This window comes from Lactuca sativa, chromosome 3 (genome assembly GCF_002870075.4).
Source record: "Lactuca sativa cultivar Salinas chromosome 3, Lsat_Salinas_v11, whole genome shotgun sequence".
In the NCBI taxonomy this organism is placed as follows: domain Eukaryota; kingdom Viridiplantae; phylum Streptophyta; class Magnoliopsida; order Asterales; family Asteraceae; genus Lactuca; species Lactuca sativa.
This window is the reverse complement of record NC_056625.2, coordinates 140880301-140952389: the sequence shown is the minus strand read 5'-3', so window position 1 is coordinate 140952389 and position 72089 is coordinate 140880301. Positions and strand designations below refer to the sequence as shown.

At 39.3% G+C, this 72089-nt stretch overlaps 2 protein-coding genes and 2 non-coding genes across 4 annotated transcripts; 3 read left to right on the top strand and 1 right to left on the bottom strand.

Moving 5' to 3' along the window:
• Positions 1-7962: 7962 nt before the first annotated feature.
• Positions 7963-8842, bottom strand: LOC128132833 (ABC transporter B family member 20-like). The gene is made up of 3 exons (XM_052769823.1): positions 8761-8842; positions 8386-8606; positions 7963-8307 (listed from the first exon to the last, which is right to left on the bottom strand). Exons 1-3 carry the CDS (start codon positions 8840-8842, stop codon positions 7963-7965), a joined length of 648 nt encoding a protein of 215 aa, XP_052625783.1.
• A 20503-nt stretch (positions 8843-29345) lies between these two features.
• Positions 29346-30230, top strand: LOC111911607 (uncharacterized). The gene has a single exon (XM_023907358.1). The coding sequence runs from the start codon at positions 29346-29348 to the stop codon at positions 30228-30230; it is 885 nt and encodes a 294-aa protein (XP_023763126.1).
• A 24315-nt stretch (positions 30231-54545) lies between these two features.
• On the top strand, positions 54546-54619 carry TRNAV-AAC (transfer RNA valine (anticodon AAC)). Its single transcript has one exon. It is a non-coding gene; the product is annotated as a tRNA-Val (tRNA).
• An 807-nt stretch (positions 54620-55426) lies between these two features.
• TRNAV-AAC (transfer RNA valine (anticodon AAC)) lies at positions 55427-55500 on the top strand. Its single transcript has one exon. It is a non-coding gene; the product is annotated as a tRNA-Val (tRNA).
• The last annotated feature ends 16589 nt before the right edge of the window (positions 55501-72089 follow it).

Sequence of the window (72089 nt, the reverse complement as noted above, 5' to 3'; positions counted from 1 at the left end):
CCAAGTTTATTATTTAATTATTATGTTTTAAATGGGATGTTACAACTCTCCCCCACTTAAATTTGATTTCTTCCTCGAAATCATTTCTTCTCATTCCTTACACGCCAACAACTTGAACTACAATCCCGAGCATAACCCTAGCCTTTCCAAGGCAACCATAACCAACCCTCGCAGGGTTCTAAAACTTAAAATAAATGAATCCCTTACAATATGATCACATTTACTCGATCCAAAACCTGAAGTCCCGTTATTGTCTGGCTCTCTGACAGACCTCTCATACCAAATCATTATTGTTGAGCCCAGTCCGCTTGTCTCTCATCTAACTATTTAACTTCTGATATCTGGGGGTTCCAACATCGAGATACTTCTCATACACCTGATGACCCAATTTGTCAATACCGCCCTAATCACAAAAACTGTCTAAACACTGATCTGCCTGAAGCAGTATGCTGCCCCATGGTTGCTTTCCAAATCTACCGAGACCTCCTTGGTTTCAATTCGTTCACCAATCATCTGACCTACCGGGCTCCGACCCGGTCGCAGAGCTAAAGGACTCCCACATAGTTGCCTCTCATGGCTTCCAAACAAAATACTTCCTTAGAACTAGTTGCCACTAGTTATCATGCCACTGCGACTCTAACAACCTCCTGATCCAACCGATCAGATCCATGCGTCAAATCCCGTCGTTACCAAATCCACGGTTAAAAAGGAATTGCTACATGACTAATGTTAGCCTTACATCACAAGGAATCTTAAGCAATCTATTGCTTCCTTGACCTCATAACTGTAGTGACGTTCCTACAGTCTTATCACTAGCTTAACCAGGTCTAATCCGGTTCCCAAAACCTGAAAGACAGAACATTCTAATCTCGAGCCTTCCTAAAACTGACGGATACCCATTCAGATATACTCCCCGTCACCTAACTGGAGTATTACCTAATCCAAACAGATTAATCCCATGAGACACTCCGAACTGATGAGATCACCAAGATCCACTGTACTCTATCTGATTTATAATAACAACTTCCGATCAACCCAAAATATACCGGAGTCTTTAACCTACTCCAGCAACACGTTCGATACTTGGGAATAGACCTACTGATTGATATAGCATAGCAGCATACTCAATACCCACACATACATCTACAAACACATACAGAGTCTTCAGCATGATTGGACCGCCTCACTAGGCCTTCAGTCATCTAAACTATTGAACATCTCCTTGGACCACCCCCTGGTGGTCTTTCCCATGCAGACTTTTCTCACCCACTTAGGGTTCCAAACTCCTGATCCATTTCGTGGACTCTAACCCCGGCCAAACCCTAGGCCTCATGTCGATCGTCCATCCTCTCGGAAATCCGTGGTCTATTCCCTGACCTGCGTGTCTACCGCATATGTTAATAACCCGCACAACTGTGCTGAATGTACTGCCGAGTCCTGGCAGCTATCAAAACCCTCAACCTATCAATCCAAAACCTTCAGAGTCGAGCACACCCTCGGCCGAATACTCGAACTGAACACGATTAATGACTAGAAATCCAACCTGGTTTCCCGACTTTTGCTATCAAGCACCAGGAAAACATGATACACATGCTCGGGAGTTTTACCGAACTCCCAATTCACACAACCCACAAACCAAACAGCCACTTAGGTTGTCTTCCTTCATGATAATGATGCGAAACTTATCCTATTTCTGAAACCAATCCTGCCTCTATATCATGGGACAATTCTCCCCCACTTAGATTCGACTAAGTCTTCACAATACATGAAAATTAGAGAATTTCCAATCTTTCTCACTACCAATAATCGATCCAAATACAACCAACTCTTACCAATTAGTGCTCCATTACCCGCCAATCCCCAGTGATCACACACTTCTAATAACGAGCTGAACACTTTTTGAATCCCAGGGACACTAACAGTCCCCAATGCTCGAATGACCCCACACCCAAATCTTAAAGTCCAAAAATAGATGCTCCAACTAATGTCTCAACAACGAGCTACTTCCCTTGGCGCTTTCCCTGTCAGTCAATAACAATTACTAAAACCACAGAATCATGACAATGTTGAATAACCATCATGTGGGACCCTGTCCGCAGACCTCCCACATAATACCCGTCTTCCCAAAGTGTTTTCAACAATTTTCCCTCTTTGGCTCCAGGAATCATATCATTTAGGGCCTCGCACCCTGACTCACTCATCAACTCGATCATTCACAACTGAACAACAATAGTTGAAACAACCCTTGCCTTAGATCGGGCTATAACTACTCCCAAAACATAGTATAAAATCCCAAAGGTGCAATAGATTGCACAATGAATCCTTATCGCCTGATACAAAAGATCCAAAGCGAATCGGATCTCACAAGATACTTATGCCACATCGACCCACCCGCGCTCACCAGCGCTGAACTAATGTCGCCAATCCCAGCGACCAACTGACCCGAGCTGGAACACAACCTGATCCTAGGGTCCCAAGTCTGCTCGCTCCTTCGAGCTCGAAAACTGAAAGGGCAAAATCCTTGCCCTGGAAGACAACATTCCAATCCTATCAATTAACCATTCTAATTCCAGCTGCATAACTCCAGCTGAACATAATCATTACTCCTTTCCGGAGTCCCAGCGACTCATATTCCGACCTCGAGCAAACCCCTGAAGCCTCAAATCTAGAAACTAATTTGCTAGACTCTCCCGCTTAACCTGCGAAATGTAATAAGTACAGAACATCTCCCTGATCCCAAGTAACTGCAGCCCTCGACTCATAAGAACACGTCCCAGTAACAAGTTCCCACCAGTCCTTCGCTCTGAATCTTAGCAAGTTCATAGCGTGCCTGACCTTCTGTTCAGTAGGACATGAACATGTGAAGCAACATCCTTTCATACCATATGGCCACTTCATGGCTATAACTGGGTCGTAAACCCTACCGAAGGTAGGGGCTTCGCGCTATCGAAGTCTCGATACTGGAAATCCCGACAGGCTCTTCCCCCTGCCGACATTACAGTTGTTGAAGCTGCTTCGGCAGCCGTCTCAACAATGGTTGCATAACGCTCATTGAAATACTCAGCCATGGCGGTCTTAATATACCCACGCATCTCCGGTAACTGTCCCCAGACAAACTCGATCACCTCCTCCCGGATGATCTCACTGACACGGTCCTTTGACAATGCTGGCCTATCCTGGCTGGCAGCTCCCGATCCTAACCTGGATCCGGTCTCTAGACGTCTCATAACCACCATTCTGGTAAGACACCAGGAAGATCTCTGATAACCCATATAATGACAAAGAGCCAATTCCTAACCAAACCCTAGGGGTTGTAACTTCCTTGCTACGCGTATGGGTCTTGTGCTTCCAGTAGTACGGACCCATACTACCTTCCACACCTACCCATATTTGTCTCAAGTATCATCACAACGCCCTAACAATATACATAAACATAGCGAGCGCTCAATCCTCACTCCTAGAGGGATGCTAAATATCTCATAACTGGCCTCCTGGCCTCACACAATCCACCCATCCATAAAACTTCCACCAACCCTGCAGCACTAGTGTATGCTACCCATACATAACGTTGGACCCTATAGACTTTCGAATATCCAATCATACCCTAAGCCCCAATCAATAAGAACAGAACATAAGGCCAAATCAAACATTCTTGGGCAATAAGATCTTAGTTATGTACAGCCGTGATGCATACACTAAACAACTACAGTAACGATGTCAATCTCATATAAGGAAACCCTAGGCTAGCAGGCATCATGTAATCAGGCAATTTTATCATGCAATTCCTGGAGATCCCTATCCTAGTACTAGCATGCTGTTCTAACATATCACATAATCAAATAACTGTATGGTATTTTGGGGTCTACTTACTGGCTCTGGCTGATCGTACACCCTGCATCCTCCTTTACTTATTTTGAAAATCATTTAAAAATTAAATTTAAAATCCTTTCCTTGATTTGAGACTGGATTCACACGAGTGTTCCTCCAGTTCACTCAAACCACGGCTCTGATACCAACTTGTAACACCCCAAAAATTCAGGCCAATTTAAAACTTTTTAAAACATTTAAAACCATTAAGTCATTACAATTTGTTTTCACAATAGTTTAGACATCAGAGTATCCCCATAATCAATCATGAAAATATAAGGACGTGCACGATCACACCTTCGCCTTCCCGCGATCATCAGAAATACCTGAAATAAAATCAACAACTGTAAGCCCGAAGCTTAGTGAGTTTCTCCAAAATACCAATGCCATACAAACATAACCATATCATATAACTAATACAGAACAACATGCATAATGAGTCATCAGCCTGACTGGACCGCCTCACAGGCCTTTAGTCTATCTGGACTGCTCTTCGAGCCTTCAGCACGTCTGGACCGCCACGTAGGGCCTACAACCTATCCGGACCGCTCGTCGGGTATGTTGGCCTACAGCACAAAGCAGGACCGCCTCAACCCAACCCCCAATCAAACAAACATGTGCACATAAATATCATATGCTAGCTCATTTCATATAACAGTCAATCTGATCTAACAGATCACCAATCATAGCAACATCCCAATAATCGGGATACAGACCTAATCGGTCACTAACATAGCATCATCCTATAACCAAGACAACCATGTGTACATAGACATCATATAACACTAGCATGTATATATATATATATATATATATATATATATACAGTCCAACCGATCTAACAGATCACAAAGCATAGCAACAATCCTATAACCAGGATATCGACCTAATAGGTCACTAATATAGCATCATCCTATATACTAGGATACCGACCCAACCAGGTCACTAAAGCATAGCATATCACTATCCTAACTACCAGGATATAAATCAGTAAGCATAACATGCAATAATCTGAATACAATCCATAAAGGGTCGGACTTGATGCCTTAGACCCTGTTGATATAGTGAGGAGAACTCACATGGCACTACTGAAGTCCCGCCGATAAAACTCCAGCTGCTGGTTGACAAATTCCCAAACTGTCAACATCCAACAACACCCAATTAATAATTGGGTTCCAAGCCCAAAGTCCAACTCACACACTAAAGGCTCAATAGTCAAGTAATGGGCCACAACCCAACATATGGCCCGATTTTCCAAATTGGGCCCACACCCTCATATAGGCCTTACCCTAAGCCCATCAACATATTCTAGTCCTTATGATTATTCTTGGATGGCCCATTAATAATCCAATTACCAAAGCCCAATAGAAAGGCCCAAAAGAAATTAGGGTTTCATATAAGGTGACAATTAGGGTTAAGTGTTTCTCACTTAACCCATTAAGGACTTAATCCATTACGTCCCTTACTTTACTAAATAAGTCATATGTTATGATTGGGCTTAATACACGATTCCATTTCAATGGCCCAAATGTGAGTCTCGATAAGTCCAATCCCATAATCCCAAAATTAGGGTTTCCACATGAAATGATGATTAGGGTTAAGTGTTTCTTACTTAACCCATTAAGGACTTAATCCATTAAGTCCATTATTACCTTAAGTTAGTTTGCAAATGATTATTATTTAATATTTCAAGTTATTAAATAATCTCGTGTGTCCCGATAAATTCTCAAAATTAGGGTTTTATGCCATTAGGGTTTTCCAAACCCTAGTTAAGGTTTTCCAACCCAATACTAGCCCATTAGTCCATTGGTTGGGCTTTTACACTACAAGAAAAAGACCCTTTTACGATGCGCAAACTATGACACTCACTGATTTATGATACGCAAAAGAGAGTGACATTAAAAAAGTGTCATCTCTTCAAAAAATTTAAGGATTTATGTCACACATTATTAAGTGCCCTTAAATTAGTGTCTCAAGAAAAGAAATTAAAAACACGGAGGGTGCTTTAATTTAATGGCGCGCCCTCTATACCTGTCGCTTTATAATTTTAATGAAAACGCGCGTTTAGTAGAGGGGGAAACGAAATCCTCAAAATTTTGAAAACCCTTCTTCTACCTTCTTTCTATCTTTCATCTTCTCCCCTCTCCCTCCTTCTCTCTCATCTCTGGTCCGCTTCTCCGCCACTCTTGAACTCCTTATCGATCTCATCAAACATCGTGTACCCTCCTTAATACCTCGCGGGAATCTAAAAATTAGAAAACCCGGTCCTCAAAAAGTCTAAGAAACTAGGGTTTTTTCATCCCTCAAAGAACGACCCACATCCTACATAGATCAATCTCTATCGCTTCATTTCTCACAGGAAATCGAACACTTTACATTCATAGGGCCACAATTGCAAGGATCCTCACACACATTTCTAGAGAATCCCTTCGCATATATAAAACGATCATCTTCACGAAAATGGCTGCCACCATTGCTTGAGTCGGCTCAAGCTATGATCGACAATCAGAGCTCAAAGCTTTCAACAAAAAAAAACAGGCGTCAAAGGCCTCGTCGATGCCGGAATTCGGAAAATCCCTCCCATCCTCTTCCACCCACGGGACACCACTCCCAAAATATCCACCGTTGCTGTCAAGATTCCAGTCATATACCTTCAATCGACCCATAGAGCATCGATGGTGGAGATGATTCGTGAAGCCGTCGCGAACCTAGGTATTTTTTAGGTAGTGAATCATGGGATTTCTGTGAGTGTTATGGATGAGGCGGTTCCAGCAGTTCGTAGATTTCACAAACAAGATGAAGATGTGAAGAAAGGGTTTTACACGAGGGATCTTTCGAGTACACTAGTGTATAATAGCAATTACGATCTGTATAGTTCCCCCGCCTTGAACTGGAGAGACACCTTCTTTTTCATTTATGGCTCCGTCACCTCCGCCGCCTAAGGAATTACCGGAGGTTTGCAGAGACATTCAAATCGAGTACTCAAATCAATTCATGAAATTCGGAGGCGTACTTTTCAGATTATTCTCAGAGGCATTGGGGTTGAACGTGAATCACCGGAGGTTTGCAGGGAAATTCAAATCGACTAGGTTTTTTTTTTCATACATCTGGTTCGAGATCAATTTCTCCATTTCCCTCTCTCTCCCTCTCTATCTATCTCTCCCTCTCTCTCAAAACATCAAACAATTTCTTAATTTCTCCTAGGTTTCCATCTTTCATCTTGCTTTCATCTGTGACTCCTTGATTGCCTCCTTCTCTCCTCAGCGTTTCATCTGCCACCATCTGAGAAATTTTTACTTTTCTTGTTCCCTTCAATTTCAGTTTTAGCTTAAGTGATGTACAATTCCTTAACTGGTGCTATTTCATGCAACTTGATATGCTACAAGAAGAGAATGACAATGTCCTTGAGAAGGTGGGTTCTAATTATGTTATTCTTTGTTTATATATATATATATATATATATATATATATATATATATATCTGGTCTTCATTGTTGAATTTATATTGTGCAGCTCAGGTTTGCTGAAGAAAGTTGTCAGGATACAGAGATGAGGGTTAAGGATCTTGAGAAGCAGGTGCTCACCTATATTCTTCTTATTCAATGTCTGTCATATATTGGGACCTAAAATGTTACATACTTTCTATTCCCACTGAAATAATAAATATGATCTAATCTCATTATTTCACTATTTTGAACTTAAGAGTTATGACACTCATATCCCAATTTGTTATTTAAATCTGAGCCCATTCTTTTATTCACTTCACTAGCTATTAGTTTTTCTGTTCCATTTTTAACTGTTTTTTTGGAGATCCGTGTGAGTTATAATTGGAATCTGGAGATCTTGTTGTGTGTAGGTTGGAGGCTCGCTGAAGTGAGGGTGATTTGGTAAATTTGGGAAATGATGGTTCTTGTAAGGTGGAATCTTTTTCTGATTTGGAATGTTGAGGTCTCGTTGTGGGTTCTTGCAGGCATACTAAAATGATATGAAATAAACTCATTAATTGTTTTTTCATAAAGTAAATTTACTCATAAGAAGTAAACTATAACTTTGTAATTTACTTGCTCTAATATAAGAGTTTAAGAGCATATGGATTTACCTTTTTGGTAGTTTATCTGATTCTTCACATTTTAAAAGCTCTGCATACAACCCATCTGAAGCTATAAGTCCATCATGTGTCCCAATCTCCATTAACTGACCTTTCTGCATCACAGCTATAAAATCAGCATTTTTAATTAACGAAATCCTTCTAGCAATCATAATGGTTGAACGACCCAACATTAACAAATCCAAAGCCTCTTGAACATATCTTTCAGCTTCAAAATCAAGTCCACCTGTCACCTTATCAAGAAGAAGAATACAAGGATTCGAAAGCACTGCCCTTACAACCAAAAGTCTTATCTTTTGTTCTTCTGTTAAAGATAAACCAGCCCTACCTACCTGAAAGCAACACATGTTTTCTCATTAGGTTAAAAGAGTAAAACTTTAATTTCATATTCTCTTTTGGTTTTTAGTTACCTGTGTATCGTATCCTTTTTCAAGTGAGCTGATGAATGTATATGCATGAGCTATTTTAGCTGCATCTTCAATTTGAAGTGATGTGGCATCTCTCCCATAGGCGATATTGTCCCTGATACTTAAGCTTAGTAATGTAGGCTCTTGAGTGACTAAACCAATTTGGCTCATTAGCCATTCCAGTTTCAGGTTCTTGATGTTCTCTCCATCTAGAAGAACTTCCCCTGAAAAAGAAAACAATAAATTAAAAGAATATAAAGAAAACAATAGACGATTAGGGAGTTAAATTGCAAAATGATGATATTTCATTAATCCAAAGAAATAGTGTGAAGATAGAAAGAAGTAACATATTACGTACCTAATGTAGGATTATAAAACCTTTCCATAAGTTGAATAATGCTTGTTGATTCTTCTGGTTAGTATTCTCGAAAAGCATCAAACTGGATTGTAGAAGATTCATGTCCTGATTACATGTTGAAGGTATATTCCATTATTGCCACTCCTCTTGGTTATAATTACTGTTGTTGGTATAGGGGATATTCCTTTTTTCCATTAAGAACTGTATTTCCATGATGGTTATTAATTACAATAAAACTTTTATATACATAAATTGTCTAACTTTTTAAAGGATGTTAAAAGGGTTAAAAAGACCATCATGTCCCTATACATTAATCACTTTTTTTTTTGTAGGTTGTTTGACTGCAACATGTGGTTATATGTTCTAACTCGGGTAAAAACCTTTATGAATTAGTTTAATTGCTTTTATTATCAGAGAACTTTTGATTTCCTTTAAAAAATCAACTGGTCATAAACCACATAGGTTACCGGTTTTTTGTTATTGTTGAGTAACTAACTTGAAGGAGAAATATTGACAGCAATGAAGAGACTTCAAGGGATGGGTGTCTCGTTCATCTTTCTTGATCTTAGAGATAATATTGGTGGATTAGTGCAGGTAAACTTGCATAAATCTAATGAATTTTTGTTTGTAAATCATCTGGTTGTATTGTTCTTTCTTTTAGGAGTGTTCATTGTTCGGTTTGAAACCGTGAAACCGGACATGGGTTTGGTTTCACGGTTTGTATTTCTATTTACGGTTGGCTCGTGGTTTCAAACATTCGAAACCGTAATCAACGGTTTGGCTTGCAGTTTCAAAAGTTTTAAACCGTATAAAAACCGGACCGGAACATGTATTTATATATTTATATATATATATATATATATATATATATATATATATATATATATAATTTTTCTTATATGTTTTTATATATAGTTTTATTATATATAAAAATAATAAAATTCAAAAACCCACATATCTTATGATTCATGACTTGAGAATAAGAGCAATTAAGCACTGTGTTATTTTTAATGTTAAAAATTTGGTATATACATGGAATAGTGAGCACTAATATTACCATATTATGTGTTCAATTTTTTTTTCATTAAAGTAGTGATAAGAGTCTAATCGGTGATAGTTTGAATAGGTTGCTACTACACTACATGACAACTGTCGAGCCATTCTTGTTGGTGAAAATACCTATGGAAAGGTTTGTATAACATTGTTATCAATTAAAAAAAATGAAATGTTATTGTGGGTTCTTTTTATTCATTAATTAATCTGGATAACTTTCTTGATTATTACTGTAGGGTTTGATATAGTCTGTGTTTGAACTTAATGATGGATCGGAGGTGGTGGTGATTGTTGGGAAATATGTCACACCAAATCATTTGGACATAAATGGAAATGGAATTGATCCTGATTATAAACAAGCAAATATCACCATTCCTGAAAATCAACTTTGGTTTTGCTAAAGCCATGGGATTGGTATGTATGGAATTAGCGAATTACCCCTGTGAAGTAAACTAAGTCCATGTCAATTTCTAGTCAGTAAGACAACGTTTCAATTACTGATTCTTGGAATTGACAATGCTGGAAAAACAGTAATCATTTCTCTACTCTTTCATTATTACATACTTTTATGTAATTTGTGCATTTTGTCTGTATTAAAACAAGCCTATTTAGACATGAGCAATACTTTGTTTATGTCTAGACCTTACTAGAGAAATTGAAGACACAATATTCAAGCTTAGAAGGCCTTCCTCCTGATTAAATTGTTCCTACTGTTGGAGTCAATATTGGTCGAATAGAAACTTCAAATACAAAACTTGTGTTTTGGGATCTTGGAGGTCAGGTATTTAAAGTGAAAGTGTGATTGGGTGATTATTATCTAGGTTAACTAAACGGGATATTTATCTAATTAATACACAAATTTTGTCTACTTATGTTTGCTTGCAGATGATTCTCAAATATTCTTAATGATCTTTATATAACTTATTTGCTGCATGAAATCAAGGTGTTATGATCTTCAGTATATTAAGTTTTGTAAAAATGTAACTTTGTGCAGTTTCTATGAGTACTTAAAGTGTGGATACAAGGAAACAAAGCTGCAACTGTGAAGCCTTATAAGTGAGTTGGTAATTTTAATTCTAGATAAAATTACAACTGTAGTTGTATAAATAAAACAAACTAATGAGTTATTAAAACATAGACATGTGGGAGACATCAATGAAAGTTCCTGAATCTGGCTGAAGAGGTCTGTTATTTTTTTTTCTTTTTTAGTTGCTAATAATTTTGATATGTATTATTTGCAGCTTGCTAGGACATGCTATAACTTTTATCAGTCCACACCAACAAAGTTGGCTGGAGAAAACTACTTCCTCCATTCAGGGCAGGTTAGTAGTTTCTCATGATGATGTGTTGTTTCTTGTGTAATTAAAAGCTTTTTGGTTTCAGCTTTTTGATTGTGTGATTAATAAAAGTTTTTTGGTTTCAGCTAATGTTCAAGTCATTATTTGTCATCTACACTCGATGGACAACAACCAATTTTTTGACATGGAGGATTTGTTTTTTACATGATATCTTAAATAAGTTGTCCCTTAAAAGCAATGTAATAATAGGTTTGATAGTTAGGGATTGTATTTTATGCGATGGATTGTATTTTTTGTATATGATTATTTGTATGACATTAAATTTTATGCAATGGATTGTATTTTTTGTATATGATATTTTATTTTCTATTATGAGACATTAAATACAAATTTAATTTGAAAATTAGTAAATCTATAAATAATATTTATTTTAAACATTTAAAATTATGATACGCAAAAATGTGTGTCATCTTCATTTATGACATGGCCTTTCTTGACAGGGGCTTTCTTGATACACATTGCATGTCATTAACACGCGCGTCGTAAGGTTACGACACGCGAATGCGTGTCGTCTTCCTTTATGACAGGGCCTTTCTTGATACCCATTACGTGTCGTAAACGTGCGTCGTAAATGCACGTCGTAAATGCGCGTCGTCTCTCTTTATGACAGGGCCTTCCTTGACGCGCATTTGCGCGTCGTCTGAGCCCTTTACGACGCGCAATGAGCATCGTAAAAGGCTGTGTTTCTAGTAGTGTTAGGTCACATTGGGCCTTATTGGGCCCATTAGGGTTTCATTGATCCCATATTGGCCACACATCCCCCAAACAAGGTCCACACGTAATCAAAGCACACCGCCACCCGACATGGCGGCCGGTGGCGGCAGGAGGTGGCAGTCACCACCCTACGGTGGTGGTTTGAGCTTTTCTTTCATTATTCCACTTGTTACAATTTACAATACCATCCGATTAACACACACACAAACACTAATAAACACACACACACACAACCACCTTGAGGTGGTCGGCGGCGGCAGATGGTGGCAGCCACCATGGCTAACAAACACAAGCTAGACACTAGAACACACCCATCATCAATCTGGAGGCGGCGGGCAGTGATTTGCGACGGCAACGACAACAAAACGGCGGCAAAATGGTGGATTGCGGTGACAGCCACCACCTCACGGTGGTGGCGGCGGTTTCTTTCCATTCCCCGTCAAGAAGCAACACCCACCAGCAAGTCCTTTCTCAGACAAGGACTCGAAAAACCCATCTGTGGTGAGTGGCGACGGGAGTAGAGCAACAGCCGGCAGCAACGACGCTTGGAAAGGAATGGGGAAGGGAGGTGGTGGTGCGAAACCTACCGAGCACAACATCATCCTCGCATCTAGGCTTTCCGGCGACCCACACGATGATCTAAGCTAATTGCGACTTTTCCGGCGACAGTAGGGCTGGTGGCGCTCTCATGGAAAGCTGCGGGTGGCGGATGAGGCCTCACATGGCGGTGGTGGCTCACGCTTTCAGTGGCGGTCGTTTGGCACTTCATTTGGTCGGAGCACAAGAGGGAAAGCCGGCGATGGCGGCTGGAGGATGAAGAGGAGGTGGGGTGGCGGCCGATGCATAATAGTAGGGTTAGGGTTTGAGACAATGGAACAGTTTAGGCTATATACCCGCTTCATTGAAACATTATCCCATATTGACACATCCAGTCCCTCCTTTCCTATTTCTTTCAAAACAACTCCTTAATGTACCATTTAAACCCTTGTTCCCATAATCCTTTTCAAATTAAGTCCGGTATTTACTCTTTAACCCTCGAAAATCACAAGTATATCATTTGGCACCCCGAAGTCAACACCCCACTAATTATTATTTGATTTTGGACTATATTAACATAAATTAATAATACAAATTGCTTCTCGGGTTCCAAGTTTATTATTTAATTATTATGTTTTAAATGGGATGTTACATAAAGATAATTGGTTTTGTAACACATGATTCCATGTATTTTATATTTTGGCCCTTGATATGGAAATTGTTGGCAACCCTTAATTTTTAGCGTTTGGACCCTATTTAAACAACCGTATGCCCCAAGGTTCTCTCATTACCAGCCTCCACTTCCCCTAAAAGCCTCATTTTGAAACCATAACCTATTTTAGAGATATTTGACCCTTGTGTGTGTGTGTGTTTGGTGGGTATTTGGTGAATCTTGAAGAAGAAGAAGATTGGTGAAAGAGCATTGATCCAGTTGGAGCTTGTAGATCTAGAGTTTACTCACCTTTCTCAGCTTCATAGAGGTATAAAGTTGATTCGTCTGAAATAGCTACACCTAATTTTACCTCCTAATCAACTAGCTATTCGACCCAGGGCAGTGTACCCCTTCGCATATAGTGTAGCACAAAAGTCGGGTATCGAACTCGGGGAACGGTTTTAATTAATTAATCTACTCACTATTAAATTAACCTAAAATTCTAGCAAAGTAAATTGGTTTATATCTAATTTTGCAAGTTTAGATAAACTGAAATTATCAACAACTAATTCAATCAATTATGAAAAGCACTCTAGTTAGTTCGAATCCACTTTCCCTCATTATTTAGCTATTAATTAAGGATAATTCTCATTGGTTACCAATTAATATTTTATTAGCAATTCAAGTCCAAATTTACTAATGTTGAAATAATTCATGTAGATCTATACGTAGTCACGTATAATTTAACACAAAATCAATTATTAAATGGATTGGAGTCATGTAAGATTGATTAGGTAAACACAATATTATAATCACAATATATGTTCTCTAGCATAACTAAAACTAATACTTTGATTACTTATCTAAGATTTGGTGGATCCTAGCTCTAGTAATTTAATGGTCACTAAATTCCTAGGTGTCAGGTTCGTGCAATTCAATATTCACTAACTACACAGAACATGAGTTTAAGCAATCCTAAGTATCAAGTTCTAGCATGTTAGGTATAAACAATTAAACACAAGCAAATAACCAACTAAAAGAATCCATAATCAAATTACTAATTCATGAGTTCCAGCTTCATCTAGCTAACAAAAGCAACTAGATGTAGCTACTCATAGTCACAAACAAACAAATAGTCTTCGTAATCAAAATCATAATAATGTACCAAATCAAAAAGTAAAGTATGTTCTTCTTCTTCCCCCTTGGTGTTGTTACCAAGTTTCTAGCCTTTAAAACTCTGAAAATCGACTTCTGGTAACTCTTCTCTCACCAGCCCCCTTTAAAATCATGATGATCAAGGATATATATATATATATATATATATATATATATATATATATATATATATATATATATATATATATATATATATATATATATATATCCGAATCACCCTACTCATGTCGTGAGCAAGGCATCTCACGTCGTGAGTTCGACAGCAATTTGTATCTAACACGAATTCTTGCTTCCGGATGCTTATCTTCTAGAATCATCATGCTCACGTCATGAGCCTTCACTCCTGTAACGCCCGTAGATCAGGGCTAGTCAATTTAGAGACGATAGGCGTCAAAAATGAATTTTTGATGAAATATTATTTAGAATGAATAATATTAACTAAGTTATAGTATATGTTACAAGGTTTTCGTGCATATAAAGAACGCTGAAATCCGAGTTATAACGAAGAAGTTATGACCTGTCGAAGTTTCGTGACAGAACCAGCACGACACAGCGCGACGTAAAAAGTTAATTTATGTTAGAGCGATATTTAGCCTTAGTGATCTAAATGGAAGTTGTAGAGTTCATTAATCCGTGAGCGTGCATAAAAAGAATGTCCAAGTCTGACTTCGTATGAGGAAGTTATGATTTTTCTAAGTTACAGCTTAGCAGTATGCAGCCCGAATACTCGATTTGAGATCGAGCGGTTTTTAGCCAAAACAATCTAAACAAGAATCGAAGATCTCGTCAATTGTAGTGAAACGATAAAAAGATAGGCGAAAACGGACGTCGGATGAAGAAGCTATGAATTTATAACGGAGTTTTCCAGTCCCGGCCTACTAAAAATAATATAATAAAAATAAAGTCAAAAGTAGCCAACAGAGTCTAAACGAAAGTTGTAGAGCATAGTCTCACCTACGCGTGGATATAAATAACGTCGAAAACGGAGCTCGTATGCGAATGTTACGCAATTTAGAAGTTCGACGAGTCAAATTACGCCCAGCGTAATTTGAGTACGCCCAGCGTACTCAGTCGGATGCAACTTGTCTGACCAATACTCGAGTGCCACCAGTCGACGCACGCAATGACGTCAAAGTACGCCCTGCGTAACTCGAGTACGCCCTGCGTAATTTGAGATTACGTCCCGCGTAATCCCAGACCCTCAGCCTATAAATAGAACTCGAAATCAGCCATTTTCTCTTGTTCAAACTCTTTCTTCTCTTTAGTTTTTGCCTGGTTTTGCGTGCCGTTTATACCCCGAAGCCCCGGTAATATTTCTGAGCCCCGAAGCAAGATCTGAAGCCCCGGGGATCCTGAAGAGCGTTATTCCCTAGCCGAAGCGCTGCCCGCGAGGAGCCGGTTTTTGTGAAGATCTTCCAGATCTACGGAGAAACACTACTTCTGCAAGCCGTAGTGATGCCCGATCATCTTCTGATCAAGTGAGTGTATAGTCACTTTCATCTTACACATAAATATGAAGTATTTTATAAAATACGTGCTATGTGTTATATATATTAATTATCTATTTGAGATGGATTTGGAATTGATGTTTTTATACGGGTGTTAAATGATTTAAATTGTGTTTGTATTTATATCTACAAAAATGTTGGGTAGAACATGGGTAGATGGAATAGTTGGTGACGATGCGACTTCGTACCTATTGAGTAAGCCTTGGTGACGATGCGACTTCGTGCCTATTTGATAAACCTTGGTGACGATGTGACTTCGTGCCTTTTGGTGTAAACCCTGGTGACTATGAGACGTAGTGCCAATTGTATGAACCCTGGTGACTATGCGATGTAGTGCCTGTTGTATAAACCGTGGTAGCAAATGGACCGTGTGCCAGTTCCTTAGGTAAACCCTTAGGAATGAATGAAGAAAGTATAATCGATTCTTAGGGTAAAACCTTAAATAAAGAAGATAATGGGGATGGGTATTTGGGTTGATTGTTGATAATTGAATATAATAAATGTATTATTGTGGGTTGAAAACCCTATATGCTCACCAGGCTCCCAAGCCTGACCCACTCAGTTTTCTTTGTATCATAGGTATCAATACGAAGATATATTTCACTGAGAGAATAAAGGAGATGTAAATCATTAGTGTAAATAAATGTAAGTTCTGTTTATGCTTATGTGTCTGTATCGGAACATGACATCCCGAGATTTTGTTATATAATGAAAATACTTTTCTTTAAGAAATGCTTTGATAAATTCTTATCATATTTATTTTGGGGACAAATTCCGCAACAATTTTCTTTAAACGATTACTCTGATTTTAAAAACAAAGCATAAACAAATCGGTCTTTTCTGGCCATGAAATTGGGGATGTCACAGTTGGTATCAGAGCATTAGTTTAAGCGAACTAGGAATTTGTAGGAAATTTCTAGACTTAAACTTAGAATGCTAAGTAATGATTGTGAGGAGTGTGTCTAAAATATGTTAGGTAGTACACCTAAATTGACGCAAGCACTAGTTTGTTTTAGGAATGATGCCTAAAATGCTTTTATGTGCTAAATGTTTTGTGTGATAGCTATATTGATGTTATTATTTGTTCGGATCTATGGTCTGTTGCCGACCGGATCTAGAAACCTTATGTGTTTAGGATTCTAAGCGTATGGCTACGATATTAGAACTAGTATATAAACGTTTCAGAGTGATAAGGACGATTTGAATGTCTATCATGAATGAGGATCTAATTTCACCTTATTCGGTGTGTAGATCAAAAATGGTGAGAACAAGAAGTGGAGTTGGAAATGCTGATGAAAACAGGAATCAACCACCCGTGATTGAGCAAATACATGTCGTAGCAGCAGCACCTGAGCCGATAACAATAGCTGGTGTATAATTGATGACTAAGACGATGTTGGATCGTCAGATGGAAGAAACTAGACGTCTGCTTCAACAAAATCATGAAGAAATTTCAATCCAAGTTGAAGAGCCCGAAGTGAATGGAGGGCCATCGGAAGAAGGAAACTTCAGTGGTACCGTTGGTCAAGCCAACCCACCAATTGTTAGACAAAACAATTGTGATGGAGGAAATGATGGAAGAGGATGTAAATACAAGGATTTCATGGCATCCAAACCACCGTGTCTATCTGGGATCCCGACGCCAGTGCAAGTCATGGACTGGATCTCCGAGATGGAGACAATGTTTGAAAGTTGCGAGTGTAGTAACAGACAGAAGACCGCTCTTGCAATTCCTCTATTAAAATCTGGAGTACTGAGCTGGTGGAAGTTACTGGCCGGTTCGATGCCCAAGGGGGAAGCTAGCAAGATGTCTTGGGAAGAGTTCGTGGTACAATTGAAAATGCAATACTGCTCTGAGCAGGATCTCCTGGAAATCAACAATGAGTTCCAGAATCTGAAGAAGGGAAAATTGAGCATCACTGAATACGCCACAAGCTTTACGGAAAAGATGAAGCTTATTCCATACCTACTTCCAACTGAACTTTCCAAGGTCAACAAGTTTGCCAATGGATTACCAGCGGACTTTGGTCCGATAGTCAAGCAAGCAACCACTTTGAAAGCCGCCATCTGGGCAGCCAAAAATGTTGAAACCCAAATAAAAGAAAAGGGTCTGGAGAGAGCTGAAGTTGGAGAGAAGAGGAAACATGAAGGGTCTTCAATAATCAACAAAGAAACCAAATTCTCGAAATCTGGAGGAAGAGATGAAGCTAAGTGGTGCGAGAAGTGAAAAAAGAAACACTTCGGGAAGTGTAGCGAGGATATGACTTGCTACAAATGTGGGAAGACGGGGCATTACGCCAACAAGTGCGCATCCAACAAAAAGGTGTGCTACGGATGTAACGAGGAAGGGAATATTTCTAGAGACTGCCCAAAGAAAAATGCACCGCCACAGCCAAGGGCATTCCACATGATCCTCGACGAAGCGAATCAAGGATGAGGAATTTATATCCAAGGATCAACTTATGATGTAGCCAATTAAAGGCATAGTATAGGGTGAACTTGAACTTTTGTGTAATCATTTCAAGTTATAATTTAAACCCTGGTTTTGATATTTATGTGATATTTATCGTTTTAATACCTGATGTGTTAAATGATTGTGTGATTTTTGTATAGTGACTTGGTTTGACTGAGAGACAATACTTGGGACGAGTATGAGTAGGTGTGAAAGGTAGTAGATGCATATACTACCGGAAGCACAGGACTCGCACTTGGATCAGGGAAAGTCATAAGGTTACCAAGAAGCTAGTGATTGATTCCATTTTATTCTGGCATGTCATTACCATTGTTTCGGTAATGACTAGTAAGATGGTTCTTGTTCCGAACCTAGTGGTCATGTTTAAATTTGAGTTCGACTACGAGGAGTATGTTACGTGGTCTAGAGGACCAAGTTAGATGTAACATCTGACTTAAGTCAGAAGGTTGAAGTTAATGCGATTGATAGTGTCGCGCTCGTTGTTAAAAGAAGTTTGTAGGCAGAAATGCTACATGCTGAAATGTGATTATATCACATTAGAATATGAAGGAAGGTATATTCCATTTTTGAATTTAACTCTAAGAGACCTGAGTCTAAGCATTACATCATTCGATGAGAGGTCAGTAAAGCACGACCCATCGGTTTGTTACAATAGATAAAGGAAAGTATTTATCCTGAGAAGAAGAAGGAGTCCATAATAATGACTTATTTGGTAACTCGAAAGTTGCGATTGAAAGTACAACATAGTACGATAAGCAGAGGCAAGATTGAGCATCGACTGCGATCAAGAAATCCATAGAGTTAAATACTCTTTCGAGGAAACATAGAATTTACGGTTATTACCTAGGATGAAGAGATAGCGTATGGAATCATTATACAAGTTCTATTTTCATTGATGATTCCGGGACGTAATCATCCTAAGGGGGAGATAATTGTAACGCCCGTAGATCAGGGCTAGTCAATTTAGAGACGATAGGCGTCAAAAATGAATTTTTGATGAAAGATTATTTAGAATGAATAATCTTAACTAAGTTATAGTATATGTTACCAGGTTTTCGTGCATATAAAGAACGCCGAAATCCGAGTTATAACGAAGAAGTTATGACCTGTCGAAGTTTCGCGACAGAACCAGCACGACACAGCGCGATGTAAAAAGTTAATTTATGTTAGAGCGATATTTAGCCTTAGTGATCTAAATGAAAGTTGTAGCGTTCGTTAAACCGTGAGCGTGCATAAAAAGAACGTCCAAATCTGACTTCGTATGAGGAAGTTATGATTTTTCTAAGTTACAGCTTAGCAGTATGCAGCCCGAATACTCGATTTGAGATCGAGCGGTTTTTAGCCAAAACAATCTAAACGAGAATCGAAGATCTCGTCAATTGTAGTGAAACGATAAAAAGATAGGCGAAAACGGACGTCGGATGAAGAAGCTATGAATTTATAACGGAGTTTTCCAGTCCCGGCCTACTAAAAATAATATAATAAAAATAAAGTCAAAATTAGCCAACAGAGTCTAAAGGAAAGTTGTAGAGCGTAGTCTCATCTACGCGTGGATATAAAGAACGTCGAAGACGGAGCTCGTATGCGAAAGTTACGCAATTTAGAAGTTCGACGAGTCAAATTACGCCCAGCGTAATTTGAGTACGCCCAACGTACTCAGTCGGATGCAACTTGTCTGACCAATATTCGAGTGCCACCAGTCGACGCACGCAATGATGTCAAAGTACGCCCTGCGTAACTCGAGTACGCCCTGCGTAATTTGAGATTACACCCCGCGTAATCCCAGACCCTCAGCCTATAAATAGAACTCGAAATCAGCCATTTTCTCTTGTTCAAAATCTTTCTTCTCTCTAGTTTTTGCCTCGTTTTACGTGACGTTTATAACCCGAATCCCCGGTAATATTTCCGAGCCCCGAAGCAAGATCCGAAGCCCCGAGGATCCCGAAGAGCGTTATTTCCGAGCCGAAGCGCTGCCCGCGAGGAGCCGGTTTTTGTGAAGATCTTCCAGATCTACGGAGAAACACTACTTTTGCAAGCCGTAGTGCTGCTCGATCATCTTCTGATCAAGTGAGTGTATAGTCACTTTCATCTTACACATAAATATGAAGTATTTTATAAAATACGTGCTATGTGTTATATATATTAATTATCTATTTGAGATGGATTTGGAATTGATATTTTTATACGGGTGTTAAATGATTTAAATTGTGTTTGTATTTATATCTACAAAAATGTTGGGTAGAACATGGGTAGATGGAATAGTTGGTGACGATGCGACTTCGTACCTATTGAGTAAGCCTTGGTGACGATGCGACTTCGTGCCTATTTGATAAACCTTGGTGACGATGTGACTTCGTGCCTTTTGGTGTAAACCCTGGTGACTATGAGACGTAGTGCCAATTGTATGAACCCTGGTGACTATGCGACGTAGTGTCTGTTGTATAAACCGTGGTAGCAAATGGACCGTCTGCCAGTTCCTTAGGTAAACCCTTAGGAATGAATGAAGAAAGTATAATCGATTCTTAGGGTAAAACCTTAAATAAAGAAGATAATGGGATGGGTATTTGGGTTGATTGTTGATAATTGAATACAATAAATGTATTATTGTGGGTTGAAAACCCTATATGCTCACCAGGCTCCCAAGCCTGACCCACTCAGTTTTCTTTGTATCACAGGTATCAATACGAAGACATATTTCACTGAGAGAATAAAGGAGATGTAAATCATTAGTGTAAATAAATGTAAGTTATGTTTATGCTTATGTGTCTGTATCGGAACATGACATCCCGAGATTTTGTTATATAATGAAAATACTTTTCTTTAAGAAATGCTTTGATAAATTCTTATCATATTTATTTTGGGGACAAATTCCGCAACAATTTTCTTTAAACGATTACTCTGATTTTAAAAACAAAGCATAAACAAATCGGTCTTTTCTGGCCATGAAATTGGGGATGTCACAACTTCTCACGTCGCGAGGACGTTTTTTAGCTGAAATTTTTATCTTTTAAGCTTTTAACCTCCAAGGTTTCAATCTTTGTCGCTTCCAATCCTTATTCTTCAAGATGTCTTCTTTTGGCTGCAAATTGTAATTTAATCTTATAAGTACCATTTATCTATGAAAATAACCAAAATATTAATAAAAATATAATTAAATATTGCCTAAATATATGTAAAAATATGCCAGTATCAAATACCCCACACTTATCTTTTGCTTGTCCTCAAGCAAATCTAATTATTTTTAACTCTAACTTTCATCACTAGCATCACATAGAACAATCTATTTTGAACTCAACCATTATACCAAGACCTCAATGCAAATATTTGTGTCTAAAATCCTAACAACTTCCCAATCCTAAATACTCACAATCCTTATGAACCTTAACCCCTTAGTTTATACGACACTCATTTCTGCAACCCTCCGAATCAATCCTCAGAAATCTTTCTTAACCTCAAGGTATTTTTGGTTAAGGTACCCAAGCATACATAATCTAGAAATTACAACTTTTGATACCACAATGGAGCCCCTGGAATTCTTCACTTCTTTTAATAATTGATCTTTGATTTCTTTGAATTCACCACCTTTTTGTTCGATTTCTGGTATCTTCAATTTTTGATTCTTTGGAATTTTGATCAGGTTCAGGCTGCAAAACTTATTATGCCATATATACTACCTGATTACCTTTCATATCTCATGGCTTTTCACAAGGAATGGGAAGCCAAAAATACACTAGAACATATGTTGGCTCAGTTAAACATTTGAGCTCTCATCGAATCATCCCACGCTACACTAGTAACTTAAGTTTAAACCATTATTACTAGATTCAATTTTTAGATTATTATTCCAAATCTATGTCTAAAAATTTTTAAAATTTTAAATTTCCTAGCAATTTACTTTTTCGACCCCCTTGTAACGCCCCAAACCTTGCAGGTATATCTTGAAAGCCCTTCTTCCTTTATTAGTTGCCATTTTTGGTCCCTGGAGTTAGTGGTGTTGGGTCACGAGAAGTATAAGGACTAAAGTTGCAACTTTGGGACTAGAAATAATACGATAAGCGTATATAAGGGTACGCTAAGCGTACTAGGCACGCCCTAGTATGCTGGGCATACACTCATGTACGCTGGGTGTACTTATGTCTGATGAAAACCCTAATATCCGGTGTTGAGGACTATTTAAACACCCTTATGGATCATTCATTTGCTCATCCTTAGCCTTCTTCCCTCAAAAACATCCCAAACCCTAGAGTGTGTGAAGAAGTGTGAGTTAGTGTGCATTTTGGACCTTGGAAGTGAAGACATTGCTCCAAGGAGCTAGAAGAGGAGAGCAAGGCTATAGATCTGAAATTGTGTTGTGCCATTAAAGCTCCAGAAGGTAAAAAGATTGAAACTTTGTGCTTTCTTGTTTATAGATCTAGAAATTTAACCTTATGGGGTCTTATTGTCCCAAGAGTCCTAAGAAGATGCATGTGATGTCTTAGACGAAATAAGTTGTCCTTTCAGACCCTAGGAGAGGTCCTAAGTGATAAAAATCAGTTCCCGAAGGCTAGACTTGTCCCATGCATGAAGTAAGAAGGTCTTAATGGGTTAAGACCATGAGTTAAGGACTTTCTGGACCTCCAAGGCGATAAAATCCTGAACTTTATTGTCCCAAGGTGTATTTGGTCGATGGATCTGGGATATGGGCTTAAGTGCTTAAGCCATTAAGCACTTATTAGGATTTTAGTAAAACCCCACATACGCCCAACGTAAGTTCTATACGCCCAGCGTACGGGGTCAGCTATCCCGATGGCAGTCAGCGTAGAACGGCATTACACCCAGTGTAACCAGAGAGGTACGCCCCGCATACGCTCTCTGATTGGGCTCTTGTCATATGGGTTTAGGGTTTGTAGGCTAAATAGATTTGGGCCTTGTTGGACTCTGAAAAATGGCATATTTTGGGCCAGGTTATGTTAATGGATCTTGGAGATAGGCTTAATAGGGAGGTTTGGTCCAATTTGGTAAATTGGGCCAATAAAGGACTTTAGTGTATGGACCTTCAAGATAAGGACTTGGTGTTGGGCCTTGGCCCAACAAAAAGGAATGGACTTTATGAATTATATGGACACTTAGTCAAGGGAGTAATGTCGGGTAATAACCTAGTATTTATTATGTGTGTCATTTCGGGATTTCCCATGAGGTAGCGGTTAGAAGTTCATCATTTCGGCACTACTAGTCAGGTGAGTTTTTCTCACTATACTCAAGGGTCTAAGGCACTAAGGCTGGACCTTCGAATTGTTATTGGTTATGTTATGCTAGTATGACATGTTAGTTAGATATCCTAGAGGGTAGGATACTATTATATGTTATGTGGTATGATCCGGTAGATCATTTTGTTGTCTATAGACTGTTATGTGATTATCTGTTATATGTGCACATGTTTGTTTATTGGTTGAGGCTTATCTGCTTTATGCAAAAGCCAACAGACCTGGGCATTCCAACCTGTTGGTTGTGGGCCTGGAGTATTCCATCCCGAGGATGTCTGGACTCATAGTATGTAGGCATTACAACCTGTTGGTTGTGGGCTTGGGGTATTCCATCCCGAGGATGATTGGACCCATTGTATGTTGGCATTCCAACCGAAAGGTTGAGGGCCTGGGGTATTCCAACCCGATGGTTGATCGGACACATAGTATGTTGTTTATGGTTATATTTGTATTGTGTGAGTATGAGTATTTTAGGGGAACTCACTAAGCTAACAGAAGCAACTAGATTTAACTACTCATAGTCACAAACAAACAAACAAATAGTTTTCAAAATCAAAATCATATTAATGTACTAAATCAAAAAGTATAGTATGTTCTTCTTCTTCCCCCTTAGGTTTCTAGCCTTTAAAACTCTGAAAATCGTCTTCTGGTAACTATTCTCTCACCAACCCCCTCTTCGTGAGGATCAAGGATATATATATATTTTTCTGAAATAATCCTACTTACGTCGTGAGATCGATAGCAATCTGTATCCAAAATCTTTACCTTGGTTACTCTATGCTTAGATCTAGATCTAGTGGTGTTTTGGACATATTTTGGTCCTGAATGAGTTCTTGTGAGTAAATGACACTCCATAAGTTTTGAGTTGCTCCTCTTGATGTTTTTGAGGTCCTTAGCTCATAAAGTTTGCATATTGATGGTTGTAGTGTTGGGTTTTATGTACTACAACACTCTTATGGTGCACATACAACCCTAATGCTTTTGATCTAAGTTTTCTCTAGTTATGCATGCAACAAAAATTATCCAAAGCATGAAACCTATAACTAGTATACAACTTGGATACTTGAAACATAAAAAACTAGTTAGAAGAATACCTCTTGGTTGTAGCCTATGCAGTCAATAGCGGTGGGATAGCGGTGAGATATCGGTGGGATAGCGGTTATCGGTAGCTGGTAAAATATCGGTACTAAATAGCGGTACCGCAAATAGCGGCGATAGTGACCGATATTGACCGATATTTGACCGCTATTTGACTGATATTTGACAAATATCGGTGGGATAGCGGTGAATAGCGTTTATAGCCAAATTTTTTATTAAGTCACTTCATTTATTATTAAAACGTAGATATATGGTGGGGGTTTTATGAGATTGATAAACATTTGCTTCAAACATTTTCTAATTTACTATATGTTTTACTTAATGACCATGTATTCATCAAATAAAATACAAGGTTACAAAGGCCCTACATAACATAAAAATACTGATATCCCACCGATATCCCACCGCGATAACCTATATATTGAATATCGGTCCTTGACCGATATTTGATTTTGAACCGCTATAACTGCATAGGTTGTAGCATGTAGAATTTGGCCTTTCAAGAGCTTAGCACCTCAAGTGTGATGCCTCAAATGGTTCACAAAACACCATGAACAAATGAAGGACTTTGAGATAGAGGCTATCAGACACAAAATCAGCTAGGGTTCTTGTTAAAACCCCTTGGGTGCCGATTTTGGAGATAAGGGGTTACACTTACAGTGTGGAATTCCTAGAGTTTCAACTTGTAAACCCTAATCCACTCCATTGGGCCTTTAATCCAATAATCCACATGATAAGCCCTTTGGACTAAATCTTCATGGACTCCACAAAGATTTAGTCCACATAATCAACATGGATCATTAGCCCAAACTATAAGTATCACTGATTTACTTAATCAGTCTCCGTTAATTTAATTAGTCTCTTTTGATCACTAAATTAATTCCAAATTAATTGTTGATCAATACTAATTAAAAAATAGGATTTCTCAATTAATATATTATAATTATAATATATTAATAAATCACAAATAACCTCTTTCTCAAATATCCATCCTATCAAATTGTTCTGGTGAATACAACCCAAAATGGACCATGCTACTATCGGGTCAAGTACATACCAATTATAGTTATGGGCTTAGACACCTAATCCAACATGTAGATCAACCATGCATAGGTTAATGCTCATTTGGTGAAAGTAGAATGCTAAATCTAGGGTTTGAGTCTCTTTGAGCCATGCAAAGGCATCAAGTTGGTAATTTTATCGTTTAAGACATTCCCTAAGGACTGGATCTGTAAAATGGATGTTTGGACTTAAAGCATTAAGTGCTTAATGAAGTATTGGAGAAAAGGGGCGTACGTCAGGCGTACTCCAGTGTACGTTGGACATACATAACTGAAGCCCCATAAGACCTTGGTCGTGAAGCAGTATGCTAGACGTACCCAGGTGGTACGTTAAGCGTACTCAACAGGGGGCCATTTTGGGCTTTTGGTTTTGGGCCACTTTTGGACTCTAGGTTTTTGGCTCTTGTTGGGCCAAATGTCTTATTGATTTGGTTCATTGTTAGGCCTTATACCTTTATGCATTTGGGTTATTTTAGGGCTTCGGGTACGTTGGGTTTAGGCCACAGTTTATTGGGCCAATTACGGGAAAGGGGTAAAATGGTGTTTTACCCTAGGAGTCGGGATTAATGGATAAGATCCTCGGTTATGGTTTATAACCTAATTACTAATTAAGGTTTTATTTGATTGGTTATCGCGGGGATTCTCTGGTTCAGTAGCCCAAGCATCTATTTGTTATCAATGGATCGAGGTGAGCTTCCTCATTGTACTTGTGGGTTGAAGGCACCAATGTCGCCCCCTGGATTATGTTGTGTGATAGTAGTGGTCCCTGTGACACTTATTGATATGTTTGTATGTGCTTGTTGTCTTCGTGATTCCTTTCGTATGCATGTATGTATGTATGCCTGTTTGCTATATGTATGTGGGGTGAAATAGACCCGTACGGTTGAATAATACCGATTAAATTGAAATAGATTTGGGGGTAAAATAGACTCGATACAACCTTGAGATGACATTGGAGTTGAAATAGACTCATTGGTGAAATAGACCCGATACAGCCTTGAGATGACGTATATGTATGGTATGCGGTATTTTGGGGAACTTACTAAGCTTTGTGCTTACAGTTTTCAGTTTATGTTTTAGGTACTTCCGGTTCGAAGGGGAAGAGCTCGGGATGATTGCATTGCACAAACCATGATTTTCCGCACTATTTGACTCCGATGTAGTTTTGGGATAATTATTGATATACTCTGATTTCCTTTACGGTTTTTATAAACATGTTTGGTTGATGGTTTTATTAATACAAAAACAAAACTTTTGGTTCTAAATTTTGGAATGTTATAGGTTTTGCCCGGTTAAAAAGGCAGACAACATAGACACGTTATTACAAAGTTATGTTCGTTGTGGTTTAAAATTATAAAGTATTTGCATCATTGGATAGTTTCGAAAAGAATGTGAAAACAAATTCTACTTACGTTGAAGTGAATAAACAGGTTGTGCGTATGAAGAATATGAGGAGTGTTAACCAAGGCAGTCCAAATCATATGCAAAATACATGCTGGCAATATGTAAACTAATATGAGCCAATAAAGAAGTAACTATTCAATGAGGGTGTGATTGCATTCGAGTAGAATGATTATGCACTTACTACAAATGTCAATTTGTGTATTCTTCTAGGAAATGTTAAGATTATGTGGTGTATTATCCCTTCACTTTTCACCTTTACTCTAACATCTAGGCGCCACCTCATTTTCCCCCCACTTCTTAAAACCTAGGAAATAATCAATCCTTACTTACCATCACTTTGTTTTCTTTTTATTGAAATGGAATTAAAATACTATAATTTATTGTAAGCATAACAATTGTTGGGTTATGATGATCATAAGAGCACAATGCAACTCATCATGGTTTTTACAACTTTTAGCAACAAAACAAAACATAATGTAGATCGAATATATACCTCTTTTATGGAGTATTATGGTTGGTTTCTTATATTCTTAGATAATCTAGAACCCAAACCACAGTTTTTCTGATGAACACACACCTAAGTTAAGTGATCTGGCACTAAAATGACTAAGTTATTGTGCTCTTTACTGGATGAACTCGAACCCTAGCCTAGGTAGGATGTCATGAGTTCTTTTGGCCTAGATGGGGGAAGGAGGGAAGACAAAATTCATTATATAGGTCAAGAGTATCATATCCTATATGTCAAATATGATTATCCTATTTAAATTGGTATGATTTATCTCGTTAATTAAGGGATAAATTCTTACCAATTTAAACTAAGGATAATTATATCTAGACCATTAAGATTCAATAGTTTCTAATTAACTCACCTATAAGACAACAAGTTAATAAACTAAGCCCTCTAAATTTCATTTTGTTATTTTTTGCTTAAATTAATGTATTGTGTGTAACTTAAAAAGACATTGCTAATTATGAAAAGTCACCACTAGTTATGATTTGACTACTTATAGAAAGTTACTTAATTAGTTGTGACGTGTTAATGATGGAAAGTCAATGTGACCATGGAAATATTTTAAAAAATAATGAACTATAAATAAAAAAAATTTAGTGAACGAATTTCTGAATAGAAAAATTATAGTAATAGGCTAGAAGATATACAAAATGAAGGGTGTAGAGTTGAGAAAAAAAAAATGTAAAGGTATCTTTGTCAAATATGTTTTTATTCTATTTTTTTTATGAGACTGGAATCTAATAAAATAGTCTTATTGTTGGAAATTATAGAGGAAATTTACAAGTTGGTAAGTTTCCTCCATCCCACATTGGTGGGGGAAGAAACTTTTAGTGGGTTTATATGTTTAATCCCTTGATAGGCCTTCAAAGGATTTAGTGGATCAAGGAATGAGCCAAGCCCACGCGTGCGCCTAGCCTAGCCTAGCACTAGCCGACGCCGCGAGTGCGCTAAATGGCGCGATTTAGGCGCACTTTACACGACGCATCGGTCGCTGGGAGCTGAGGAGCTTTCATTTTTAGCGAGTTTGGTTCAAGTCGGTTTGATCAATTGGTCAAACGGTTGACCAGAGTTGACTTCGTGGATAAGGTGCCAGAATATTCTAGAAGCCTCAGGAAATGGCTTTCTTGGAGAGCAAGTCGTCGCCCTAGGTTTTCTAGGGGTCGGCTTATGGGGGTCTGTTTCATGCCTTTTAGGGTTTCGATACCTATAAATAATGCCCCCCAGGAGCTGTATTGACTACTCACGAAAATCAGAGCTCTCTCCCACTCTCTGCGCTTTTTCTTCCAGTTTCCGAGTATTCGCTTTGTGTTTATCGATTTCCAGTGCCCATTGGAAAGTCGGTAGATTTTCATTAAATCCTGCGGTTTTACTATGTTGCTTACAGCGAGTAGAAGCGAAGTAAAAACCTTTAAGGACAGGAGTCCGATCCGTGCAGTTATTTGAAGTTCAAGATCAGCCATCAACAAGTCGGTTTTACTTTTCTGTCTTGCATTTAAATTCGTCCAACAACAGGACAGTCTTCTTCTTCCTTTCTTATAATCAGATCTAATCGTGAAGGATTGATCTAGTTTTGGACGAAACTCGGTAAATATAATAATAATTGGATTTGTTAATCGCAACTAATAGATATATAATTCTCAATATTATTTTTCGGTTTCCTTGCGTGTCTACTAGTTTGAATTACAACATTCTTAAAGGTTTTTAATTGTGATAAATCAACAGACTAATGGACACTACTGCTAGCCTCCACTTCATGAACCAAGAGTTTGCCAAACTTGACCAATTCGATGGTCAGAACTACACCCGTTTGGGCCGAGATGGACAAGTTCATGCTTCATGTTTTGAAGCTCGCTTTTGTGTTGGACCCAAAACCGGCACCAATTACTGCTAATCCAATTCCCGAGGAAGGGAAAACTGTGGACCCAGTGGTCATCACAGAACTGGAAAAGCAAAGGACTCTGCGTAGAGAGTCTGAGGAATTGTGTGTGGGTCATATCAATAACTCCCTATCCGATCGACTCTATGATCTTTACGCGCTGGTAAAAGATCCAAGAGAGCTATGGAATGTGTTAGAACTTAAGTACAAGGAACACAAGGAAGGTACTAACAAGTACCTTGTGTCTAAGTACCTAGAGTTTCAAATGGCTAATGACAAATCAATCATGGAGCAAGTGCATGAACTCCAAGTCATGGCCAACAATTTGAACGCACTCTCCATCTCTATTCTAGAACTCTTTCAGGTTGGTGCGATTATTGCAAAACTGCCACCCTTATGGAAAGATTTCTCTAAGAGAATGATGCATAAGTCCGAGGACTACTCCTTGGATGATCTAATGAAACACCTCCGCATTGAGGAGGAAACTCACATCAGGGACAAGCGTGGTAAAGTCGGATCGAGTGTGCATCACATGTCAGTTGGGGTTCTAGTCATAAAGGCAAGTCTGGGGGGACAAAACAAGAAGAACTTGGGACCCAAGAAACAAAGCTTCAAGAAACCAGGTCATCAGAATCCTAACTCAAAGCCAAAGAGGACCGGACCTTGCCACGTCTGCGGAGAGATTGGGCACTATGCGAGAGAATGCAAAGATCGCAAATCAGGACCGGTTGCACATGCAGTCGAGCAGGTGACTGACATGGTGGCAAGTGTGAAACTTGGAGAGATTTTTATGATCTCCTCCCTTCCCCGAGAAATCTGTGCTTGAGGATGGTTCGTGGACACTGGATCCACCGTGCATGTTTGTGGGAAACGAGAGAACTTCTGCACTTACTGCCCAATGCCACATGGGACGTTCATCATTTGTGCTGATGGTCACAGAGACGAGGTTCTAGGAAGAGGTGATGTTCGTGTGAATTTCACACATGGTCAATGGATAACCCTTCGAGATGTTCTTCATGTTTCTACTATCTCGAAAGGGTTGGTTTCTGCGAACAAGTTGACAAGGGTGGGTTCAAGATGGTGTTTGAGAGAGGCAAAACTGTGATCACTAAAGGCAGAAGATATGTTGGGAGGGCGAACAATTGTTTAGGGATGTATCGTTTGTGCCTTAGTGATGAGGGTAGTGTGAATGGTCCTAGTGTTGAGAGTGGTAGTTCTAGTGTTGCAAGTGTGTCAAGTGTTGATAATGATGTAATTGGTGGATTGGTTGCTAATGCGAATGAAGTGAACTTTTCTGGTTATTTTGTTTGTTCAATTTCTTTATGGCATAAACGTTTGGCTCATACTAATGTTAAAAACATTGAAAAAAATGCAAACTAAAGGAATGTTAAAATATGACACAAAAGATTTTGAAAAATGTGAAACATGTGTGAAATCAAAGTTCACTAAGAAACCATTTCCATCAGTTAAGAGAAACACATCATTGCTTGAGTTGATTCATTCTGCTATATGTGAATTAAATGGAATCCTTACTCGAGGAGGAAAAAGGTATTTCATCACATTCTATGATGACTTCAGTCGATATCTACATGTTTATTTGTTGAAATCAAAAGTTAAATCTTTTGATGCATTTAAGCGGTATAAGGCTGAGGTCGAAAATCAACTTGAAAGACACATCAAAATTCTTCGCTCGGATAGAGACGGGGAATATTTCAACCAAGAGTTTGACACATTTTGTGAAGAGAATGGAATCAAAAAAGAGAGAACTTCACCATATACTCCCCAACATAATGGTTTGGCTAAAAGAAAGAACCGAACCCTTTGTGAGATGGTCAACTGTATGTTGAACCAATCGAGTCAACCAAACAATCTGTGGGGGGAAGCACTATTGACTGTTTGCTATGTTCATAATAGGATCACTAGTCGTGTGATTCCTACAAGCCCTTATGAGTTATGGAAAGGTAGAAAGCCTAACCTAGACTATTTGAAAGTGTGGGGGTGCGTTGCTTATTATCGGACTCCCGATCCTAAGCGAATCAAATTGGGAGAATGAGCTAATAAGAGTATATTTATTAGATATGCTCACAATAACAAGGCTTACCAGTTATTAGATATTGAATCAGGTGTTGTTGTGGAATCCAGAGATGTGGAATTCTTTGAGGATAAGTTTTCTAAGGATGAAGAAAACTCCAGTCATACATCACCTACAAGTACTTCTCGTGAAATACTCCTACCTCCTCCTATTGTGGAGGAACGAAGGAGAAGTACTAGGGCTAGAATAGAGAAAACTTTTGGAGATGATTTCTACTCTTATTTGGTCGAAGGAACAAAAAAGAAAGTGACGAGAGAGGTCATTTTTGCCATTAATTTGGATGATGATCCTAAGACCTTTATTGAAGCCATGACGTCTCGAGATGCTCCTTTGTGGAAGGAAGCCATAAATGACGAAATGGATTCAATTATGGGTAATGGAACTTAGGAGTTAGCCGATCTACCCAAAGGGAGAAAACCCATAGGAACCAAATGGATATTCAAGAGAAAGTATCATCCAGATGGATCCATATCTGCCTATAAAGCAAGATTAGTTTCTAAGGGCTATAGGCAGCGAGAAGGTATCGATTATTTTGATACCTATGCCCCAGTTGCTAGGATTAGTTCTATTAGAACTCTCATAGGAATATCAGCTTTGAAAGGACTGTACATTCATCAAATGGATGTAAAGACAGCCTTTATGAATGGTTATCTCAAGGTGGATATCTACTTGGAGCAACCTGAAGGTTTCGTGATACCTGGACAAGAAAACAAAGTGTGTAGACTTGTTAAATCCTTGTACGGGTTGAAGCAAGCTCCCAAACAGTGGCATGAGAGGTTTGATTTGGTTTTCAGCATAATAGTGCTGACAGGTGTATTTATTCTAAACACACATCTGATTACATAGTAGTTATATGTCTTTATGTTGATGATATGTTGATCATTGGCACTCACCTAGAAGGTATTCTTGAGACTAAGAAATACCTATCCTCGAACTTTAAGATGAAAGATCTTGGAGAAGTTGATACAATTCTTGGTATCAAGGTGAAAAGGACAGGTGGTCATATTTCTCTGAGTCAATCTCATTACATAGAGAAAATTCTGACAAAGTTTCAACATTTGAACATTAAGGAATTCAACACTCCTTTTGATTTAAGTGTGAAACTTAAGGTGAATTCTGGTCGAGCAATCGCTCAACTAGAATATGCTAGTGCAGTTGGAAGCATGATGTATGATACTCACTGCACACGACCTGACATTGCATTCGTTGTAAGCAAATTGAGTCAATATACTGTTAATTCAGGGACGGAGCACTAGAAGGCAGTGGGTAGAGTACTAGGTGTTGGATTAGTGTCTAAGTCCATAACTATTTTGGTATGTACTTGACCCGATGGTGCATGGTCCTTTTGGGTTGCCTTCACCAAAGCAACTTGATAGGATGAACTATGGAGAGAAAGGATTAATTATGATTTATTAATATATTATGAGAATAATATATTAAAGGAGAAATCATATTGTTTAATTAATATTAGTCAAGAATTAATAAGAATTAAGTTTGTGGCTAAAAGACATTAATTAAACTTAAGGGACTAGAATTGTCAATCGTGTGATAGTTGAATATTGGGCTAATGGACTCCATATTAGAGGAGTGGACGAATTCTATGGGGGAAACCCATTAGAAATCGTCCAAAGGCCTTTAAGAAAGGAGTACATGGGTTGCTTAGGGCCTAAGCATCCAAATTAGGGTTTCCTTGTTAGATAACCCTAATAGCCTCACTATTTAAGGACCCCTTGGGCATCAAAAACGTAGGCAACTGAATCCTTACAGTTTCTACACGTTTTTGGGTGTCTTTGCTCTCCTTATTCTTCATCCTCTTGCTCTTGGTGTTTATGAGCCATTAGAGGAGTGACATTTGTGACTCTAAGCTTTCTAAAGTCATTACAAGGAGGATTTGAGATTGTTATTACTACATAAAAATCAAGGTATGATCTAAACCCTAATTCATATGTTATATTGATTATCATATACTAGATCTAGGGTTTAAAGTCTTGGATGAATAGCATGTACAATAGAGAAACTTAGATCCAAACATTAGGATTTGTATGAGCACATAGGATGTTCTTATGGCTAAAACCCATCAGTGGTATCAGAGCCTTGATTGGTTTCTATTGTATTGATGCCTTGTATGTTTGTTCAAGTTGCGAAAACGTTTTTTGAGCTCCCTGCCTGATTAACTCGGCGAGTCCAGTGTGGTACTCGGCGAGTTTGAGCGTCAGATGGAGCTATTTTCGGGATTTCTTGCTGTTTTACTCATGGATACTTGCCTTATCTATTTTAGATCATTAAAATCCGATTTTATACATATTTATGAGTATATCCTTGATTAAACAAAAGATAATTACCAATTAATTGGATAATAACTTCCTTATATGATAAAGTTTGATTATTTGTATTAATTGGGTAACTTACTTTGCAAGAAATTGAAATTAGGTCAAATATAGATAATGATAAAATAAATTGTTTAATTTATATTATTTGTTATTTGATCCTTGTGTTATGAAAAGTTTCAATTTTCCCCTTTAGGTTTTATAATTTAAATTTGAACTCAAAAGTTTTGTTTTGAAATTTAAATAGTTGAAACCCTAATGTTTTGAAAAGGTTTCAAAACTTGCCCTCAAGTTTTGGAATTTAAATTTTGATTGAAAAGTTTGATTTTGAAATATTTAAATTCTAAACCCTAATGTTTTGAAATGTTTCAAAACTTTCCCTCAAGTTTTGGAATTTAAAAGTTGGTTAAAAGTTTAATTTAGAAATGTTAAATTCTAAAACCCTAATATTGTTTTGAAAAGTTCAAACCACACCCTTATGGTTTTATTAATTAATTAAAGTGTATAATTAAAAGAGATTTAGTAAATCCATAAAGTTTTGGTGTACAATTTAATTAAATTAAAAGTATAATTATTAAATTTGAACACCTAGTATTTTAAAAGTGTAAAATACACCATATACTATATATATCATTAAAAGTCTAATATTATATATATGTATGACTAAAAGTCAGTCTTACCGTTAGTAGGCCTCATTCACGAAGATGGTCTATAAGGGGTGTTTAAGGAAATTGCCTATAAAATGGCGATTGAATGGGTATCCACTCTTACCCACCGCACTCTTGACTAGTGGAGGGTCGTTAGCCGAACGGGTAGGATAGGACAGAAACCTTCCATTATAAGTATAATGAAATATAAAAGTAACTAAATGCTTTCATAAAATTCCCAATCTTAGTTACTTTAGGCAAAAGTGAATTGATGTAATTCCATGAAATTACACTTTGTGCCCTTGCGAAGACGTTAGTGGAGCGTGTGTGGTTAACCGGCACACTAAATGGTTCTGAGCAAAGGTAGAAAAGGGTGACTCAATGTTTGTCATAGTTCGGTGGAGCATGTGTGGTTAACCGGCACATCGAATAGGTGACTGTAACATGTGGGGGCACCATGTAGCTTTGCATGGTTATTCACACCCGCTTTGTGATCCTCAGCATCCCAGTCACAAACTAGAGGGGCATATCGAGATTTAATCATGCCATTGAAAAGTTCAATGAATCTCAAAGGATCTAGGAGTTTTCAATACATTTAAAACTTAATCTGTTTTTCATTTTTCATGGTGGAAAATTAGTGAATCGTCATTCACTTACCTTCAAATGTTATGCAATTTGGGTTACGACATCCCTCTCCCGAGTTGTGGAATATTGTGTTGGGTCCTAGCCCTAATATCTCATTTGGGTGATTTATTAAGGACTTAATCAATCAACTAACTTGAATTTATTTTCTCCCGTTTTGTAGATGTCAAAGTACGACAACTACGGTCTTCCCAAATCCCGTGGAACAAGCATTCCACATGAAGATGATATTCCACGATTCGATCGAGGAACAAGAAATCATGCTTCACTTCCTCCTCCTCCTCCCGTTGTTCTTCCTAACCCACAAGATCGAAGAATTGAAAGGTTCAATGTCACTAAAGCCCTACTGGAAATGAAACATGAAGATGGTAAACCCGTGTGTGCCCACGTTCTAGGAATGAAATCACACATCGATAGGTTGATAATGTTGGGTGCGTCATTCCCGGATAAGTTGGTTGTGAACTGGGTTCTGCAGTCACTTCCTGAATCATATAATGAGTTCAAAAGAAAGTATTATATGATGGATCATGATGAAAACCTCATTGACCTAACTTACATGCTCATTGCTGATGAATCAGAAATGATTTGGCAAAGCAATTGAGCATATTTGTTGGGAAAGTCAACCAACCATACTTCCGAGGACGTTCTAGGAGAATCGACATGCGTTTACTGCTATGAGAAAGGGCGTTGGATACAAGTCTGCCCTAAGAGCTTGAAGAGTCCAAAAGATGGGAGAGTCAAAGAGTATGATTGTGCTTCAGGTAAAATCCACTGTCTAACTCCATTAAGTTCCTATTCGTTGATTCTTAATACATAATGTGATTAGATTGCATTTGAATGTTTTGTAGGATCAGTGAAAAGAGAGGAAGCTTGATGGAAGAGCAAGATGAGTCTAATCACAAAGAAATGGATCTCGATTGCATGGACTTGAAGATCAGATTTTGAGCTTAGAAAGTTATGATAGAGTTGTTAGGAATATTTGACTACATAGTTTTTCAGTTGATTTTGCATTGTAAGGAAAAATGTTTTCCGCTGCTTTTATGAATAAAATAAATTTTGATTTGACTCATTTATTTATTTATTTATTTCCTTGCAATGAAATCTTTATGAAAAAGTTGATGTTTGCATATTTCTACAACAAATGGATGTGATTCTTAATTATGTTATGGAAATGTCAAGAATTTACCAAATAGGGAGAGTTTCTCATCGCCCAAGTTTCAATTGGACAGAAACTTGGAATCATGCAACTTGGTTGCATGATGAATGAGAAATTTCATATTTGGAAATTAGACTAAGTCGTTGACAAAGTGTCAAGTGAAGGACTAAGAGATCGAATACACAAAGTTGTGTGTTGATCAAGTCCACCACAAGAGTAACAAAGATATTCATAATAATTCACTAAAGGTTTAGTAAACATGATTATACTTACAAGATTAAACGTAATTCTAAATTGATTGAAAGAGTTTGAATCAATAGCAGAACGAATAGGAAGAATCAAGTAGGCAGAAAGATAAAAGTTTCTCTATTCTAAGAAGAAGGGAGAGTACTTTTTATGTTTTATGAAAAGTCTTAATGATTAAGAACCATATCTCAATTGATCCTCTGTGTAAGTCTTAGTACAATTGTATGTCTGAGAAGAGGAATCAAGAATTGAAGAAATGGTTAAATCAAGAAGTCAATCATACTTCGTTCCAAAACAAGTCTTAGAGTTAAGATTGTGACATTGAGTGACAAGTCTTAAAAAGGTTTATAACATTCATCAAATGTAGAATTTGGAAAAAGGTTTTCTTATTTGAAATTGGTAAGTTGTGATGTCTTGGATAAGACAAAGACCAACTAGGACCAATATTATGAAGTGTTTTGTCTTGATAAAAGCTACACTAACTCTTGAATATTTGTTTGTCAAGAAATGTTTATTGACAAGAGAGTCTTATATGTCAAGGAGTTAGTGGGAGTCTTAATGGTCTTGAAAAGTTTCAAGAACTAATCAAGAATAAACCTTATCGATCATCACTAGCACACGAGTTGAGGTTTTGACATTATCTTGTTTCTGTGCCGTTCCAATTGAGTTGATTATGCATGTGAGCCCTATGAGTTCTCATTTGAATGCATAAAAGGCAAGGACCTTGATCAATGAAAAGTACATTGATAAGAAAGGGTGAGATGCTTAATTACTTGGAAGACATGGTGGGCAGCCGTGTTACCATAAGGAAAGAGATCAAGATTTAGAAGGTTCAGTCCATATGAGTTTGAATTTGTCATAAACTTTGGTTTTAACAAATTCACATGGATAGGAACCTATACACCATTAAAATCGAAGTGTCATAAGATTTCCTCCTTCATTAAAACGACTGTGAGGAAATGCTTTCACTAAGGAAGATTTTAAGAAGATAGTGATTGTGAAATTGTATTCTCGAATTCGATTATGGTTACGGTATCCCTTTCCATGATTCGAATTGTGAGATTTGGCAATTAGTCTAAATTGTTTAAGACACACATATGAGCTATCTAAGGCAAAGGTGTATAAGTTTAAGAAGCCTTGATAAAAGATTATCAAAGCATTGGGTATTAGAAATATGAACTTAAAGAAATTCAATAGGCATTGTTTTTCTGAAAGTTAAGTTGTTTCTGAATACGTGTCAAAGCTAGTGGGAGCATAAGTGTTATGTTGATAATAATCATCATGATAGTGGGAGCATAAAAGTTGTGCTGGTATGATTATTAAAGCAAGTATTGCAAGATAGCAATATTAATTATAGAAAAACAAGAGTTATACTTTGCGAAGTCGTAAAGGTTGAATAGTTGTTTTGCTATAATTAAGGGAGAAAATATTATGCTTCATTTCAAAACTAAAGGCTTAGGTTATGGAATGTTAATAAACTTAATCAAGGATACATAGTGAGTTCTTAAATTTCGATTATGATTACGGCATTTCTCTTCATAATTCGAATCATAAGAACGTGACACATAAGATATTATGGTAGAAGATTGATAAAGTATCAAATCTTTATGTAAGGCATTATGCATCGTGTCCCATACGCTTTGGGTATAGGATAGATTGCAAATGCTATAATATTTGACCACTCTAAAATTTTCCAAATGTCTAGCGCATTTAAAAGGAAAAAGGACCAGAATCGGCTTTGACTAAGATAATTAAACAACTATCAAAGGACGATCCAAAGCTTGCTAAGGATTGGTCGCTTGTGAGTAGTTGGAAGTATGATATTGGATGGAGCATATCGACATTATTATGAATAGATAAGATTCTATTAAGAATGAGTTGTCATATGGTAAGTATGGAAAGGATTTCATATTGGGAGTTGGATATTAAGAATCTATGTCTAGATTAGAAACTTTTATGCAAGAAGGATGTTCAAAGGAATGTACTTTGAGTGAGAGACATCACATCTATGGAATTGTCTTGTAACAATTTCGATAGAGCTTTGTAATTCATTGGCAATAGTCATTGTGACATTAGTGCAGTGACATTACAAAAGAATCATTGCATAAAATGTTAGAATCTAACATATTTTATAAGTAGCAAGAATTTGATACTCTTACACTTGTGATAAGGATTGGGAGTTGTGAAATGAGTGTGATTGGAAATGTGTTCATTTGACCTATTTCACAAAATAAGAACCATAGGTAAGAATTGTGTTCATGCCAAGAGCATGGCACAAGTGTAGTAATAATTCAAGTAAGAAGTTGATTACCCGAAACAACAAATAATGAGTAATCGATATGGTGATAAATAAAAGGTGTTTTATTTATACTCAAAGGTTTGAGGCCATATGGGATTAGTATTATTCTTGTGTTTCACTTTGCATGTTTTGACTTCCTGAATAATTTAATTGGTTCAGAATAGTCAAATTATTCGAACGGACCACAGTTGTTCATACGTTGGAAGTAGGTATGAATGAAGACTGTCGTGAATTGGTGTGTGGATTGTCTAAAGTGTATTAGACATAAGCAATTGTTTACTGCAACATTCATGAGTGCTTATGATTTGAGCATTGGATTAAACCCACGCTCACTTAGATCACTTCATGAATTGTATCACGAGTGATTGGTGAGACGATAACATCTTATATTCTTGAAACTGAGATGTGTGAGTTGTATCTTGCGAGTCGGTTGCACATTGATGATATGTAAACGCACCAGTAACTTGGTGTTATAAAACATATTGTTGTGTGTAATTCGGTAAGTGAGTGCAAGCGAGCATTGAGTCAAAGTTTATATGTTCCTTTTATCCAAAGTAGGATAAAAGCGATATCTACGGGCCCCTCGATGATTTAGTGATGGCACCTAAGCGCTTGGCCAAGCCGGGACTAATTTGATGTGTTCAAATTGTAGTCTGTTATCAGTCATCATAAATCGGAATTCGGGAAATAGTATAGAAAGAATGATTAAGTTCTTGTCTCATATCTATACGATATCTAGAATGGAGGAATATATGATCCCTTATCTAAAGGACACGCGTCTCTGACAAGATCAGAGTTGACAGCGGCTTTGGAAAGCTACGATTGCAGATCAGGATCTGAAGTCATACGCATAATAGTTATTAAACTTATCCAAGTGGGAGATTGTTGGATTAGTGTCTAAGTCCATAACTATTTTGGTTTGTACTTGACCCGATGGTGCATGGTCCTTTTGGGTTGCCTTCACCAAAGCAACTTGATAGGATGAATTATGGAGAGAAAGGATTAATTATGATTTATTAATATATTATGAGAATAATATATTAAAGGAGAAATCATATTGTTTAATTAATATTAGTCAAGAATTAATAAGAATTAAGTTTGTGGCTAAAAGACATTAATTAAACTTAAGGGACTAGAACTGTCAATCGTGTGATAGTTGAATATTGGGCTAATAGACTCCATATTAGAGGAGTGGACGAATTCTATGGGGGAAACCCATTAGAAATCGTCCAAAGGCCTTTAAGAAAGGAGTACATGGGTTGCTTAGGGCCTAAGCATCCAAATTAGGGTTTCCTTGTTAGATAACCCTAATAGCCTCACTATTTAAGGACCCCTTGGGCATCAAAAACGTGGGCAACTGAATCCTTAGGGTTTCTACACGTTTTTGGGTGTCTTCTCTCTCCTTATTCTTCATCCTCTTGCTCTTGGATTTTGTGAGCCATTAGAGGAGTGACATTTGTGACTCTAAGCTTTCTAAAGTCATTACAAGGAGGATTTGAGATTGTTATTACTACATAACAATCAAGGTATGATCTAAACCCTAATTCATATGTTATATTGATTATCATATACTAGATCTAGGGTTTAAAGTCTTGGATGAATAGCATGTACAATAGAGAAACCTAGATCCAAGCATTAGGGCTTGTATGAGCACATAGGATGTTCTTATAGCTAAAACCCATCACTAGGATACCTAAAAAGGAAAAGTACTTTTGAGTTGACATATTCGTCATCTAATGGAATACTTGAAGGTTATTCCAATGCCAGCTGGATTGATCACACTAGTGATTCAAAATCAACAAGTGGTTGGGTTTATACTCTAGCTAGTGGTGCTATTTCTTTGGCAAGCAAGAAATAGACATGCATAACTCATTCAACGATGGAAGCAAAGCTGATCGCCTTAGCTGCAGCAGGCAAAGAGGCAGAGTGGATTCAAGATCTACTTATGGATATCTGTTTGTGGGATATTCCAATGCCTTCAATACCCATGTATTGTGATAGTGAGGCCACACTGTCTGTAACATCCCAAAAATACGAGTCAAAAATTTCATTTTAAAACAAGTACACGGCAAAACATTAGAAATAAAAGGTTCAACGGTGATATCATTTCACAAAAGGTACTGCATGTCTAGAAACATTTTTATAAAACATTAAAGTGTCAGAGTATAATTTCCCAGGAGGATCTCATGATGCGGAAAGCAAAGCATGTGTGTGATGTACCGCTACCGCGCCGGCTCCTTCCCCTTCGAAGAAGAGGTAACTGAAACCAAAACTAAAACTGTAAGCACGAAGCTTAGTGAGTTCCCCCACTGTACCACATACCATATAACCATATAACATACATATATTTTCAGGCATATCTGGGTGCCCAACCTAGCCCTTCGGTCCTCTCGACCGGATGTTGCCTAGCATACCTGGGTGCTGGCCTCCCCCTTCGGTCCTCTCGACCGGGTAATGCCTAGCATATATGGGTGCTGGCCTCCCCTTTGGTCCTCTCGACCGGATACTGGGGACTATTTCTCCCCTCTACTGCTACCACATAACAGGTATCACAATATCAGAATCTATCTAGCAGGGCTGGGTATGACTACCCCTTCGGCCCTATCGACCGGATATCTTGGGGACTATCTCCCCTACTATCACTAGCACATAGCATCATATCATACTAGCACATAAACATAACACAGGTAGTAGTAATCCCTAGATGAATATCACAAAGACAATCATCTACATATAACTCCTACTGGTGGGTCGACATTGTGGCTGTAGACCCACCGCTACTGGAAGGTAACTCACCTCGAAAGTAACTGCGGAAGTCTGCTTACTAAGCGCCTGACTGCTGAATCAAAAATCCTCCGACTATAAATCATAAACATAGGTTAGCCTCTCATTCACACCCTTAGGTCAGATGTCATGGCACCGACTCGCCGAGTCCTTCTCCACTAACCCGGTCCCACTCTACAAGCCCCTTCTTCTCACTCACTGAATCGTCCTTACCTCGCCACTCAAGACGATGGGACCGACTCGCGATCCGACTCGCCGAGTCCATGAACAGCTCGCCGAGTGTATGAACAACTCGCCGAGTCCATGAACAACTCGTCGAGTCCATGCGAGCAGACTTCCCACTCGCTTCCAGATCCTTATCCGAACATCCTGCGTGAGGATTTGGGGTTTTTGGGACTATCAGAACACGTTAGATTGCTAATCCTACATGCAAACACGAAGGGTTGGACTTCTGACACTTAAACCCTTCGTACACAATACAATTCATACAACTCGCCGAGTTTGAAGAACAACTCGTCGAGTACCAGGAAATCTTCATAGGACTCGCCGAGTTGTTCATCCAACTCACCGAGTCTAAGGCCATATTCATAGAACTCGCCGAGTTCAACCTTGGGACTCGCCGAGTCACTTGACCCATTTCCCATATGAGCCAAATCTGAGACATGCAACTCTTCAAAACCACAGATCTATGATCCTAGGGCATGCTTAACACGTAAAGTTGCAAACTTTACGTGCATGCATGGCCCTATAAGCTCAAAAATGCAACTCCAAGCTCTTTAAGAGGTCATGCACTCCATGGGGGTCCTCAATCACTTCAACCATAGCAACTTTATGCTTCTAACACGTCCATAAAGTCTAGATCTGAAGTCCTTTCGGATTATTAAGCATAAACACATGGAGTTTGGTGTTTTAGGGCTTGAAAACCACCAAATTGGGACAAAATGGGATCTAATGAACTAAAGATCAAGGTAGAGACTTTACTACCTGAATGGAAGCTTCTCCCAAAGTAGATTTCGGATCTACTCCCACTCTTGCACTCTTCAAACTCTTCTTTTCTCCTTCTAAGCTCCAATGTGCCCCAAAAATCCTTCACAAGGCAACAAATCACTCAAACTTACAAATGGAGGCTAGGGTTTTGACAAGGAACGCTCTGAGGATGATAGAGGTTGAGATGGGGCTATAAGGACATTTAAATAGGGTGCAAACCCTAAGGATTTGGGTCTCCTCCTGATTGGCCTACTCGCCGAGTCCAGGTGTGGACTCGCCGAGTAGATCACTTAAAGCCCGCACCCATCTCGACATTTACTCGGTGAGTTAGGGCTACAACTCGTCGAGTAGCTCTTCCAAAAAGAACCTTTAATCAAAACAAATACGTACCAGGAACTGGGCGTTACAAATCTCCCCCACTTATCTTAGACTTCGTCCTCGAAGTCTGCTGACTCCAGAAACAACTCTGGGTAGTGCTCCCTCATCTCCTCCTCCGCCTCCCATGTCCACTCTGAACCCCTCCGGTGCTGCCACTGCACCTTCACCAACTGAACCACCTTGTTCCTCAAGGTCTTCGTCTTTCGATCTAAGATCGCAGTTGGTCTCTCGATATAATTCAGGTTGCTATCAACCTGAATATCCTCCAATGGTACAATTGCCGACTCGTCCACCAAACACTTTCTCAACTGAGAAACATGAAAAGTGTTGTGGATCTGGCTAAGCTCTGCTGGAAGATCCAACCTATAAGCGGCGCGACCCACCCGGGCCAAAACCCTAAAAGGACCAATGAACCTAGGGCCCAACTTGCCCCTCTTCCGGAACCTAATGACACCCTTCCAGGGTGATACCTTCAGGAGGACCATGTCACCCACCTGAAACTCCAAGTCTGAACGCCTTCTGTCGGCGTAACTCTTCTGCCGACTCTGCGCAGTCTGCAGCCTGCTACGAACCTGCTGGATCAACTCTGTCGTCTTGAGCACCACTTCGGTGCTCCCGATGACGCGCTGATCGACCTCGCCCCAACAAATCGGTGTCCTGCACTTTCTCCCGTAGAGCATCTCGAAAGGAGGGCATTCAATACTCGCATGGTAGCTGTTGTTATACGAAAACTCAGCCAAGGGAAGATAGGTATCCCAACTGCCACCGAATCTAGCACGCACGCTCGCAACATATCCTCCAGAGTCTGGTTGGTCCGCTCGCTCTGACCATCTGTCTGCGGGTGAAAGGCGGTGCTAAAATACAAACGAGTGCCCAGGTCGTCATGAAATCTCTTCCAAAACCTGTAAGTAAAACGCACATCCCTGCCCGAGATAACCGATACTGGCACCCCGTGCCGCGCCACGATTTCCCTAATATAGATGTCGGCCAATTTCTCGGCCGATATGCTTTCCTGAATCGGAATAAAATGGGCGCTCTTGGTCAATCAATCCATGATGACCCAAATCGAATCTACTCCACGCGCAGTCCTGGGAAGCTTTGTGATAACATCCATCGTGATATCTTCCCATTTCCACAATAGGATGTCCAACGGCTGCATCTTGCCATGCGGTCTCTGATGTTCGGCCTGGACCTTCCTGCAGGTCAAGCACCGCTCAACGTACCAAGCCACATCCCGCTTCATGCAGGGCCACCAATAATTTAGACGAAAATCCTTATACATCTTCGTCGCCCCTGGATGAATAGAGAATCGGGATTTGTGCGCCTTCTCCATCAAGATCTGGCGCATGCCCCTGTGATACGGCACCCACACCCTACGGTGTAATTTTAATAGTCCTCGACTATCATAATTGAAGGAGGAAACCTGACCCACTACACGCTCACTCTTCCGATGTTCCTCCTTAATAGCCTCCCGCCGAGCCTCCCGAATCTGCTCTAACAGTGGAGTTACCACTGTCATCCTCAAACAGATATCCCTGAGTGGCGCTGCCTGGCGGCTAAGCGCGTCGGCCACCACATTGGCCTTCCCCGGATGGTAAAGGATCTCGCAATCATAATCCTTCACCACGTCTAACCATCGACGCTGCCTCATGTTCAGATTCGGCTGATCCATAAGGTACCTCAAACTCTTATGGTCCGTGTATATGGTACACCGGACTCCATAGAGGTAATGTCGCCAAATCTTGAGGGTGAAAACAACTGCCCCCAACTCCAAATCATGCGTCGGGTAGTTCGCCTCATGAGGCTTGAGCTGCCTCGAAGCGTAGGCAATGACATGCCCCCTCTGCATCAGTACCGCGCCCAACCCTGAAATGGACGCGTGGCAGTAAGCCACAAAATCCTCTACGCCCTCTGGTAGGGCTAAGATTGGTGCCTCGCACAATCTCTGTCTCAGCGTCTCAAAGGCAGCCTGCTGCTCGGGTCCCCACCGAAAGACTACGACCTTCTTCGTCAGCCGTGTCAAGGGTACGACTATCTTGGAGAAATCCTGAATGAATCTTCGATAATAGCCTGCTAATCCCAGGAAGCTTCGAATCTCGGATGGAGACTTTGGAACCTCCCATCTCATCACGGCCTCAACCTTGGCCGGGTTGACCAGAATCCCGTTCTGGTTGAAAAGGTGTCCGAGAAATTGCACCTCGCGCAACCAAAACTCACACTTGGAGAACTTGGCATATAAGCTCTCCCTCCTCAAGGTCTCCAAAACCTCTCTCAGATGCTCCTCATGCTCTTCCTGTGTCTTGGAATAAACCAAGATGTCATCGATGAAAACTATCACAGACCGATCCAGCATCGGTCTGCATACGCGGTTCATGAGTTCCATGAACGCGGCAAGAGCACTGGTGAGCCCAAACTAGGGCTGTCGAAAAAACCCGAAACCCGTTCTACCCACCCGACCCATTCCGAATTCGGGTAGAATGGGTCGGGTAGAACGGCTAACGGGTATGAACATTCGGGTAATAGGTTAACTCGATAATAATATAGGTCGGGTTTTAGGTATGAATATTTATTTTCGGGTATACCCGAATACCCGATTTCGTTTTTTAAATAATACTGAATGTACAATGCAGTCACGTATGCACACTTCAAATAAAACAAAACCCTTCATTTCCTTCTTATGAACGACGACTCGACAGTCGATGCAAACTTGCAAAGGGAATACGACCCTGAAGCTGAAGTCCTAAACCGTCATCACAATTCTCAATTTCTCACTATCGCATGGAATTGAATTAGAAAAGTACATAACATATTATAATGATTTGTATTGTTATTATATATGTACTTGTTAATTGTATGGAGTATTTTCCTACCCGATTCTTTATTAAACCAATCAACATGTAAAAATAAAAAAATAAAAAATTACCAATAAGTGTAATTTAAGAAATTTTCGGGTATACCTGATAATTACCCGACCCGACCTCAAACCCGAATACCCGAAACCCGAAAACCCGAATTAAAATATAGGTCGGGTATCGGGTATTATTTTTCTTAAGGAAATACCCGTTCTACCCGAAACCCGAAAAATTTACCCGTTCGACACCCCTAGCCCAAACGGCATCACCACGAACTCATAATGGCCATAGCGCGTCCGAAACACGGTCTTCTGCGCATCCTCCTCTCTGAACCTCATCTGATGATAACCCGAGCGCAAGTCAATCTTGGAGAACCAAGATGCTCCTTGAAGTTGGTCAAAGAGGTCATCAATTCTCGGGAGTGGGTAACAGTTCTTCACCGTTACCTTGCTCAGCTCCCGATAATCTATACACATCCGATGCGACCCGTCCTTCTTCTTCACAAACAGAATCGGGGCTCCCTAGGGTGAACTACTCGGTCTAATGAATCCCTTGTCTAGCAGCTCCTGCAGCTGCGTAGACAACTCCTGCATCTCAGGAGGAGCCAACCGATACGGTGCCTTGGCTATCGGAGCCGCACCAGGAACGAGGTCAATCCTGAACTCCACCTGTCGCTCCGGAGGTATCCCAGGGAGTTCCTCTGGGAAAACATCTGCGAAATCTCGCACCACCGGAACCTCGCTCACTGTCGCCTTACCCGCCTCCCGAGTATCCATCACGTACGCGAAATCCCCTGCGCATGCCTGCTGAAGGTAACGTCTAGCCCTCGCTGTTGAACATACTGCGGGTCCACACTGCGGCCTCTCGCCATGAATCACTAACTCTCCCCCACCTGGGGTCCTGACTCGCACTAGCTGCTGCGCGCAATCTATCACCGCCCCATTAGGGCTCAACCAATCCATGCCTATAATCACTTTGTTCCCACGCAACGGAATGGGAACCAGATCCACCAAATAGTGCTCCTCGAATAACCTCAGAACACAATCTCTGAACACTGATGATGCTCGCACTGATCGATTGTCGGCAATCTCCACCTCCAAAGGGCAATCCAACATGCCCGAAGACTCAGTGAACTTCTTGCTAAGCGCAAGGGAAACAAACGATCGGGTAGCACCCGAGTCGAACAACACCTGGACTGGGATACCGTTCACATGGAACGATCCTAGCACATATATATACATATACCGAGCACATATCAATATCATAACATCATATAAATAAATGAGAGGGAAAGAATCATACCCGTCACCACATCGGGTGCTGCACGTGCCTCCTCGGCGGTCAGCTGAAATACCCGGCTCCTCACCACTGGAGCCTCTGCCTTGCCCTGCTGGCCATCTGTGATCCGCAGGGTCGCTGGAGCTGGCGCCTTCACTGGCGCTGCAACTATCAACTGGGGGCAATTGGCCTTCTTGTGGCCCCTCTGGTTGTAGTGGAAACACAGCAACTTAGAAGTCTGAATAACTTCTGTCGGAGCAGTGCAATCCCTGCTATAGTGCCCAGACTTACCGCACTTATAGCAGCCTGATGATCCCAACCTGCACGCCCCCTCGTGCGTCTTGCCGCATTTCCTGCAGTGGCCCCGTCCCTATTGGCCTTTCGGCCCCAAATCTGATCCCTTAGGCTTCTTCCCCGAAGCCCCTCCTGACTGTCCCTCTTCTGCCTTCCGTTTCCGGATGTGCTCCAAATCTATCTCCCTCTCCCTCGCCCTAGCAATCATAGAGTCCAAGGTGGGGCAAGCTGAAAAACTAACGTGCTCCCGTATATCAGCTCGGAGCATGTCATGATAGCGGGTCCTCCTCATGTCCTCATCACCCGCATATTGGGGCACCAACAACGCCCTCTCCCGGAACTTGGCGGTGATCTCCGCCACAGTCTCTGTCGTCTTCCTCATGTCCAAAAACTCCCTGGCCAGCTGCTGAAGCTCGACAGCCGGCGCAAACTCTGCCCTGAATCTGTTCTCAAAGTCCGACCAGGTCATAGCCTCGATCGCTGAGGCTCCCAACGAGTCACCCACTGACTCCCACCAGTCTTGAGCTCGGTCTCGTAAACACCCTGCTAAATACCTCACCTTCGACCCCTCGGGGCAGAAGCTAGTCAACTGTGCAGACTCGATGTCTATAATCCATCGTCTGGCGGCAATGGGGTCTTTCGCCCCATGAAAATCCGGCGCACCTCTGCCCCAAAAGTCCTTAAAGGACAGTGTGCGAGATCCCGACTGGCCAGATGCCATGTCACTCCTGAATGCCCGAAGGCGATCTTCCATCAACTCGATGATCCCCTCCTTGATCGACCCGAAGATAATGGGGGTCAACTCAAGGATACCCCTGGTGATCTCTGACGTGATGAACTCGCGTAGTCCCTCATCCACTGGCTCGGAACCTGATCCCGAACCTGACCCCTCTCCTGAACCGCCATCTATCGGCCTCGATCGTAGTACCACCATTCTGCAATACATAATAACAATCATTAGTGATACTGATACTTCTTGAGGGATCACAACTACTTACAAGTTCCCTAGTCTTATCTTGGCCTTTCTCGGTTTGGGTACAGATCCTCTGCTTTCAGTATTACGGGCCCATACTACCTTCCACATCTATCCGTACCTTCTTCAAGGACCGCCTCGACTCCACCAGATCCCTTCCACTACTGTTGATCACCGCTATACTCATCCTAGGCTTGCCCTAGGGAAATCTCAGGCTCCACCCTACCAGGTCCTCAGCTGCTGAAGGCCTCCTAGTAATGCCAATTAACCATTACCTGAATATCGTCACATGTGGTGAGGCTCGGATAATCCTTCGAGTAACAGACTCGTCCCTACAACGGCTAGACTTAAACGAGAGCTGAGTAGTAGGGCGAAATCCAGCACTCTAAGATTATTCAACCCTGATCACATGTGACGTGACGTATTCACCTAATGGCTAACTCCCACCACTCAGAGTCCCACAAAGCACAAAGCAAGAAGCATTCGAACTAAGGGAACAATCTCAAGCAAATCCGCCCTCATAGAGAGAAACTGAACTAGCATACAGAGCTAAACTCATACTATCAGGCATAACCTAACAGGCTATCCTACTGCCATCTACTCAATTCTCGCATGCAATTTTTATACACTGAAGCACATAAAGCAGGCACATAAGGCATCACTCCTAGATCCTTAGTCCTATTCTAGCATGTTGTTCTACTGAAACTGATAAACACAACATAAGCTTGTATGGGTACTTTGGGGAATACTTACTTGAGCTCGGCCGGTTGCGCACATCACACACTTCGTTCTTTCTCAAAACCCTTTTCTTAATTCTTAGAAAACATTTCTTTTTGGAAAATCTTTTAATCCCTTGATTTGAGTTCAGACACCCCCGAAGGTGAGTCCGAATCCCTCAAACTAGGGCTCTGATACCAACTTGTAACATCCCAAAAATACGAGTCAAAATTTTCATTTTAAAACAAGTACACGGCAAAACATTAGAAATAAAAGGTTCAACAGTGATATCATTTCACAAAAGGTACTGCATGTCTAGAAACATTTTTATAAAACATTAAAGTGTCAGAGTATAATTTCCCAGGAGGATCTCATGATGCGGAAAGCAAAGCATGTGTGTGATGTATCGTTACCGCGCCGGCTCCTTCCACTTCGAAGAAGAGGTACCTGAAACCAAAACTGAAACTGTAAGCATGAAGCTTAGTGAGTTCCCCCACTGTACCACAACCATATAACCACATAACATACATATATTGTCAGGCATATCTGGGTGCCCAACCTACCCTTTCGGTCCTCTTGACCGGATGTTGCCTAGCATACCTGGGTGCTGGCCTCCCCCTTCGGTCCTCTCGACCGAGTACTGCCTAGCATATCTGGGTGTTGGCCTCCCCTTCGGTCCTCTCGACCGGATACTGGGGACTATTTCACCCCTCTACTGCTACCACATAACAGGTATCACAATATCAGAATCTATCTAGCAGGGCTGGGTATGACTACCCTTTCGGCCCTATCGACCGGATATCTTGGGGACTATCTCCCCCTACTGTCACTAGCACATAGCATCATATCATACTAGCACATAAACATAACACAGGTAGTAGTAATCCCTAGATGAATATCACAGAGACAATCATCTACATACAACTCCTACTGGTGGGCCGACATTGTGGCCGTAGACCCACCGCTACTGGAAGGTAACTCACCTTGAAAGTAACTGCGGAAGTCTGCTTGCTAAGTGCCTGACTGCTGAATCAGAAATCCTTCGGCTATAAATCATAAAAATAGTTTAGCCTCTCATTTACACCCTTAGGTCAGAGGATTGACCCTCCCTTCATCCCAGGTCAACTCCTTAGTCAAGGTCAACTTCCAGTTGACTGGACTCGCCGAGTCCTTCTCCACTAACCCGGTCCCACTTTACAAGCCCCTTCTTCCCACTCACTGAATCGTCCTTAACTCGCCACTCAAGACGATGGGACCGGCTCGCGATCCGACTCGCCGAGTCCATGAACAACTCGTCGAGTCTATGAACAACTCGCCGAGTCCATGAACAACTCGCCGAGTCCATGCGAGCAAACTTCCCACTCGCTTCCAGATCCTTATCCGAACATCCTGCGTGAGGATCTGGGGTTTTTGGGACTATCGGAACACGTTAGATTGCTAATCCTACATGCAAACACGAAGGGTTGGACTTCTGACACTTAAACCCTTCGTACACAATACAATTCATACAACTCGCCAAGTTTGAAGAACAACTCGTCGAGTACCAGGAAATCTTCATAGGACTCGCCGAGTTGTTCATCCAACTCGCCGAGTCTAAGGCCATATTCATAGAACTCGCCGAGTTCCACCTTGGGACTCGCCGAGTCCCTTGACCCATTTCCCATATGAGCCAAATCTGATACATGCAACTCTTCAAAACCACAAATCTATGATCCTAGGGCATGCTTAACACGTAAAGTTGCAAACTTTACGTGCATGCATGGCCCTATAAGCTCAAAAATGCAACTCCAAGCTCTTTAAGAGGTCATGCACTCCATGGGGGTCCTCAATCACTTCAACCATAGCAACTTTATGCTTCTAACACGTCCATAAAGTCTAGATCTGAAGTCCTTTCGGATTATTAAGCATAAACACATGGAGTTTGGTGTTTTAGGGCTTGAAAACCACCAAATTGGGACAAAATGGGATCTAATGAACTAAAGATCAAGGTAGAGACTTTACTACCTGAATGGAAGCTTCTCCCAAAGTAGATTTCGGATCTACTCCCTCTCTTGCACTCTTCAAACTCTTCTTTTCTCCTTCTAAGCTCCAATGTGCCCCAAAAATCCTTCACAAGGAAACAAATCACTCAAACTTACAAATGGAGGCTAGGGTTTCGACAAGGAACGCTCTGAGGATGATAGAGGCTGAGATGGGGCTATAAGGACATTTAAATAGGGTGCAAACCCTAAGGATTTGGGTCTCCTCCTGATTGGCCTACTCGCCGAGTCCAGGCGTGGACTCGCCGAGTAGATCACTTAAAGCCCGCACCCATCTCGACATCTACTCGGCGAGTTAGGGCTACAACTCGCCGAGTAGCTCTTCCAAAAAGAACCTTTAATCAAAACAAATACGTACTAGGAACTGGGCGTTACACTGTCTAAAGTATATAATGCAATATATAATGGGAAGTTGAGACATGTAGGTCTGCGACACAATTTTGTGAGACAACTAACTGAAAGTGGTACCATCAAGGTTGTCTATGTCAAGACAAGCAGAAACTTGGTAGATCCGTTTACCAAACCTCTAACGACAGATTTGGTTACATCTACCATGAGAGTCATGGGTCTAAAACCACAATAGAATCGCTTAGTGATGGAAACCCAACTTGATATTAGTGCCACTAATTCTCATGTTTAAAGGGTAACAACGAAGTCACTAACAATAGAAGGTACTATCATTAATGATAGATCTATGTGAGGTAGGATAGTACGTCATTGCCGAGAACGAGGTTGAGTTACAACTCTTAACAAAGTTTTGGAGACATCTAAGCAACGAAGATGTTGTAAAACTTTGCCTATATGATCTAGAGGTGGTGCCGCCTCAAGTGAAGATTAGTGGTTTATCTTCCAAAGGGTCATGAAAAGGGTTTATAGCGCATGCCATATTAGCGCTCAGGGAGAGCACAAAGAAAACTTGTGATATCTGGGGGTAAACCGAAGTGGTCATTAAGGTTCATGGTTTAAACCTATAAGGAAACCATTGAATTGGTATCGTCTTGTTTGTTCTCATTAAACTAGGGTTTAATCTTCATGACATGCAAGTGACATCATCTGTCTGAGTGAAAGGAAACTTTCCAACTTGGTGGGGGATTGTTGGAAATTATAGAGGAAATTTACAAGTTGGTAATTTTCCTCCATCCCACATTGGTGGGGGAAGAAAATTTTAGTGGGTTTATATGCTTAATCCTTTAATAGGCCTTCAAAGGCTTTAGCGGATCAAGGAATGGGTCAAGCCCACGAGCGCGCCTAGCCTAGGCTAGCACTAGCCGACGCCGCAAGTACGCGAAATGGCACGATTTAGGCGTGCTTTGCACTTCGCATGACACATCAGTCGCTGGGAGACGAGGAGCTTTCATTTTTGGCAAGTTCGAGTCAAGTCGGTTTGATCGACCGGTCAAACGGTTGACCAGAGTTGACTTCGTGGATAAGGTGACAGAATATTCTAGAAGGCTCAGAAAACAGCTTGATTGGAGAGCAAGTCATCGCCCTAGGTTTTCTAGGGGCGGGCCTATGGGGGCCCGTTTCATGCCTTTTAGGGTTTCGATACCTATAAATACTGGCCCCAGGAGCTGTATTGACTACTCACGAAAATCAGAGCTCTCTCCCACTCTCTGCGTTTTTTCTTCCAGTTTCCGAGTATTCGCTTTGTGTTTATCGATTTCCAGTGCCCGTTGGAAAGTCGGTAGATTTGCATTAAATCTTGGGGTTTTACTCTGTTGCTTACAGCCAGAAGAAGCGAAGTAAAAACCTTTAAGGACAGGAGTCCGATCCGTGCAGTTATTTGAAGTTCAAGATCAGCCATCAACATGTCAGTTTTACTTTTCTGTCTTGCATTTAAGTTCGTCAAACATCAGGACAGTCTTCTTCTTCCTTTCTTATAATCAGATCTAATCGTGAAGGATTGATCTGGTTTTGGATGAAACTCGGTAAATATAATAATAATAACTGGATTTGTTAATCGCAATAATCGACATATAATTCTCAATATTATTTGTCCGTTTCCTTGCGTGTCTATTAGTTTGAATTACAACACATATTTGATTTGGCTGTTTTTGTTTGTATCTATTTTAATAGGGGTGTCCCTCGTATTTAAGTGGGTGCATTTAATAGAAAAAACCAAAAAAAAAAAAATTACACTGCATGTTGGAAATTAAGCAGTGGCCTGAGATCCTAAATGCCCCACTAAGATCTGCCACTGTCCATGTCAAATCTATGTGATAGACCTTTGTTTTGTTTGATCTAGTTCTCTATACCAAACGCTAGGTGATATAATTATAAAATAGCGACGTAAAAAATGGGTGCACAAGGGATTGAGAAAGTAAACTACCCGTACAATTGCCTAAATAAATATGTCATTAAAATTTAGACTTCTTGGACTAAAATTCGAGGATTCTTAAATTAGGGACAGTCGAATCTCATAAACTTCAACAAACACATGGTTGGATACAACAATCAGTAGAAAAAATCACACTTTTTTCTCATTACGATGATTGTAAATAGTAGGTTTGACAGAATAATTGGTTTATAAGAAACCAATCCAAGAATATGAATAATCATTAATTCGTTATTAATCATTTATATTGGATAGCTCATAACAAGAACAAGTGAAAATTTTAGTTAAGACACTTGGATATTAATAAGGGTTTTATTTATTTATTTATTTATTTATTTATTTATTATTATTATTATTATTATTATTATTATTTTATTATCATATAATAATAAAACAATTATAGTATTTTCTCAAACAATTAGTTTTTAAATCTCAAATCAAAATTGTGTAGATTTTAATTTCAAGGGACGAGGGAGTCGTTTCCTCCCAACCCACTGAACCCACTGTCACATCAGTTTTTGTCTTTTCTTTTTATTCATCTTTCCTAACCTACAACACACTGAAAATTTATCTTTCTCAATCCACTCAATTAAAAAAATTACAAAACAACTAGATACACGTTTTAAAATACACGGTACAAGAAAAAATGAGAGAGACAGAAAGTAGAGAGAGATGATGAAGTGAGTTAGTGAAACCAATTAACCAACCCATTGAAACAGTAGTGGTACCGCCGATAACTCTATTGTTAATTAAGATTTTACCTTTGATTGTTTTGTATTTGTTTTAATCGAATGAGTTGAGTGAGTTCAAAGAAATAGGGTATCCGTGTGTTGTGGGTTGTGAAAGATGAAAAAAAAAAAAATGATATGACAGTGGGTTTAGTGGGTCAGAAGAGAATGACTCTCTCCTCTCTTTAATCATTTTAACTTAACTCAAAATTGTATTTGGAATTAGGGATGTGTATTATGTTCCAACATGATTGAATCGAAACGCAAAATTTAATCCGGTCATTAATCAATTATAAAAACTTTTATTTCTGATTTTTGGAGACATTTGTTAAAGTTGATTTTAATGTTTGTTGAGTTAAGGTACATCGGTTTCGTGGTGTAGTTGGTTATCACGTCAGTCTAACACACTGAAGGTCTCCGGTTCGAACCCGGGCGAAGCCATAAATTGTTTTTTGCTTTCACATAATTTTTCATGTTTAATCATATTCCTGTCCAGTTACCATTTTTTGGGCTTATAATTGTAATCTGAACTTGGCCCAAAAGGGTAATACACTACTTACCATTTTCGAAAATAATATAAATAGTTTTTGTTATTTTAGTAAAGACTAAACTATACAAGTTTATTCTCAAAACTTCTGTTATTAACTGAATTCCAATTATAAAATTCTAAACACAATTTCTTATGTAAAATATATAGTTTTATAAGTAAGAAACGTGGTTGCATAAAATATAAAGCATACGGAATGGATGGATACAACAATTAGTAAAAAGATCATATGTTTCAGAGAATCATTTGTTTATAAGAAACTAACCCAAAACTATGAATAATAGTTATCAACATTTATATTAGTCTATTAGATAGCTCACAATAAGAACAAAAGGTGAAAATTTTGTTAAAAATCGACATTAATATATATTTGTAACGATTATTACTGAAAAAAAAAAGTACAATTATAATATCTTCTCAAACAATTAGTTTTTAAAATCTCAAAACAAAATTGTTAAAAATCTTAAAAGTGTATAGGTTTTACTTTTGAGCCTTTTAACCTTTTCAATAAGAATCAAAAGTTGTATTTGGAATTAGGGATCTATAGTATGTTAGCAAAATGATTGAATTGAAACCCAAATCCAAAAATCAAATTAAAATAAGAAGCTAAAAAATGGTCGATTATAATTTATAAACTTTTGTTTCTAATTTTTGAAGGAAATCGAAAGAATATTATGATAATTACTGGAATACTGTACATCGGTTTCGTGGTGTAGTTGGTTATCACGTCAGTCTAACACACTGAAGGTCTCCGGTTCGAACCCGGGCGAAGCCAAATTTTTTTCTTCTTTCTGTTTAACTTTATTGCTTAATCATATTCCGGTCTGGTTACCATTCTGTTTAATTTAATTGTATCTTAGCTTTGGTCGAAAGGGTAATACAACAGCTTGGAAATTAGAAGAAATAACTTTTGTTATTTTAATACGACTAAACTGTACAAGTTTGCTCCATAAAAAAGTGCCTTGAACTGAATTCCATATAAATGTTTAGTTTTCTAAGAAAATGATATATCATTTTAGGGAAAAGATTGGATATATAGCCCACATGATTGTTCATTTGGCTTTATAAGCAATGGCTTTATAAAATTTATCACATCATTTTAAATTTAAGATCGTATTCGAAGATAACAATTCATTCGTTTCAAAACAAATAGAAATCAAACCAAGAAAAATATTATTATGATAATCAATTCACGAAGAATTTAAATATGTTCAATAATATAATACGTAGTCACAAATGTATATATTTTTCATGATTTTGATAGTAGAAACCTTAATTAAGTGTCATCTTAGGAAAATTTGAATATGAGACCAAAAGAAGTACATTTCTTTAAAATGTTCAGGCCTTGTTAACTTCAAGAGTTGTATATGGTAGATATGTGTTTCTTTTGGAAACGACAAATATTATAAAAACGAACCCCCGACTAGCAAGTAACTAGCGGAGGTGCAGAGACAAACAAATTACAAAGTACAAAGTACATGAAGGAAACATAATTACACCATATGGAAAGGGGAGGACACCAATTCAATCTACTTACATGTTCCACCTCTACCCCTACTATTAATTCATAAGTACACCGTTGATTTTATATAATCTTCACCTTTCGAGGGGCTAGTGAGCATCGTTTTGAACAACCGATCATTCCGGTATTTCCACAAATTCCATAGCATTCCGTAACATATAACAGCGAATCCGTTTTTCATTTGTGGATTGTGGCCCAGTTATTAATGAAGCTAATTAAATCACCTAAATAGTTAAACAAGCTTTGAGATATACCACACCATTTGAATATTTATTCTCTTACCGTACATGCAAACATACATTGCACCAAGATGTGATCCGTACAGTCGACTCCGTTTATGCAAGACCCACAGCGGGAAGTATCAATATCTACGCACTCACCCATAATGCGGTCGCGATTGGTATTCTCATCTACACCGTGCTCCATATGAAGCAGATTACTTTTGTTGGGATTTCTTTGTTCCCGTTGATTTGTAGGATAGAATGACGGGTGGTCAAATGGCGATCGATTCTCCTCCTTAGTGCTCCTACAGTGTAATTACCATCGACATCGAGTAAGTTACTCCATTTATCTTCACCATTGACGAGTTGAATTGGGGAAAGGTCGTTGTGAAGATTGGACAGTTTCTATGTTAATCCAGTTGTATTAGCGTATGCATTCCAATTATCCACAAATTCTCCTTCGTAAGATATGCCTGCTTAATTCAAGATTAAAAAGAGATGGATGTTTATCCTTGATGGGTACCTCCAAAATCCATTTATCATACTAGAACTATGTGTTGTCTCCTTATTTGACTTTTAGTTTGAAAATGTCACCAATGTCTAACCCATGTTTTGTGAGATCTTTTCTAACTAATGTAATGATATTCCAAACGCCACTGAGATTCCTTTTTGATATATGATCATGGGATTTATTCTATAGATTGTGGATACCTTTTATCGCCCGACACCATAATAATGTGTTCTCACTCTTTAAACGCCACCACCACTTGACTATTAGGCCAATATTTAGGGCCCTAATTGATCCCACACCTAGGCCCCCTTCGGCTTTGGATGCAACAATTTTGTTCCATGAAACCAAGTGAATTTTCAATTTGTCTTCATCGCCACCCATAAAAATCCCCGTCTTATTTTCTCTAGTGCATCAGTTAGCACCACTGAAGCTAAAAACTAGAAAAAGAAGTACATGTGGAGATTTCCCAATACGAATTTGAGTAATGTTAGCCTCCCGTCGAAAGAGAGCGGTTTGGATTTCCATGTGGACAGTTTGGAGTTGAATCTGTCAATAATGGGCTTCTAGTACTTTATGCGATTCATGTTTGCTCCAACTGGAACACCAAGGTAATTGAAATGGAATGTAACAACTTCGTAGCCTAAATATTCGCCCAGTTTGATGTCTTGCCTTTCGAAGCACCAATTCCAAAGACCCTAGATTTGTGGAGGTTAACTTTAAGGCCTGAGGATACATAAAAACGACGCGAGCAAGTTATTTAAGATTAGATCAAGACCATTCACTCACAAATAATGCGTCATAGGCGTAGAATAAGTGTGATAGTTTCGGACCACCATTGGGAATGTGCATTCCTTTGAATATCCCTTTGTCTCAGCCGCCTCTAGAGCTACATGTAATCTTTCCATTCCAATTATGAAGAGGAAAGGTGATAGGGATCACCTTGGCCAGCACCCTTGGAAATTATGAATTCATTTATACGGATTCCATTGATGATGATTGATGCTTTAGAAGATCCAAGAGAACCTCGAATCCACATACATCATTTATTACCAAACCCTATATATGCTAAAATGGAGTTGAGATACTCCTAGTTTATGGAGTGAAATACTTTATCGAAATCAACCTTAAACAAAAGGATTTTTTCTTCAATTTCTTGGCCCAAGTGTGTAGTTCGCTGATCACCATAGGAGCATCGAGTATGTTACGACTCTCAACATACGCCGACTGAATGTCACTGATAACACCACTGATTATTGTTTTAAGATGCATGGCAAGGATTTTTGAAATAATTTTGTAGATGCAACCATTTAGATTGATAGGGCGATAATCTGTCAAGTTGGAAGGGTCCTTAATCTTTGGCGCCGATGTGATGAATGGCGAATTACATCCTCGTACGAGGAAGCCGATGTAACGCCCGCAAATCCGGGCTAGTCAATTTAGAGGCAATAGGGGTCGAAAACGACTTTTCGACAAAAGATTATTTAGAATAAATAATCTTAATCAAGTTGTAGAGTATGTTACAAGGTTTTCGTACATATAAAGAACGCCGAAAACCGAGTTATAACGAAGAAGTTATGACCCGTTGAAGTTTCGCGACGGAACCGGCACGATACCGGGAAGCGTAAATAGTGAATTTACGATAGAGCGAGATTTAGCCTTAGCGATCTAAACGAAAGTCGTAGAAAATGTTAAACTAAGAACATCGATAAAAAGAACGCCCAAATCTGACTTCGTATAAGGAAGTTATGATTTTTCTAAGATTTAGCATAGCAGTGCACAGCCCGAAATCTGAATTTTAGATCGGTCGATTTTTAGCCGACGGGATCTAAATGAAAGTTGTAGTACTCATAAATACCAACGCGTGGATATAAAGAACGTCGATAATAGAGCTCGTATGCAAAAGTTATGGACGAAGCTTAGTCCCTACTTTTCGAGCGCGGCGAATTCGATACAGTTTTGTAAATCCGAGATAGAATGAGAATTAGCCAACGAGGTCTAAATGAGAGTTGAAGATCTCATTAATAGGAACTCAACGGTAAAAAGACAGACAAAAATGGAGCTCGTATGCAAAAGTTATGGACGAAGCTTAGTCCCTACTTTTCGAGCGCGGCGAATTTGATACAGTTTTGTAAATCCGAGATAGAATGAGAATTAGCCAACGAGGTCTAAATGAAAGTTGAAGATCTCATTAATAGGAACTCAACAATAAAAAGACAGACAAAAACGGAGCTCGTATGCAAAAGTTACGGACGAAGCTTGGAGACTACTTTACTATACACTTCCTATAAATACAAGGGTGAACTCCTCATATTTTCTTCACACCATAAGCCTTTCTTTCTCTCTCTAACTTCTCTCTAACCTCCCTAAACCCCTCCCAAGTCTACGGAACCTCCCTAGCACGAGAAGAGAGCCCCGGAGCGCCCGACGGCTCCGAGAAGAAAAGCTTTCGGCTCGGAAACGCTGCTCCAGCGAAGCCCGGTTTTTAATAAAAACCCGCTGTAAGTGAGCTACGCCTATAGTATATTTAATATAGATTTTATTTAATTATAGTAACATTGTTAGGACCTTAAAATAATTATTTAGGCTATTATTATGAGTTATATTGAGTGTTATTTAACGCTTATATAATAGTAATAATAGCTAGACTATTAAATTAGTCTCGTCAAGCGTTAGACTAAACTCTAGTGGTAATGATACTAGGTTTCGTCAAGGGATAATTGTTTTAAGAGTAACGAAGTGCTGTCCGAGTGCCGACTCACCACCTTTCAAGTGAGTGCATGGTCCCTTTCATCTTACACATAGATATGAAGTATTTAATATATATTACGTGTTGTGAGTGCATGGTCCCTTTCATCTTACACATAGATATGAAGTATTTTATATAAACTACGTGCTATGTGTGCATATTATCTAAATACTTGCTGTCTATGCTGGTTGAACGTTTTATACATGTTTTAAAGGACTTAAACTGTATACGTATCTTATATATACGAAAATGTTGGGTATGAGATGGTAGATGAATGATGAGAGATAGAAGATGACGTGAGTATACATTGGCAGCTATAGACTTAGTGCCTATGGGACAAACACCGGTAGCTATGGACTTAGTACCTTTTAGACGTTGGTAGCTATGGATTTAGTACCTGTTGGGAATTGGTAGCTATGGACTTAGTACCTATTAGTTAGACGCTGATAGCTAAGGATTTAGTACCTGCAGGAATTGGTAGCTATGGACTTAGTACCTGTTGAACATTGGTAGCTATGGACTTAGTACCTATTAGATAAAGACTGGTAGCTATGGATTTAGTACCCGATGAATATACTATAGCAGCTATGGAATTAGTGCTTTATGAACGAACATTGGCGGCTATGGATTTAGTGCCAGTCCTATAACCCTGGAAGTAAGGGACTTCAGAATAAACGAATGCAGGATAGACGACTCTTAGGTTAAATCCTTAAGAGTAAAGAAGATAACAGGGATGGGTAATGGGGTTAATTGTTTGATGATTAAACATAACAACTATATTATTGTGGGTTGAAAACCCTATGTACTCACCAGGTTTCCCAACCTGACCCACTCAGTTTATTTACATCATAGGTGACGATATGAAGTGACATTACACTGAGAGATTTAAAGAGATGTAGATCACTAGTGTAAATAATTGTAAGTTCTGTTTATGCTTATGTTTCTGTATTAACAATGACATCCCAAACGTTTTAAAATGAAATAAATACGTTTCTTCGAAAATGTTTTAATAACGTATTTATCGTGTTTTTTTCTGGGAACAAATTCCGCAACATTTTTATAAAATGAAGTACTCTGATTTTTATAAAGCATAAACAAAATCGGTCTTTTCTGGCCGTGATTTTGGGGATGTCACAGCCGAACATCTTAAAGTGCAAGACAGAGTTTATATTGTCTTTGTTGAATGTGTCCCAACAGGTTTTAATGAATTAAAATATAAACCCATTAGGCCAGAGGATTTTTAACTTCCGCAAGCCCAAACCACATTTCTTATGTCTTCACAGATTCAATTCTAATAGCCTCCATCATAGATAAGGACTTGAAGTGTGGGCTGGTAATTTTGGGCCTCGAGGTCCATTTTTATCTGAATTTATTTTGGAAGAATTGAAAGACTTTACATTTGACTTCCACCACCGATGTAGTCTATTTTCCATTCACCATCAATCCATTGATTCTTTTCTCTTGTTCTTGATATTAATGTAACCATGAAAATTTTTAGTGTTTTCATCTCCGTCTACCAACTATTTAGCTCTTGATTTTTGCTTCAAGTCCAACACTACCATTTTCTTAAATTCTAAATCTTTTGTAGTGTCTAGTTCATTTTCAGTTAGGGCTCGTCTCTGCAAGTTTTTCAAGGTGTGAAATTGTATCCTTTATTTGATTCATCTCCTTCGTTTCTTCTTTATGAATGGTTCTCTTCCACTTTATGATTTCCTCCTTTAGGTGACGTAATTTTGCTACTAGGTATGCATTCGGGTTACCGTAACCAGCAAAACTGTGCCATGCATTTTTTTTATTAAGCTATTGAAACCATCTTTCATCATCCAAGAGTTGAACAATTTAAACAGGGGTGGACTATAATCGGAGGTCCGAGAGATGAGAGTGATATGGTTATGATAAGACAATTCTCTTGAGTGACTTGTGACCACCAACGAGAGTAATGATGATAAGAACATGGGACAAGCAATAAACCTATCCAATTTACTCAATTTGGCACCCAATTTACTCAATTTGGCACCCACACTGCTCATGTAAGTATACTTTTTCACCACCCATGCTGAAGTTGAGTAACTTAATATATTGAATGAACCGGTTAAAAGTGGATGCACTGGATGAACATTACTGACAGTTGAATCTCTCATCAGACCTTCTAATGACGTTGAAGTCTCCAAAAACTATACTGTTTCCCGGTTTAGAAGAAATAAATGCTAAAAATACCTTTAATGAAAGAAATCGTATAAGTTATCCTATTTATTATTTTTCTTATATTAATGCTAAATGGGATTTACCCTTCCCCCTTTAACCCCCACGCCACAAAGTGCATAACACTCATAACATAAATGCACGATTTGAATCTATTTCACGTTTTCCATGTCAATAAACTACTTTAAAAACACCTATAGATGAAAAACAAAACTTTTCGGTTATACTAAATTACTCTCTCTCTCTCTCTATATATATATATATATATATATATATATATATATATATATATATATATATATATATATATATATATGTTTAGGTTCATTTGAGACCATGTGTAATATCCAAAAAATCATGACCAAAAATTTCATTTTTAATTATTAAATAAACCATAGTTATTAAAATCATTCTATCTAAAAACATAAGTCATAGTATCAAATCAGAGTATCATATCAAAACATTAGAGTGAACATCCCAGGCTAAAACTCGTGGTGTGTGCAATGTAGTCATCCCGAACTCTTCCCTTTGCTACCGGAAGTACCTGAAACCAAAACTGAAAACTGTAAGCACAAAGCTTAGTGAATTTCCCCCAAACTACCACATACCATATACATAATCATGCTACAAGGAGATACGGGCCTCGCCCACACTCCGCTAACTATGAGATACGGGCCTTGCCCATACTCAACTATCTATGAGATACGGGCCTCGCCTACACTCAACTATCTATGAGATACGGGCCTCACCCACACTCTGCTATATATGAGATACGGGCCTCACCCACACTCAGATACCTATGAGATATGGGCGCCCACACTCAGCTACCTATGAGATAAGGGCCTTACCCACACTCAGCTACTAAGAACACATACATGTATCACACATACAACTGTTGGATTAGTGTCTAAGTCCATAACTATTTTAGTATGTACTTGACCCGATGGTGCATGGTCCTTTTGGGTTGCCTTCACCAAAGCAACTTGATAGGATGAACTATGGAGAAAAAGGATTAAATATGATTTATTAATATATTATGGGAATAGTATATTAAAGAAGAAATCATATTGTTTAATTAATATTAGTCAATAATTAATTGATAATTAGTTTTGTGACTAAAAGAGATTAATTAAACTTAAGAGACTGGAATTGTAATTATAAGATAATTGCAATTTGGGCTATGGATTGCCTTATATTAAGGAGTGGACGAATTCTATGGGGAAACCCATAAGGAAATCGTCCAAGGCCTTAATTAAAGGAGTCCATGGGTTGCTTAGGGCTTAAGCATCCAAATTAGGGTTTCCTTGTTAGATAACCCTAATAGCCTCACTATATATAGAACCCTTAAGGCTCAAAAACGTGGACAAGCTTTGTTCTATGGTTTCACACGTTTTTGGGCAGCCTCCATCCTCTCTCCTCTTCATCCTCTTGCTCTTGGTGTTTGTGAACCATTAGAGGAGTGACATTTGTGACTCTAAGCTTTCTAAAGTCAATAGAAGAAGAGATTTGGGATTGTTGTTGCTACATAACAATCAAGGTAATATCTTAAACCCATTCTTATGTTAATATGATTACTTGTATGCTAGAATTAGGGTTTATAGTCTTGGATAAATTGCATGTACAATAGAGAAACCTAGATCCAAGCATTAGGGTTTGTATGAGCACATAGGATGTTCTTAGGACCAAAACCCATTAGTGGTATCAGAGCCTTGATTGGTTTCAATTGTATTGATGCATTATGTGTTTATTCAAGTTGCAAAATCGATTTTTGGCTCCCTGGCTGATGAACTCGGCGAGTACCACAGTGTACTCGGCGAGTTCGAGCGTCAGATGGAGCTATTTTCGGGATTTCTTGCTGTTTATCTTTGAGATACTTGCCTTTATCATATTAGATCAATATAAATCCGATTTTATGATATATTTGACTATATTCTTGATCTAATTGAAGATATTTATCAATTAATAAAATATTTGTTTCCTTATGTGATAATTGATTGATTATTTTGATTAAATTGGTAAATTGTTTTGCAAGAAATCATTATATAAATCAAATATGGATAATTATGTGATTAAATGTTAATTTTAGATTATTTGTTATTTGATCCTTGTTGTTATGAAAAGTTTCATATTTTCCCCTTTAGGTTTTATAGTTTAAATTTGAACTCAAAAGTTTTAGTTTTGAAATTTAAATAGTTGAAACCCTAATGTTTTGAAAAAAAGGTTTCAAAACTTGCCCTCAAATTTTGGAATTTAAATTTTGATTAATAGTTTAATTTTGATGTATATTTAAATTCTAAACCCTAATGTTTTGAAATGTTTCAAAACTTGCCCTCAAGTTTTGGACAAGCCTTGTTAGATAACCCTAATAGCCCCACTTGTCTCAGACTTCGTCCTCGAAGTCTGTTACCTCAAATAACTCTGGGTAATGCTCCCACATCTCCTCCTCTGGCTCCCAAGTCCACTCCGAGCCCTTACAGTGCTGCCACTGGACCTTCACCAACTTTACCCTCTTATTCCTCAGCTTATTCGTCTTCCTGTCGAGAATGGCTACTGGTCTCTCGATGTAGTTTAGGTTGTCATCCACCTAGATATCCTCTAAAGGCACAACTGCGTAGTCATTCACCAAGAACTTCCATAGCTGGGAGACATGAAAAGTGTTGTGGATATGGTTAAGCTCAGCTAGCAGATCCAATCGATAAGCAACCCAGCCCACCCAAGCCAAAACCCTGAACAGACCGATGTGCCTGGGGCCCAACTTGCCCTGCTTTCTGAACTGGATGACACCTTTCCAAGGTAACACCTTCAGGAGGACCATATCCCATACCTGAAACTCTAGGTCTGAACGACGCTTGTCGGCATAGCTTTTCTGCCGACTCTAAGCAATCTGGAGCCTGCTCCGGACCTGCTGGATCTTCTCCGTGGTCTTGAGTACCACCTCAGTACTACCCATGACTCTCTGACCGACCTCGCCCTAACAGATTGGGGTCCTACACTTTCTCCTGTAGAGCATCTTAAAGGGAGGTTAATCTTTGTCGGCGTGATAACTGTTGTTATACGAAAATTCCGCTAACGGAAGGTACGTATCCCAACTACCGCTGAAATCCAATACACATGCGTGCAATATATCCTCGAGAGTCTAGATCGTCCTCTCATTCTGCCCATCAGTCTGAGGTTGAAAAGTTATGCTAAAGTGAAGACGAGTACCCATCTCGTCATGAAACCACTTCCAAAACCTGAAAGTGAAGCGAACATCTCAATCCGACACAACCGACACCGACACTCCATGACGTGCCACCACCTCACGAACATAGATATCGGCTAGCTTCTCAGCCAATATACTCTCCTGGATCGGGATAAAATAAGCACTCTTGGTCAACTAATCCATGATGACCCAAATCGAATCTACTCCACGTGCGGTCTTGGGAAGCTTTGTGATGAAATCCATAGTGATATCTTCCCATTTCCACATGGAAATATCCAACGACTGCATCTTGCCGTGTGGTCTCTGGTGCTCAGCCTTGACTTTCCTGCATGTAAAGCACCGCTCCACATACCATGCTATGTCCCGCTTCATGCATGGCCATAAATAATCGGGGCGAAGATCCCGATACATCTTCGTCGCCCCGGGATGAATGGAGAACCTAGACGTGTGGGCCTCCTCCATCAGAACCCGACACACCTCGCCCCAGTAAGGAACCCAGACCCACTGATGTAGGGTCAACAACCCACAACTATCATAATTGAATGAGGCAACTGAAGGGTTTTGGTATATTACAACATCCTATGTTGTACCTACAACCCTAAATGTCTTGGATCTATGTTTTCACTAATTATACATGCAATATTCTTCCAAGACATTAAGCCTACAACTAGCATGCATTTGACATAATCAACATAGAAATGAGGTAGATGACATACCTCTTTGTAGTAGCTTGTAGTTATGGCCTTTAAGAGCTTAGCACCAATAGTATGAATGCCTCAAATGGAATCACAACACACCTTTGGACAAGGGATGAACTTGAGAAAATGTGCTAGACACCAAAGTCGGCTATGGCCCTCCAAGAACACTTGCATTCGCTGGTTTTAGCAATGAAGTATCATATATATAGTCTAAGATTATGGTAAACCCTAATCCATACCCTTGGGCTTATTATCCATGATCCATGATGTGACATCCCCATTTTTTCACGTCCAGAAAAGACCAATTTTTGTTTATGCCTTGTAAAATCAGAGTACTTCTTTTCATAAAAATGTTGCAGAATTTGTTCCCAGAAAAACACGATAAATATGTTATCAAAACATTTTCGAAGAAACGTATATTATTCATTTTAAAACGTTTGGGATGTCATCGTCAATACAGAAACATAAGCATAAACGGAACTTACATTTATTTACACTAATGATCTACATCTCTTTAATCTCTCAGTGTAATGTGACTTCATATCAACACCTATGATATAAATAAACTGAGTGGGTCAGGTTGGGAAACCTGGTGAGTACATAGGGTTTTCAACCCACAATAATATAATTATTATGTTTAAACAATCAAGCAATTAAACCCCATTACCCATCCCCATTATATTCTCTATTCTTAAGGATCTACCCTAAGAATCAACTATTCCTCGTTCATTCATTCCTAAGGATCATCCAAAGGAATCGGCACGAAGTCCATCGTTGCCATGGTTTACACAACGGGCACTAAGTCTGCATAGTCGATAGGGTTTAGGCACTAAGTCTGCATAGTCGCCAGGGTTTAGGCACTAAGTCTGCATAGTCGCTAGGGTTTAGGCATCAAGTCTGCATGATTACCAAGGTTTAGGCACCAAGTCTGCATGGTTACCAAGGACCTAATAACATTACTATAATTATTTGGAAGCTATATTAAAAATTACGTAAGCATAGCTCACTTACAGTGAATTTTATCGAAACCGGAACTTTATTTGGAGCAGCGTTTTGAAACCGAAAGACCCTTTTTTTTCGGGACTTCGGGAGCCCCGGGGCTTCCTTCGGGTGCTAGGGAGGTTCCCTAGGGTTTAGGAGTGTTTAGGACACTTAGAAAGAGAAAGAAGTTAGAGAGAGTGTGAAGAAAGGTGTGAAAAATACGAAACCCTCGTCCCCCTTTTATACCCTGCGAGGCCTCGGACTACGCTGGGCGTAATCCTTGGCTACGCGGGGCGTAACTTCGGATAAGCATGCCACCTCGGTTCCAGCTATCTCGCACACCGGTCGGATAGGAAGCGACGGTACGCTGGGTGTACTAATGGGTGTAATGTGAGACGACGTGTCAAGATCCGAAGCGAGGCTTTCTTCAGCGATGGACGGTTCAGAACGCTCCACGTCATCGATTTCGTTCCAGACTTCGCAATTTCGAATCCAATCTTTAAAAATTCGTAACTTTAGCATACGAGCTTTGTTTTCGACGTTCTTTATATCCACGCGAAGGCGGGAACGTACTCTACAACTTTCGTTTAGACTCCGTCGGCTAATTTTGACTCGATTTTAAATTTTATATTATTAACAGGTCGGGACAGGATTGGTCTGTTAAATCCTCATAACTTCTTCATCCGACGTCCGTTTTCGCCCATCTTTTACTCGTTATGCTACTCTTAACGAGATCTTCGATTCTTGTTTAGGTCGTGTTGGCTAAAAATCACTCGATCTAACATTCGAATTTCGGGCTGTACACCGCTTATCCGAAACTTCGAAAAATCATAACTTCTTGATACGAAGTCAGATTTGGGCGTTCTTTTTATCGATGTTCTTAGTTTAACATACTGTACGATTTTCGTTTATATTTCTAAGGCTAAAACTCACTCTATCGTAAATTCACTATTTACGCTTCTCGGTGCCGTGTCGGTTCCGTCGCGAAACTTCGACGGGTCATAACTTCTTCGTTATAACTCGGATTTCGGCGTTCTTTATATGTACGGAAACCTTGTGACATATACTAAAACTTGGTTAAGACTATTTATTACAAAGAATCTTTTGTCAAAAATTCGTTTTCGACCCCTATTATCTCTAAATTGACTAGCCCGGATCTACGGACATTACAATTATCTCCCCCTTAGGATGATTATGTCCCAGAATCATCACGAAACAGGGCAGTATAATGACTCCAAACGTTATCTCTTCATATTAGGTAATAATCGTAACTTCGTTGTTTCTTCGAATGAATATCTAACTCTTGGACTCCTTAACTGTAGGCGATGCTCGATCTTGCACTTGCTCCCTATCTCACGTTAGACTCCAGATTATGACCTTCAAGTCACAATCTCGATCCTCACTGGATACGAACTTATGATAAGTTCTTTTATTAGTACAATGGACCGATTCTAATGACCTCTCATCGTATGTTGCAATGCTCAGACTCGGGTCTCTTAGAGTCAAATTCTAAAACAGAGTATACCTTCCTTCATGTTCTAATGTGATACAATCACATTTCAATATGTCGCATTTCTAGCTACCAACTTCTTTAACAATCATCTCGATACTTCTACTGATCGCCTTGGTTAGCTTTTATTTTAATCGTTTGGTTTAAGTCAGATTCTACATCGAACATGGTTCTCTGAACCACGTAACATACTTATCGCAGTCGGACTCAATTCGATATGACCACTTAGGTCAGAATATCAACAATCTTTTTAGTCATTACCGAAAAGATGGTAACGACATACTTGAATAAAACGGTATCAATTACTAGCTTCTTGGTAACCTTGTGACTTTCCCTGATCCAAGCGTGAGTCCTGTGCTTCCGGTAGTATATGCATCTACTACCTTTCACACCTACTCATACTCGTCCCAAGTATTATCTCGTAGTTTTCCAAGTCACCATACAAGAAAATCACATAACAGTTTAACACATCAGATAACAAAACAAATGTTTTATTATTTCTTGAAACTATTACATAGGTGTTCAAGTTCACCCTAGATTATGCCTCTAATAGGCTACATCATACGATATTATGGCTACTGCATGACTTGATCTTCGGATATGAAGTCCTCATCCTTGATTCCTCGCACGATCTTCTGCTTCGTCGAGGATTATATGGAATGCCCTTGGCCTTAGTGGCGTTTCTGGTCTTGCTGCTTTATTTTTTCCCGGGCAGTCCCTAGAAATATGCCTTTCTTTGTTACATCCATAACACACCTTCTTATTGGACGCACACTTGCTGGCGTAATGCCCTGTCTTTCTATATTTGTAGCAAGTCACCTCCTCGCTACATTTCCCGAAGTGCTTCTTTTTACACTTCTCGCACCACTTGGATTCACCTCCTCCCCCTTCTTCCGTTTTTGAGAATTTCCTTTCTTTGTTGGATTTTGAAGATCCTTCATGCTTCCTTTTTTTCTCCTGCCTTGTCTTTTTCTAGACCCCTTTCTCTTATCTGGGTCTCTACATTCTTAGCTGCTCTAACAGCTGTTTTCAAGGTAGTTGCCATTTTGACCATTGGGCCGAAGTCTGTGGGCAGTTCGTTAGCAAACCTATCAATCTTTGAGAGTTTAGTAGGAACCAAGTAGGGAAATAGTTTCATCATCTCGGTGAATGCGGTGGCATACTCATCAATACTCATCTTCCCTTTCTTCAGGTTCTGAAACTCATTGTTTAGGTCTATCAGATCTACCTCTGAGCAGTACTGCATTTTCAACTATTCCAAGAACTCCTCCCATGACATCCTTAGGGCTTCTCCTCGTGGCATCGTATCTGCCAATAGCTTCCACCAGCTCAAGACTCCAGTTTTTAATTGTCTTACAACGAAGACGGTCTTCTGTTTCTTGCTACAGTCACAGCTCTCAAGCACCATCTCCATCTCGGAGATCCAACCATAATCTCAACAGGCTTTGGGCTTCCTGAGAGACTTGGTGGTTTTGCACCCAAGAAATTCTTGTACATTCGCCCATTCTTGTCGTTTCTCCTCTCCGGGCCATCCCTTCGTTCACCTTGAGTCCCCACTTGACTCACTTGGCGGCTGTAGTTCCCTTCCTCCGATTGCTCGGGAATCAGCTCGGGTTGCTCAATGGGCATAGTAGGTTCGTCCCTATTCAACATCCTCCTCATTTCTTCCCTTTGTTCAGCCAACATAGTCCAAATCATGTTTTGTACTCCAGCCATGGTGATTGGCTCGGGTACATCTTCTATTACAACATGTATTTGTTGAATCACCGGGGGTTGATTCCTATTCCCATTTGCATTCCCAGTTCCACTGCGGGTTCTTTCCATTTTGATCTATACACCGAATAAGGTAAATCTAGATCTTAATTTAGGATTGACGTCTTAAATCATCCTTATCACTCCGAAACGGTTATATGCTAGTTCTAATATCGTATTCATACGTTTAGAATCCTAAACACATAAGGTATCCAGATCCGGTCGGCAACAGACGATAGATCCGATCAAACTATAGCATAACAAATCATTTAGCACATAAAAGCGATTTAGGAATCATTCCTAAAATAAGCTAGTGCTTGTCTCTATTCAGGTGTATTACCTAAATCTATTTGACACACTCCTCACAATCATCACTTAGCATTCTAAGTTTAAGTCTAGAAATAAATCTATATTCCTAGTTCGCTTAAACTAATGCTCTGATACCAACTGTGACATCCCCATTTTTTCACAGCCAGAAAATACCGATTTTTGTTTATGCCTTGTAAAATCAGACTACTTCTTTTCATAAAAATGTTGCGGAATTTGTTCCCAGAAAAACACGATAAATATGTTATCAAAACATTTTCGAAGAAACGTATATTATTCATTTTAAAACGTTTGGGATGTCATCGTCAATACATAAACATAAGCATAAACGAAACTTACATTTATTTACACTAGTGATCTACATCTCTTTAATCTCTCAGTGTAATGTGACTTCATATCAACACCTGTCATATAAGTAAACTAAGTGGGTCAGATTGGGAAACCTGGTGAGTACATAGGGTTTTCAACCCAAAATAATATAATTATTATGTTTAAACAATCAAGCAATTAAACTCCATTACCCATCCCCATTATATTCTCTATTCTTAAGGATCTACCCTAAGAATCAGCTATTCCTCGTTCATTCATTCCTAAGGATCATCCAAAGGAATCGGCACGAAGTCCATCATTGCCATGGTTTACACAACAGGCACTAAGTCTGCATAGTCGCCAGGGTTTAGGCACTAAGTCTGCATAGTCGCCAGGGTTTAGGCATCAAGTCTGCATGATCACCAAGGTTTAGGCACCAAGTCTGCATGGTCACCAAGGTTTAGAGTACACCGGGTGAACACATCGTTCACAACACCTACAGGTTGCGGGCCTGCTAGTGTTCCACTGGACTGTCTAGAATAGTCCGTGGTTGTCATCCATACTCTGCTGAATGACGGGGACATCGTTTGGGAAAAAGGCTTCTCACATCGTACACCTTTCACCCATACCTCATGGTCTATATCACCTCTCAACTCATCGTCCAACTCATATTTCATCTATTATATCTAACCATGTTTTACCCCAACATTTTCGTAGATATAAAATACATATATAGTTTAAATCATTTAAAACATGTATAAAATCTTTCACCGAGCATAGACAACAAGTAAACAGACAATATGCACACATAACACGTAGTAAATACTTCATATCTATGTGTAAGTTGAAGGGGACCATGCACTCACCTGAAAGGTGGTGACTTAGCACTCAGACAACGCTTCGATACTCTCAAAACAATTTTCCTTCGATAAAACCTAGTATCAACACCACTAGGGTTTAGTCCAATGATAACCGCGACAAATTAATAGTCTGACTATTATTATTATTATTATATAAGCGTTAAATAACACTCAATATAACTCATAATAATAGCCCAAATAATTATTTTAAGAACCTAATAACATTACTATAATTATTTGGAAGCTATATTAAAAATTGCGTAAGTGTAGCTCACTTACAGCGAATTTTATCGAAACCGGAACTTTATTTGGAGCAACCTTTCGAAACCGAAAGACCCTTATTTTCGGGACTCCAGGAGCCCCGGGGCTTCCTTCGGGTGCCAGGGAGGTTCCCTAGGGTTTAGGAGTGTTTAGGACACTTAGAAAGAGAAAAAAGTTAGCGAGAGAGTGAAGAAAGGTGTGAAAATGCGGAACCCTTGTCCCCCTTTTATACCCTGCGAGGCCTCGGACTACGCTGGGCATA

Coding starts and splice junctions, on each gene's coding strand:
- LOC128132833 (XM_052769823.1), bottom strand. CDS start 8,842: ATGAATCTTCTACAATCCAGTTTGATGCTTTTCGAGAATACTAACCAG. Junction 8,607..8,760: donor ATTATTCAACTTATGGAAAG/GTTTTATAATCC, acceptor TTTCTTTTTCAG/GGGAAGTTCTTCTAGATGGA. Junction 8,308..8,385: donor AAAAAGGATACGATACACAG/GTAACTAAAAAC, acceptor TGTTGCTTTCAG/GTAGGTAGGGCTGGTTTATC.
- LOC111911607 (XM_023907358.1), top strand. CDS start 29,346: ATGGACAAGTTCATGCTTCATGTTTTGAAGCTCGCTTTTGTGTTGGAC.